This window comes from Nuphar pumila, chromosome 11, assembly GCF_984573655.1.
Source record: "Nuphar pumila chromosome 11, dmNupPumi1.hap1.1, whole genome shotgun sequence".
NCBI lineage: Eukaryota > Viridiplantae > Streptophyta > Magnoliopsida > Nymphaeales > Nymphaeaceae > Nuphar > Nuphar pumila.
In genome coordinates this window covers 28,389,224-28,461,312 of record NC_143259.1, presented here as the reverse complement: position 1 = coordinate 28,461,312, position 72,089 = coordinate 28,389,224, and positions in this window count along the sequence as shown.

Here is a 72,089-nt window from a genome sequence, read left to right as displayed (position 1 = left end):
TAAAACGCTAAATCCTGTAGCGATTTACGAAAATCGCGTAACGAAAAAAAAAACAAAAAATCGCGGGAAAGGGTGTTACGAAAACCACGAGCAAGAAACAACCGAAGGAAACAATAAACAAGAACGATCAAACAAAATACTTTATTGCTCTTTTTCGACAGTTACAAGAGGAAAAGAAAAGAAAGAATTTATACAAGGCCCCAAAAAAAATCTTCTAGGGCTGGGGGAGCCCCCAGACCCCCCCTTCCTGTGAGGGCAAAAACTTTGAATCATGCTCCACAACTCATTAAGTTGAATCATGCTACAACAAGTCAGTCGGTGATTGATGGAGCAGTGTAGGATCTTCTGCTGGATGTGCACAGAGGCAAAAAGAGAAGGGAGATAGGGTTGATGTTCATGACCTTCTTCAAGGTGATTCCTTTCTCGGATAATCCTGCAGTGCATGAACTTGGTCTTAAATAACCATCTCTGGGGTACTTAAGTCTTTGCAACCACTCATTTTCTAGAATCATCATTTTATGACACCAATGGCAGAAAGGGTACTTAAGTCTTTGCAACTGCACCAGACTCTGATGCTAACTAATGCTGACAAACATGAGGATACGAGCCCCACGAGCTTATATATGTGGCGCTCATTGGGACCCCTGAACATGCAGTGTGGCTAACGGCCGTCTTGGGAGGAGGGGGGGGAACAATCTACCACCATCTCAGATTTTCCTTTTTCTTTCTACACCTATTAGTAAGCGTGAAGCTTCTTTCAGGTATTGTGAATCCACCGAAGCATCTCTCCTCGGTTGCTTTCCCTGCCTCAGGTAAGGAAAGCCGCCTGTTTCATTCTTTCTTTCTTTTCTTAATATAGCAACGCTATTACTTGGACACATCATGCTGGGGACCTCATTTTTAATTCTCTTCTACTCGGGCTCCAACGATTTTGTTTTTTCCATTTATCAGTTCACGTCAGGTTGGCTTCATATAATGGCTGAAAATTTGGCCTTGTTCCACCTTCTTTTCATTTATTTTTTCTTTTCTTTTTCCCTATTTTCTCTTCTAAATGCCAGTTCCGCATGATCGTTAATTAAGGATGCGTCTTGAAACAGCTGCTTCTGTTCAACGTTTCAGCAATTTTCTTATGGTTACCAAAAGGAAGCTTGCGGTTGCCACGCAACTCTTCCTATCTAGCATCTTACCCCCCTTTTTTTTTCTGAGAAAAGAAATTTTATTAAAACAATAAAATGGTTTTCAGGGTTGACAAAGAGGATTCATCAAGACTGCATGAAGAATAGGAACATGAACAACATTACATTTTCAAGAAGAGAAGAATGGTCCCAATCGGCATCGACCAATTCAGGAAATATCAGAACCATGCCAGATCATACTTGCCGAGCAGAAGACGTTCTCTTGAATTCCAAGTTGAATATAAGAGGCTTCTTCCTGTTACTAAATATTTTGTCATCTCGCCCTTCCTACACTCGCCACCAGGCTGACAACAACCACCAATTACATACCTTGCGCCAATGTTTGGAACATCTTGTAAATGGCTGGCCAAATAATAGCTGCCTAAAGCAACCATTTTGACTGATGTACAATGGCAACTCTCACCGTGTTAAGTTGCAAACAGAACCATAGTAGATGCTCAACAGATTCCTCATGGAGTTCGCACACGGGGCACCCATTAGCAATTTGGATGCCCATCCTTTGAACATGGGCTACAGTATTAATTCTCCTTGATATCAAAATCCAAGCCAAAACGGCGGGCACGTGGGAAAGCACCTGCAACTCCATAAAACATCTTTTGGAAACAAGGTCACAACAGCAAGAATACATGTCCAGTTGCAAGAATACATGCCCAGTAACACAAGACACCGAAAATACCGTCCTTGGTGAGCATCAACTCCACACGAGATGACAATTCATATATTTGACAGATTGGATGACTTCATGCATAGGAGTGTCAATAAGGACCAGCTTGTATTTGTCCTCAGCTTACCTTAAATCCCAGACAAATTCAAACGAGCAAGCAAATTTTTGTCACGTTGGCAGGACCAAATATCAAATGTAATGAATTGCAACATTGAGAATGTTACTGCTCAAATTTCAAAAGATGGTGCGAGCTTAAATGTCTTTCATTCAGGCTTATGTGGGACCCATAAAGGTAATGTGACAACTGAAGTATCATCTTTACATGTAAAAAATTTAATGAACAAATGTTCATCCCAAAAGAAAAAAAGAGTATGACACTTGTCGATGTCAAAGGAAAGGAGAGCTAACAGCTAACGGGCCCATGTGGGAGGATGTTAATTAAGAAGTTCAAGGTGGTATGTCTTCACCTCTCTATAAGATTCCTTCACTTTTTAGAAAGGTGATTAAGAAGAGTCTAATCAGGTATTCTCAAGTTGGTTTTAATTAAGACTTTTAATTAGCGTAGGAGTTATGATATAGGTAGGAGTCTATAATATTCTCTTTAGTCTAGTTCTGATTTTACAATAAGACTCTTAATGGCTTATGTGATTAAGTAGAGACTCTAACTCAAGCCTCTCATGTATAAATAGAGGTATGGGTTCTCCTTTTATTCAATAAAATAATATTGAAGTTGTCTTATAACTACTCATTTTCTCTCTTTCTCTCTCTCTCTCTAGACGTCTTTCTCTCTAAATGCTTCTCTCTCCTCCCTTGTGTTTCTTCCTCTCCTCTTTATGATTTGTGTGAGACCAGGCCTCCCTAGGCTGGTCCTTCGTCCCTTCCAAGGGCCCAAGCCCTTATTATACAACCTTATCTTATAGCAGATCGCCTCCTTACCTACATAATCTAACATTAAAGCCATCCCAGTCATGGCTTTGCAAATCAACCATCCTTCCAGCTTTGTTCTAGCTATTTATACACTTCCTAGACCCCTATTATATCGTTGGACCAGTATCGAACCTTTTATAACTCTGCTTAAGCTGTCTAGACCAAGATTGTGTCTAAAGGAGCAGTGTAGTCATGTTCTACAACAGGTTATTTTATCTTTTTTAATCTCATGCATATACCATGACCACACCTAAACATGTAGACCCCTTTAAGACCTCTCTATACCTTCTACACAACCCATGGAACTGGTCACAAACTTAGCTAAGACCCTACCCACATCTGAGACCTGAAATATCAAAATGACACCTTGTTGATTCGATAAAATTTGTAGTTTCGCTTGTTGCCCTCATCAACCTCTCCAATGACCTAGCCTGGCCTCTCTAAATCCTAGAACCTATATCAGATCCCCAACACATGACCTTAGGTTCCTCTAGAAGCCTTGGATCATATCCTTCTAGATCTTGATCAAACTTGTACTCGAAATGCTTACCAATTTTAAAACGATTATGCCTAATTTAGCCATTTTGACCCTATTTTTCCTATACCTCAAAAACCACTAAAATGTATCATGGCATAGATCATGAGATTATGGGTAGCATCAACAACAAGTGGTATCAAAGCAGGGTGTCACCAAAGCACGTCGTAACCTTGAATACGGCAATTGACGTGCTATTAAAATTATGCACGAACCTAACCACAATTATAAATTGAATGTACATGACAAGCTGTGGGCCGAATTTAAAAATCAATTTAGAGTTGAAAGCACTTGTCACAAGATTCTTGTAATGTGTGGAAGACTATGATGCAATAGAAGCCAACAGTGTCAATGAATGGTGCGTATATGACATATGCCCATCCTTAGAACGCTTGTATTAAAAATTATGAGAAAAAAATCCCTTGGATGGATTTTGAATCACATCTGTGTTTGAATGATACCAATCTTAATGAAGACAAGTGATCATAGATCTCTGTACTCCTTCGTATGGTGCAATACCATTGCAAGACTCGAATGATGTAGTGACTGGGTGTTAGACTGTAATATCCTAACTTCTTCAAGCTTAGTAATATACTGAATTCCAGTTAAAATGTGCATTTCTGTTAAATCAATATCTTATTACCGATAAATATATGTTTTTCACGGGTTTGGATCTTAAACCGGTCAAAATTCAGGTTTGGATCGAACCCGTTTGGATTCAGAGGCATAGTCATCATTTTTTGAAAGGATGATCAGCTTTTTGAGCAAAGGGCATGCCCAATATTCTAGTTATAGGTTGGGGGCATTTTTTTCATGAGATATATAAGGATTTTTTTAAAAAAAGTTTTGTTTTTTAAGGAATATGGCATAATGGTTATTTTGTAGCAAAAAAGTGGCATCTTTGGTAGGCAAGGGACCTACCTGAGACATATTTACTTTTTGAGGACAATGTTGTCTTTTTAGAGGGACAGCTGGTGTAGAGGTGAGGCCATGTGCCCCCACCATTTCTCTTCCTTTTTGCCATGTTGATCTCCCTTTATAATGATTTTAAGCTAACCCTTTCCCATTTACGCATAATCCTTCTCTTCTGTCTACCACTTTCTCATTCATCGGCAATGCACACTACATATGCATCCTTACTCTCTTTCACTCACCTCCAACTTCCTCTTCTCTCATGTTGTGGTTGAGCCAGCTATAAGAGGAGAAGGTTGAATGTGTGGAACTATGTTTTTGGAGGAGTTTTGCTACCTTGAGGATTTCTGTGAATTTTGGGTTAATTGTTGGGTAGTCTTTGGTTGTATTTTGGGTATTATTGCACAATCCAAAAAGTATGGTACCCTACTCCCATGGCTCTTAGAAAGTATGCAACATGTAGACCAATTTTTAAGTATGTTTTTAGAAACCATGTTTAGGAAAAGAGGTCCCTGAAAAAGTTGAATGTATCATGCTTAATCCATGACCTGAAATTCAGTTTATCTTATAGGGTATTTTTGAGCATGTTTCTTGTGAATTTAAGTTGTTGATTTTTAAAAAAAGTATGTTTAAAGTTATGTAATTCAGTGATTTTATGAACAACATGTTCCATGTCCAAGAATGCATGTTCTTAGCATGTTTTCGATATTTACATGCTCTAATTTGTGTAATTTCGGTTCTTTGAGTAAAGAGTTATTTTGGGAATGCTAAGTTGATTTTTGAAAACAATATTCATGTTTTGAGAGTTTGAAATATATGAGTTTTGGTTTGCAAAAGAATGTGTATATTCTAGTTGTTAAAGTCAAAGTTTGTTTCATATCCATGGTTGTTAAGAATTGTTCTATGCTTTGAATTTGTATGATTTCGAGTATTTGGTTTGTTCTTTCTCACCCCTAGATGGCTAGGGTGGAGTTTGACAAGACTGAAACATTGTTGGACGGTGTTCCAATCTTTGTTTTAGTATTTTGACAAAGATTTTCACCTTTGTGAAACATAGGAGTCTACTCATGTACTCAAGAGTCGACCTCTGTTGCCTCATAGACCCTTGAGATGACCTGAGGGTCGACTTTTGCTTCTTGGGAGTCAACTCTTGTGAGGTTGTGTCTACCCCTGCTTCCCAAGGAGTCGACTCCATCTTTGAGTGAGAGGGGTCAACTCTTTTTATGTTAAGATTCGACTCCTTTTTAACATAATTGACTCTTGTCTTTTAAAGAGTCGACCCTTGAACATGAAGAATCGACTCCTACGATGAAGGGTTTACTCTATTAGTGGGAGAGTCGACTCTTGTGACTAGAAGAGTTGACTTTGGAGTAACAAAATGCATTTTTCTCATGTTCTAGGTTCAGGTTAGGGCTGTTAAGCCTCATATTCAAATGAATCACCTCAAGAACAGTCTAAGAGCCTTGTGCATGCAATATTTTTGGGTTTGTTGCATTATTTTTTCGTTGGGTGGTCCAAGAAAGGACCCAATTTGTATTTTAATGCATGGTTATACATGCATGCATGCATGGTAAACACCCCAAAATTTTCAAAATTTTCAAAATTTCATTTTGCCCCTAGCACCCACCTTCTGAGTTATTCATAAGGGCAATTGGGTTAATTTCTAATCATTTCTCGGATTCACTTGCTGAAGATCCAAAATCCAATTTCATTTTCTGTACTTGATTCAATCTCGGATCCAAACCAAATATCTAAATCAAATTCTGAACCTGGATCTTCTATTTTCAATTCAAAATCTAAAAAAATTCAAAATCAATTCTCTATATGGCTTAGGTATTTCGTCCAGATCCAATCTCCATTTGGATCCACTCTTCTCATGTTTCTTCAATTCGAGATCCAAACTCGATATTTGCTCAAAATCTTAGATCCAGATCCGTTTTGAAACTCAATTTTTAAAATTAACTTTGTTATTTCAAAATCTCTCTTTTGTAAAAACCCCAAATTTCAAAGCAAATATTTTACAAAACCTCTTAAAAACTTCATCTGGATCCCCTCCCTCGTATTGTTAGGTTTTTCTTTCAAAAATATAAAAGAATTTTTTTTTAGAAAGTAGCTTTACCCTTTTTTTTTAAATCCTTGTAATTAAAACCATCTTTTTGAATTTTTTTGAAACATTGAGGGACCATTTAAAAAAAAAATGTAACGGCCTCCTCCTATATAACAACCATCGAAGGAGGGAGGCATCCATCGAGTTCTTGGCAAGGAGTCCTTCCGGGTGAACTTGGCGAGTGGTTCTCCTCCCGTTTCCCCTCTTCCCTCTTCTTTATTCTTCTCTTTCCTCTTCTCCCTTTCTCTGGTTCTTCTTTTCTCAGTTGGTAAAGGAGCTCGATCAGTCCAGCAGTAGCACACAGAGGAATCACCTCTCACCCCTCAACCTCTGCCAAGCCACGGTAAGAACCATCTCCTCTTTCTCTTCATTTTTCCACGAATCTATTTCTTTCTTCTTCTTTCTTTTTTATTTTTCGTAGCATCGGTTTTTGTTTCTTCTCCATTGAAGCATAATATGCAACATCGATCTGCCTATAGCAGCATCGATTTGCATCTTGCAATAGGATGTTAATCTTTTCTTTGTTACATTTTTTATTGTTGGTTCATGTATTTGATTCTCTGCATCTGATGGCAAGCCCGTATCACCCATTCATTGCATTTCATCATCCTCATCATCACTTCAATTTGTTTGCTAATCATGGCATCGATCATTCCTGCATTACATTTAGATATGCATAAATGCATATTGCATATTCATCATCGGATTTCCTAACATTTGCGTTGTAGCATCATCATCTGCGCATTTGTGCATTTCAACAACATCAACATCGTTGTTCTAGTTTCAATACTCATTGCATTTGGCATTCTCTGTTGCATTTTTGCAATGTGTGTCCATTTCATCTACATACCATTTGACATTCAATCCATCAGATCCTTTGCTTCCAGATTGCATTTATTGTGCATCACGTCACTTAGCATCCTCATATGCATTTTGTTTATACTTCAACATCTTAGAATAATTGCAATCTCCATCGCATAAGAATCATGCATCTCATTCCCATTGGATTCGCTCCAAAATTAGGATCGTATCCCCTGTTACATTCATTTTCATCAGCTATATTTTCATATACATTGCATCCATTGGTGCATGCCTTGCATGTTCAATTCAGATATGTGTACATTTGTTGTGCGATAAAATATTCTGTTATATATTCACTTTTTCTTATTTCCTGCACATCATATAGCATAACGTGATTCCCTGTTTCATGGTTTTCTTTATTTTTATATATTGCAGTCTTGTGCATCGATATGTTTGTTAGCATCCATCTAGATAGTCGTTGCATCATCCATTCCTTAGATCTTGCATTTGCCATCTCCATCGCATTCCTTTGTAGCAACATTCATTATAGATCAACATTTCAATTCAGTATCTACGGCTGACTTTCACCTGGTATCATGGATTCATTGCGCACAGCAGCGCATACCATCTGCATGCATTTGCTCTGGCGTGTTAATCTAGTGCAACTCATTTCACTGCTGAGGTCTTTGAAACATAGTTTAATTGCATTTTGTCCATTGTGCTTCTGATCTATACCATGTGCATTGTTTTCCTGTGTTGCTTCTATTGGCTTGCATTTCCCTATTCATCGATTCCAGGATTCATCTTCTGCAACCATTTATACCTGCGCTGTGCTCAGTTAGAATATGCATCTCATCATCTAAGGCATATCTATTCATTCTTTATTTACACCTCTGTATCTAAGCATATTAATTTCTTGGTGCATGTTTGCATGTGTACACTTCATTTACACATAAGTTGGATGCACTTATGTGTGTACATTCATTTTGATATCATCATGCATTTAGTGTGGGAATCTATACCTTCATATGGTATTGGATTTTGAGGTTCATTATTCCTTCATAATTCATTAGCTTCTTGATGTGTCTTATGAAGCATTCATTCCCAAAAGGTCTTCTAGTTTAGATCCTTAATGATGATTGAATCGTGGTATAGATATGGTGTTTCAGCAATCATTAATAGCAGAAAATGAAGGAAATGAAAAGTTTGTTAGCAATCCATTAATGACATGGATTTGTCAAAAATTATGAAATACTGACGACTGGATCATGAATCATGATCATAACAAATTGCCATGCTAGCTCCTTGGAGTTGAATTTAGAGATCTAGGATAACAGTGTTCAAGATGGAACATATTTACATGGCGGTTTGAACACTTTCAGCTGACAGGGATGAGTACGTTGGAGTTAAAAGATACAAGCTCACATTTTTTTCTATTTTGCTTGCTGATCATAGCATTTTATTGCGGCATTTTATTACAGCAATTCACATTTGCTTGCTCAGAATATCACTTCATTATAGTTTTTTATTGTAACCTCTCATATCTTCCTGTGTCTGTTGATTCACATCTCATTACAGCATTTTGTAGCAGTATTGTATATCTTCAAGTATCCACTTATTCCATCGGTTTGTTCATCATTGTAACATCCATTTTCATCGCTTTTGATATAAAGTTCATACTCCATTTGTATCAAAGTTTGCATCATCATCTTGTTCCAACTGCATTTCACCCCCATCTAGCCGAATTCCATTACCCAGCTCCATGTCATATGCATTCACAGCATCCCATGAGTTGTTATAGCTTCATATACATTCACAACATCCCATGAGCTGCTATAGCTTCATATGCATTCACAGCATCCCATGAGCTACTGTAGCTTCATGTGCATTCACAACATTCCCTTGATCTGTTGTAGCTTCATATGCATTCACAGCATCCCATGAGTTGTTGTAGCTTCATATGCATTCACAACATTCTTTTGATCTGCTATAGCTTCATATGCACTCACAGCATGCCCATGTTCTGCTGTAAGCTCCATTTTATGCATTTCTTCATAAGCATAAGAATTGCACTTAGGCAAATGCATATGCATTTTTTTATTAGCATAAGCATTGCACTTAGGCAAATACATGTGCATTTCTTCGTTTAGCATGAGCATTGCACTTAGGCAAATGCATATGCATTTCTTCATTAGCATAAGCATTGCACTTAGGCAAATGCATATGAATTTCTTCATTATTAGCATGAGCATTTCACTTAGGCAAATGCATATGCATCTCATTCATGCATAGACATTGCATCTTCGCATATGTATATACATTTCTATTAAAGCATAGGCAAAATCATATATATGTTAGTTTTAACATAGCATTTTCAATTTCTTTCTATATTCTGCATTTCTGTTGCCTTGTGCTATTTTGTGTTTTGCAGGAAAGTATGAAAGACCTCGACTTCTTTTCCTAGATTAGGAAATTTCAACATTCAATTTGAATTCAAGATTGTAATACTTTCATTTAATGAGAAATTCTATTTTTCTACTTAGATTAAAATGTATGAGCATATAGTTGCATTTTAAATTCTCGTAATTGCTTGTGACGTTTCATTTTTATTTTATTCTTCGAAGAGCACTATGGTATAACACGAATGACACATGCACCATTCTAATAAGAGGTAAATAACTTTAAGTAAATGATTCACATTTATGGCCATAGTCAAAATGCGAACAATACTTAGGATTTTTATCTTTTATGGAATAAAATATTGACCTCCACTTTAGGTCATTTCTGCAAAGCATTATATTTTTTAAAATAAATTTCTTTTTCAAAATTTAAAATATAAATTAATTTGAGATATATTTATGGCCATAGTCATGAATATATTAAAAATTAATTTTGTTTTAAATCCTATAAAGACACAAAATCTATTTTATTCTTTATTAGAATTCAAATATAGATTAGATTAGAATACATTTGTGACCATAGTCATGAATGTATTAAAATGTAATCTTGTTTTAATTCTAATAAAAAAATAAAATTTACTTTTCATTTTAATTCTAAATAAATTCTTTTAATATATTCATAATTTAAGATAGAATTGCATCATTATTTTCCATATTTTCTAAATTATTCAAAACTTTTTCAATTTCAAAGTATTTTTCAAAATAATTTCCATTTCTAAATTCAAAGTTATCTCTCAAAATTCCAAATTTTCAATTCTTATTCTAACTTTCCATTTTTTAAATTCTAAATCTAACTTTGAATTCAATGACAAAATTACTTGGAAAAATCTAAATTTCTGAAATATTTTTAAAGGAGCATACACATTCTTCAAAATCATAGTACAATCCTGATTCAATGTGCATTTAGGTCTTATAATAATTACTTAGACAAATTTAGGCAAAACAAAAGGCATTGATTCGATCCTTGGTTCAATTACCCCTGGTAAAGGCGCCAGGAATGGTTGAACCTCATACTGACGAGCGAATCATGTCTCTCTATTTTCCTACAAAATTTTAAAATAGAGGCGAGTTATTTCAAAATCTTTCTTTCTTTCAAAAGGTCAAGTGGGACCTTGCAAAGAGTTTCTCTTTCTCTTCTTCTCCTCAAAAGGAAAAATGAAAGGAAAAGAAAATTTTTTGCAACGATCACAGAAGTGTCGATCGTGATGGGACTCATCTTCGTCCGATCGGATTTATGCCTTTGCCTTGTTGAAATTTGTCTAAGTCATTATTCATAAATGTCAACTTCATTTTCATGCAAACCTTAGGAGCCTAGACTCTGTCCCAACTGACATTAATGTATATAGGATTAAGTATGGTTTAGTAGGACCATATTAAGGAGATTTATGCATGCTCACTTAGACTTAGGTCTAAAATACAACCCTCCTCAATCTAGGGATTGAATGCAAACAATGTATGCAAGTCTGTGCTTCTTTATGATTTTCAAAATTCTATTTCTTTAAGACTTTGCATTAGAGACATTTGATTTCTTGCATGTTGAGCATACTTCTAAAAACATCCCCACCTATATTGTCCTGGTCTTCACATTACTAGGCTTTCTCACTGAACCATAGTTCGAGAAAAAGCCTCACAAGTGAGCCACTTATTTGGGCTAATACCCCCTGCCACGTACTAAGGGCCATAGTCTAAAGTATATCGACATGCGCTCAAAGATGTTGGGAAACCATTACCTTAGAACCGTAAAATTATTCTTATGCCACGTACTTCAAGTTTGGGTTTGAGTATATCGATGTATCTTGATTGAACTCAGATGATCTAAACCTTAAAGTTAGGATTAAGGTCCTACAAGCTTTTTCAAAAATTGCATTTAGAGTCAGCTTTTTAGGAAGTGTTGTTTGTGCATTCTTCTTTGTACAACTTTGATTCTGTGATGCTCGCTTATTTCTTATATTTTCTTATATTTTTCTAGAATATTTTTTCTCAAAACCTGGGTATTTCTTTCAAAATTTCCTCAATATTTTCAAAACCTAGGTGTATATTTTATTCTTTTTTCATTTCTTTAGATCAATTTTTCTAAAAACCCTGGAAATCCTTTTTTAATTCTCCTCTATTTTTTTTAAATTACAGATGATTTTCTTTCTTTTCTTTTGGATCTCAAATTTCCAACCTTACTCTGATCCTGCCTGCTATTTTTCTTAAAAATCATGTATTTCTTCTTGGATTTTTTTGATCTCTATATTTCAATTCTGCTATCTAATTTTCAAATCTCTTCACCTTATTTTTCTCATGTTTTTCAGTAAATCCTCTGATCATTTCAGCGGAAACTTGTCAGCCCGAATCTTCTATTTTCTTACTCATTCTTTCATCATGGTTGGCGATCCCGTCTGAGTAACAAGGCATACTTTAGTTGTTTACTTCCTTTATAAGAGTAATAATGCAATTGTCATGACTTTCGTGATGACCCAATCCCTGGTAATGAGATATCCTTTCCAAATTGTCAATCTGATTCTCAAATATCTCCTTCATTATCTCTCTTTCATCAAAAAATTTCCTGAGTCTAAACCACCCCCTTTTCTCTATAGAGGAAGCATTGGCATTGTGATATGGAAGGAGGACAATACAGAGGTATAGAAGAAATGGACTCTCCAAGATCGGCCAAAGGTCAGAATCAGACATGCGGCAATGACATCGATCCCACCATGTATGATTTATTTCAAAAGATGAGGATCAAGATGCAATCAGATCAAGCCAAGGAAGATTCAGGAAATAAGTCATCGAAGAAGAAATCTAAGGGAAATCTCATGAGAAAACTTGTCAAAGTAACCAAGAAAAGGGTTCAGCTTGATAGCAATTTAGAAGGGACAAATTCAGCAGAAGAAGACTCGGAGGAAGAGCAGCCTACGTTTTTCCAAAACCCCCTACATCAGTCCAAGAAAATAGTTGAGGAGCCTGAGTCAGTGAACAAGCCTAGGTTTCAGATCTCGATGGAAGATCCGATCCAGCTGCAATTGAAAGAGATGACCTGCATGGTCAAAGAACTACAAGCTCGGGACAAAGGCAAGAGGATTTACACTAGCAAGAATTTTTATGATGGCCTAGAAGGGGATGACAACCTAGAGGACCTTCCTCGTAAATTCATTAAGTTCAATGGAACTGGTAATCCAAAAGCCCATTTGGCCATGTTCTTCACAGAGTGTAGTCAGTTCAAGAGGGACAACAAGGCTTTATTTATATGCTTTTCGCGCAGTCTGGAGGGAATGACAGCAAAATGGTATGTGGAGCACATCAATCCTGTAGAGTTGCGGGAATTTGACAAAGTTGTTAATTTGTTCATCGAGCGATTTCTCTTTAACACTGAGGATCTCTCAACCCTCAACCATCTCTGCAATTTGAAACAAAATGACAGTGAAAAAGCCAGAGACTTCATTCACAAGTGGAGATCCATCTGCAACAAAATGAGGGATCCAATATCAGAAGGGCATGCATTGTCAGTCATCCTGAATAATTTCTCCCAACCTCTGAGGGGTATGATCTCTACCTCCCCATCACAATCCTTTGTCGAATTGATAAAACGAGCTAAATGGCTCGAAATAAGGATGAAAATGGTGTATATGAGAGCCTCACACTCTCAAAGCGGAGCTCAGACTCAAAGAAGAAGACAAATTTTACCTTCTCTACTCATTTCGGCAGTAATAACACCAATAACAACAAGGGTGGCAATCACAAACATGCAGGTCAGCAGGAGAAGCTCTTCAAGCAGAATGATAAGCCTGTTCAGTCCAACTTTCAACAAAAAGAAAAGATAAAGCATGATGGTTGGAGTTATAACCGCAAGTTCACTCCTCTAGATCAGCTCTTTGAAAATGTCCTTCAATACATGTTGAGTAGGGGGATGGTTAAACTTCCGAGAATTGTTGATCCTCCAGTCACCCTAAGGAAATGAAAAGATCACCTCTGCAAGTTCCACCGAGCTATGAGCCACAATACTGAGCGATGCTTCATCCTCAAAAACATTGTCCAAGACTGCATTGATAAGAATCTTCTGGTGGAAGACGAGGAAGCGGATCAGCCAGCCGTCCTGACCAAGCCTTTCCCGAACCACTCAAAAGAATGACAATGCCAAAGTTTTTCTGCTTTCTTCTTTTATGCCAGTCATCTTGTAGGGGCAAGTCAGTCTCAGTCTTTTGAGTCCTTTGGTCAAATACCTGTAAATATTTAGTCCTTGTTATCAATTTTACTCATCAATGAAATATCAATTTTCTTTATATCTTTGATGTTCAATACCTCTTTTTTTTGCTATACTGGGACATCTTTTATTTTGAAATTCTATTTTCACTTTCAACGCCTTGTATATAGATAGGACCAGACAAAATCTTTTCATCATCAATTTCTATTAATTTATTATTATTTTTTCCTTCAGAATAAGGGACAATCATGACATCATTCGTGTGAGCGATAGGATTACAATAGGAGTCTGTCCAAAATCATCAATTTTTTAATTTTTTTATAAAATCTCCATCATGATCACCGGAAGCTTTTCAAAGCAATAGTCTTTTTCAAAATCTTGGGTTAGGTCTTTTGTCAAAAATCAATTTTCTTCAAGATCAATCATCGGGTTGAGTCTTTTACAAAAACTGGTTTCAAACCGATCATTTCGAATCAACCCTCATGTTGATCTTCTTTCTCCAAAACTGGTTTTGAACCGATCATTTCGAATCAACCCTCGTGTTGATCTTCTTTCTCCAAAACTAGTTTTGAACCAATTATTTCAAATCAACCCTCGTATTGATCATTCTTCAAAATCAACCCTCATGTTGATCATTCTTCAAAATCAACCATCGTGTTGATCATTTTCCAAAATCAACCCTCGTGTTGATCATTTTTCAAAATCAGCTCTCGCATTGATCATTCTTCACAATCAACCATCGTGTTGATCATTTTTTTAATCAACTCTTGTGTTGATCATCCTCTCAAAATCAGCGCCTAGGTTGATCCTTTCTGTCAAAAGAATTATATCTTACCGGTCTCTTTCAAAATCAATCTTTGGGTTGATCTTCTTCTCAACAATGAATTTTTACTAGTTTTCTGAATATTTTCATTTCAAAGATTCCATATGCAGACAAGATCAAGCAAAATCTTTTCGTCAAAAATTCTTCATTAATTTCCAATAATTCTCATCAATCTTCTTTTGTTCCCTTTCAGGTTAAGGGATAAACCTGAGTCTTATTCTAACGAGGTATTTCTTTCTTTCCCATTTAGGATAAGAGATAATCCTGAGACCATTCATAGAAGCAACGCAACCCTCTATAATGGTCAATTCAAATTGTGAATCTTCTTGAGCCAAAAAATTTCACAAAAATATCATCACAATCATAAAAAATTCTTAAAGCACCAATATTTTGCCAAATTCAACTTACAAATCAAAACCCAACCCTCAAACTGACCATTTTCAATTTTTTTGATCATGGATAGACTCCTTTTCTAAAACCAGTCCCAACACTGGTCATTCTCAAAATCTTTCATCTTAAATTGAATTCTTCCTCTTATCCAATCCTCGTACAAACGATTGTTTCAAAAAATGAGTTCTCACTCAGACGATTGTTTCCAAAAAAATGAGTTCCGACTCAAACGATTGTTTCAAAAAAATGAGTTCTGACTCAGACGATTGTTTCAAAAATGAGTTTCGACTCAGATGATTGTTTTAAAAATGAGCTCTGACTCAGACGATTATTTTAAAAAATGAGTTTCGACTCGATGATTGCTTCAAAAATGAGTTCCGACTTGGACGATTATTTAAAAAATGAGTTTCGACTCGGATGATTGTTTCAAAAATGAGTTCCGACTCAGATGATTATTTTAAAAATGAGTTTCGACTCGGACGGTTGTTTAAAAAACGAGTTCTGACTTGGATGATTGTTTCAAAAAATGAGTTTTGACTCGAATGATTATTTAAAAAAAAACAAGTTTCAACTCAGACAATTGTTTCAAAAAAATGAGTTTCGACTCGAACGATTGTTTCAAAAATGAGTTTCAACTCGGACGATTGTTTAAAAAATGAGTTTCGACTCGGACGATTGTTTAAAAAATGAGTTTCGACTCGGACGATTGTTTCAAAAATGAGTTTCGACTCAGACGATTGTTTCAAAAAAAAATTTTTTTGAGTTCTGACTCGAACGATTGTTTCAAAAAACAAGTTCTAACTCAGATGATCTTTCAAAAATCCAAAACTCCCAAGTTACACTTTTCCTTCAAAATCCAACTTTCTAGTTGGACAAATATTTCGAACATCCAAATCCAATTTTTTAAATTGGTCCTTCTAAATCCAATTTTTGTACTGGTCCTTTCCCAAAATCCTATCTTCGAATTGGTCCTTCCAAATCCAATTTTTTCCTTCCAAATCTAGTTTTTGTACTGGTCATTTACCAAAATCCAATCTTTGAATTGGTCCTTCCAAATCCAATTTCTTCAAATTGGTCATTCCAAATCCAGTTTTCGTACCGGTCCTTTACCAAAACCCAATCTTCAAATTGGTCCTTCCAAATCCAATTTTTCAAATTGGTCGGTCAAAACCCAGTTTAGCACAGGTCCTTCCAAACTCAGTTTAGCACTGGTCCTTCAAAACCCAATTTAGCACTGGTCCTTCCAAACCCAGTTTTGCACTGGTCTTTCTAAACCCAGTTTAGCACTGGTCCCTCCAAAACCGGTTTTGCATCGGTCCTTCCATAAAATCCAGTTTTAAATTGGTTCTTCAATCAAGACCAGCTTCGCGTTGGTCTGTTGAACCAAAACCAGTTTCACATTGGTCTTTTAGACCAAATCCAGCTTCGCGTTGGTCCTTTAGCCAAATCCAATCTTGTACTGGTCCTGCCAGAATTCAACTTTTGAGTTGATCGTTTATCAAATACTGAGTCTCTCCTTTGGGGAAATGAGAGGAGAATCTTGCCACAGATGTGTCAATCGAATATCAAGCAATTTCTTTCACCAAGGATTTCAAGAATATTTTTGCCAATTTGCTATAAAAAATAGTTGTTGATCTCGAAGCTTTTATTGCACAAAGAATTACCTTAGACTACCTCCAGTATTATTTCTAAAAGGATAAGACTTTTGCGAAGAAAGAAGAAAATTCAAGCTTTTTCTGTTGGTCAACCAAAAGGATGAAGAAAAAACCTTGATATGACCAGTAAAGGAAAGTCCAATGATATTGAAAAGCCATAAGTGAACCGATATTGATTATAGCTATGACACATTCTTAAAGACCATTCTTCTGACAGTAAGGCAGTGAAAATATCCTGAGTGATAAAAAGAATCCACTCAATCTCTTATCTTTAATCATTCAAGCTGCAATTAATTATCCGCAAAAGGGATCTCTCAATCATCATCAAGTTAAAGACTGATGGATGAGTTAGACCCTCGGGGCCAAAGAAGATTTGGATCATCCCCAAGTTGAAGGAGCATGTGACGGATCCTTCAAGGGAAAGTTCAGATCACCATCAAGCTGAAGATGGATGCGATGAACCTCCCGACAAACCCTAAAAGATATTTGATTTCTACTATCATCAAGAGATTTTCAACCAAAGAGACAATATTATCAATATAATTCCTGGAACTAAAGAAGACTCGGATCATCTCCAAGTTAAAGGACCTTGTGATGTGTCCTTCCACGAAAAATCAAAACATCACCGAGTTGAAGACTGATGTGATAAAATTCTCGTCAAACCTCAGAACAACTCAATTTTGTTGAGAAACTCTGTTTTGATGTCACATAATATGATACACTGTCTTATTTAATTTCATATGATATGATAATATGTCTTCTTGAAAAATGTTATATAATGACTGGATATGTTTTTGCCATATATCTAACGAGTATTTGATGCAAGGATATCTCACTGAAAAAAGATGGAGACCTCCTGTTCAAGTACAACTATGATGCAATCATACTCCTTGAAGAAAAAGCTTGTTGAGCCATGCACTCCTAAAGTCCATCTAAAGAGATCGACTTCCTCAAGTTGAAGATTTTTTCTTCTTTAGAGTCATATGTAACAGAACCTTCAGAAGCATGCATATTGCATATTACACTCACTCATAAAAGCTATTTCATAAAAGTATACGATAGTTTCAAAAAGCTCCTTTTTGAAAACAAATAATTGTACCTTCTTACAACCCTTTATGAAAAAGGTATTTTGACATGATTTCAAAATGTAATAATTGTACCTTATATCATATACAAGACAACTTGAAAAGTAATGATTTTAAATATAGGAAAAAGACAAAACATGAAATCGGCTACACAAAGAAAACAAATATAATATGTTTAAGGTGAAAAGACTCTAGTTGCCTTCTTTAAAGAAATGATTTCAAATATAGGAAAAAGACAAAACATGAAATCGGCTACACAAAGAAAACAAATATAATATGTTTTGAAAAGACTCTAGTTACCTTCTTTAAAGAAATGATTTCAAATATAGGAAAAAGACAAAACATGAAATCGGCTACACAAAGAAAACAAATATAATATTGGTTTTGAAAAGACTCTAGTTACCTTTTTACAAACTCATAGAATGTCGACTTACTTGAAGTCATCATTCTCTTTGTATAGCATTAAATACCTCCTGTAAGAAATCCTTGTTAAATATCCTTCTCAAGAATGTCGACTTACTTGTAGTTTTCATTCTCTCTGTAGACTTTGAAAAACACAACATAAAGAAAACACTTGACATGACTATGTACAAATAAATATCTCAAAGCACTCATTGTACTTACACTCATTTAAAGTAAAGAAGTACTTATGTACCTCAAATCATTAATTAGAATAAAGACAAAACTACATAATAGCCTACAATCCAACGTTCAATGTACTATTGTAAGAAATAGACTTTTTACATAAAATATGTATTACCTAAAATATTACAACGACTAGTGTACCTTATATTTTACTTTTATGGAAAGAAGACTTTCTCGAATTTCTCTAAAGATGTTTTTTTGAAATGACATGACATTTCACATCTCAAAAAGGCTACGATTTTAAAAAGCCAATGACTATTTTTTAAGCTATAAAAACACACTCAAATAAACTATTCAAAAAGGAAGGGAATGGAATAGACAAGTGAGCTTACAACGAGAAAAATACCTACTCGATATTTGAAAGAGAGCCTAGAAAAAGAAAGAGAAAAGAAAGAGAAAAAGTCAAAAATAACTCTTTGACAAAGAGTATCTTCTGAGTGACAAACAGAACATTCTGAGAATCCTTCATTCGTGCATTCATATCATCCTGAAGGTTCTATAGGAAGTATTGTAACTTTCTGTTATTCACTGTATTCCTTCTTTATTGAAAGAAGTAGACCTCTGAGAAAGAGGGTGTTGCCCTTCTCTGTTGAGAGAAAAAGACCTCTGTGTAAGAGGGTGTTGTCCTTCTCTGTTGAGAGAAGAAGACCTCTGTGGAAGAGGGTGTGCCCCTTCTCTGTTGAGAGAAGAAGACCTCTGAGGAAGAGGGTGTTGTACTATTTATTCGGTGACTTGGATGTTATAGTGGAAAGCTCAAGTGGTTTGCTTGGGGACTGGATGTAGGTCAGGGTTTTGATCGAACCAGTATAAATCCTGTGTTTATTGTGTTGTGCCTTATTGCTTTATTTTTTATTATATCAACTTGCATCGTATTTCACTATTCACCCCCCCTCTAGTGGAATTTCATTTGGTATCAAAGCAGGTTTGCTGGTTTCGACATAACAAGTCTTCCAGCACATATGGCATCTACCTCTTATGCTCGTGATATTGAAGGTCAACACGCATCTCATCCTCCGTTCTTCAACGGCTCCAACTATGGATACTGGAAGTGCAGAATGACTATATTTCTCAAATCCATAGATTTTGCTGTATGGAAAATTGTTGAGCATCCATACACATCTTCTTTCGCAGACTATAACTTATGGTCTGATGAAGAAAAGAAAATGGCAAACCTAAATGCAAAGGCTATGAATGCCTTATATTGTGCCATCGATCAGAATGAATTCAATAGAATATCTATATGTGAATCTGCATATGATATTTGGCATTCTTTGGAGGTCATTCATGAAGGAACCAACAAAGTGAAAGAAGCCAAAATCTCATCTCTTGTCAGAAAATATGAGTTGTTCAAAATGAACAAAGATGAACCCATCACAGAGATGTTCACCAAATTCACCAACATCACCAACGATCTGAAATCTCTGGGTGTAACCCACTCTCAGACAGAAAAGGTGAAGAAAATCTTGAGATCTCTCACAACTGATTGAGAGAAAAAGACAACTGCTATTGAAGAAGCTCAAGATTTGTCCAAACTTACTCTGGACGATTTAATAGGCAATCTTATGGCCTATGAAGTCCATATGAAGGAAAGAAGGGAAGAAGAACAACCTTTGAAGAAAACTCTAGCCTTTCCAGCCCTTTCTAAGGATGAGGACTCAGAAAAAGAAACAGAGATTGTGCTACTCACCAGAAAATTCCAGCGCTTTATGAGAAGGAACCAACTTCCAAATAAGCACAAAGAAAGAAAAGACCCAAAAGAAGATTCTATGTGCTACCAGTGTAATAAGCCAGGTCACCTGAGACGTGTCTGTCCTCTTCTCAAAAGAAAATCCAAGACTGAGGAACCAAAGAAAAGGTTCTTCAAGAAAAAGGCTCTGCATGCTCAATGGGATGATTCAGAACCATCCACCAGTGAAGAGTCAAATGATGATGAAGCAGAAATCGCCAACATGTGCTTCATGGCAGAAAGCTCTGTAAGTGAATCTCTTGATTTATCCTTTGAAGAACTTCAAAATGCCTTTCAGAAACTTTTTGAAGAATCAAAGAAAACGATTCTAAAAAATAAACATTTGAAATCTGAGAATCTAGAGCTCATTTTGAAAAATGAAAAACTTAGTATTGAAAACTCTGAGTTACAAAAGAAAAATCTTCTTATTACTTCTGAAATCTCTTCTACCAGCTCCAAGACTAAAAATCTGCAAGTAGAAATTTTAGAATTAAAAAGTAAAACTGAGAACCTTATGAAAACGGTTTTCAAGTTTACAAAAGGAAAAAAGAACTTGGATAAACTCCTATCCTCTCAAAAAGTGTCTTTTTACAAGAATGGTATTGGCTACTCTCATTTCAACAAGCCTTCTTGTATGAATCAAAAGACCACATTTGTAAAAAGTTCTTCTGAACCTAAAAATGAGCATTATAATTTTAACTTCTTGAACTCCTCCAAGGCTGTAGACAAACCCAAATCTAAATGAATATGGGTTCCAAAGTCTAACAAAAAGGGACCCGACTGGGTACCAAAAAGAAAATTTACTTAATGTTTTGCAGGCTCCAAACAAGAAGAACAGATGGATACTAGACAGTGGATGTTCAAAACACATGACTGGACATTCAGACCTCTTTGTTGTTCTTCATAAAAAAGAAGAAGGAACCGTCACCTTTGGAGATAACAACAAAGGTTTGATAATAGGTATTGGTAATATTGGAAATATAGATAAACCTCTTATCAAAGACGTTCTTCTGGTTAAAGGCTTAAAACATAACCTTCTAAGTATTAGTAATGTGTGATACATGTTATAATGTTAGCTTTAATCATAATGCTTGTCTTATAGCAGACACCAACGAAAATATTATCTTAAAAGGTATAAGAAAAAATAATATATATGAACTATACCTAGAAAACATCACAGAACATTGCCTCATAGCTAATAATGACTCTCAACATTTATGGCACATGAGAATGGGTCATGTCAATTCTAAGTACATGTCTAAATTAGCTAAAGATAAGTTAGTATGTGGGTTACCCAAAATATCTTTTAAAAAGGATTATTTTTGTGATGCATGTCAATTAGGAAAACTGTCTAAATCATCTTTTAAATAAAAAATTATCATTTCAAGCAAAAGACCTCTAGAGCTTCTCCACCTAGATCTCTTTGGTCCTTCTAGAGTAGCTAGTCATAATCACAATAAATACGTTTTTGTCATTGTAGATGACTACTCAAGATTTACTTGGGTAATATTTTTGAAAAACAAAAGTGATACGTTTTGTCAATTTGAAATTTTATGTAAAAAATTACAAAATGAAAAATCTTGTTCTATTGTTAAAATCCGTAGAGACCATAGAGGAGAATTTGAAAATGAACTTTTTGAAAATTTTTGTAACTTGCATGGTATTTCTCATAACTTTGCCTTTCCTAGAGCTGCACCTCAAAATGGTGTAGTAGAAAGAAAGAATAGAACCCTTCAGGAATCTGCTAGAACTATGCTCCAACACAATAATCTTGCTAAATCTTTTTGGGCAGAAGCTGTTAATACTGCATGCTACATAACAAATAGAGTTCTCATTAGACCTTTATTAAATAAAACTCCCTATGAACTATTCTATGACAGAACTCCAAGAATAGACTATTTCAAAGTCTTTGGTTGTAAATGCTTTATCCTAAACACAAAAGATAGCCTAGATAAATTTGATGCTAAATCTATTGAAGGCATATTTTTTGGATATTCAAGTCATAGTAAAGCATACAGGGTTTTCAATAAGAGTTCTAAGTCTATTGAAGAATCTATGCATGTTAGTTTCTGTGAATCTATTGATCAATCTGTTCATAAGCAAACTAACGATGATGATGTTGAAAGTACAAACTTATTTTTAGATAACACAGCTAAGTCTAATAAAGATGATCATCAAAGAACATTTGTCGATATCAAAGATCATCCTTAAAAGCAGATTTTGGGAGAACTGACAAAGGGGGTTCAGACTAGAGCTCAGCTAGAACGGATTGCAAATATGGCATTCATTTCTCAACTTGAACCAAAGAAGATTGATGAAGCCATCATCGATGAGTTTTGGATGCTAGCCATGACTGAAGAACTGAATCAATTCCAAAGGAATGAAGTTTGGGATCTTGTACCAAGACCAAAGGATCATCCAATCATTGGGACAAGATGGATCTTCAGAAACAAGCTAGATGAAACAGGTAATGTTATAAGAAACAAGGCCAGACTAGTAGCTCAAGGTTACAACCAGGAGGAAGGTATTGATTTTGATGAAACATTTGCTTATGTTGCTAGACTTGAATCTATTAGAATGTTTTTAGCATATGCAAGCTATATGGATTTCAAATTATATCAAATGGATGTTAAAAGTGCCTTTTTAAATGGTTTTATAAATGAAGAAGTTTATGTAAAACAACCTCCAAGATTTGAAAATGAACAATATCGAGATCATGTTTTCAAACTAAAACGTGCTTTATATGGCCTAAAACAAGCACCTCGTGCTTGGTATGACAGACTCAAAACCTTTCTATTAAAAATTGGTTTTTCTGTAGGCAAAGCAGACTCGACATTATTTGTGAAAATAGTGAATAATCATACCCTAATTGTTCAAATATATGTAGACGATATCATCTTTGGATCTACTAACAACACTCTCTGTGAAGAATTTTCTAAGTCCATGCAGAAGGAATTCAAAATGAGTATGATGGGAGAACTCAACTACTTTCTTGGACTGCATATTAAGCAAACCAAGGATGGAGTTTTCATCAATCAATCTAAGTATGCTCGTGAACTTCTGAAGAGGTTCAACATGAACTCAACTGCTTCAAAAACCACTCCTATGAGCACTACTACTATTTTGGACAAAGATGAAGATGGTAAGTCTGTGGATACAAAGGTATACCGAGGTATGATATGATCACTACTATATTTAACTGCTAGCCGTCCAGATATTATGTTAAGTGTTTGCTTGTGTGCTAGATTTCAGTCAAATCCAAAAGAATCACATCTTAAAGCTATAAAAAGAATAATGAGATATTTAAAAGACACAGTTGATTTTGGATTATTCTATTCAAAATCCTCTACATTTGATTTAATCTCATACAGCGATGCTGACTTTGCTGGAAGTAAATCTCACAGAAAAAGCACAAGTGGAACATGTCATATGCTAGGGCACTCACTAGTATCATGGTTCAGTAAGAAACAAAACTGTGTATCCTTATCAACTACTGAAGCTGAATACATTGCTGCTAGCCTAGCTTGTACACAAGTTATCTAGATGAAACAAACCTTAAAAGATTTTGGTTTAAATTTTGAAAATACAACTATTTTCTGTGATAATACTAGTGCTATAAACTTATCTAAGAATCCTATTTTACACTCACGAACTAAGCACATTCAAATAAGACACCACTTCTTAAGAGAACAAGTCTTAAACAACATAATTAAACTCGAATTCATACCCACTAATCAACAATTAGCAGACATATTCACTAAACCATTGAAACATGAAGACTTTACACGAATTAGAAGAGAACTAGGAATATGCAAACTAAGTGACTTATAAATTAATCACACTTATTATAATACTTCTTATAAGTTTTGTTAAAATCTTATTTTAAAAGTTTTTTATCGGTTTTTGGTTAGTCAAACTAGGCTTCCATATTCACGTATACTCTAAAACTCTTATAAAACACATTCTTTATGTCTTTCAACTTGTCATCTTTCAAGTACACATCCATAATGACTCCTTGTCCTATCTCCTTTCACTCATATCCATAAGAACTAATTATATTAAAGTAAAAGCTATCATGACAATGTTCACATCACTCATCTCATAACTCCTTTATTATTTCTATTCTTTTGTGAAAACTTCACTTACGATAAGTTGGTTCACCTTCAACATGATAACATATTATTTTATGAGAAATGTGGCTTTTCAAATTTTAGTCAAAATTGAATGATTATTTTTTTTAGTTCGGTTTACCTTCTTCTAAAGATCTAGTTGTTATGTTTTACGTATAATTTTTACTATATCATTTGTTATATCATATATTACGTACACTCTATTTCTATCATGTCTTCCTTTTTCTCCTATCGAGACACTTCACTAAAATATTAATGCCTTTCATGAAAAATTCAATTGATTATCCTCTCGTACCACCTTTTAAGTTGTTATATTTCACGTAAAATTTTTACTATATCATATATTATATCATAGCCTAAGAACAATCTATTATCATCTCTTCATGCTTTACATCTTTTACGAAAAAGTGTTGTAAAATTCTCTTTTCGAAAACTTATACGATTTGTATCACCTTGTTATCTCTCTCTCTCTCTCTACATTATACGAAGTTCCTTTCCATCCGTGACCATGACTCTCTTATATATTTTATATCTCTCTCCAATCGAGATTCATTAAAACCTTGTCCTTAACTCCACTTTATGTCATACATCTCCTATCCAACTTCAAGTGATTGGTGTCCTTTATGACCACTCTCATTTCTTTACATATTCGTATCACTCTCCTTTATATCTATTCACACTCCTTTCACGTATATCAAAATATACACTTCTTAAATAAGAAATTATTGCATTTTCTCATACTCTCATGTTTGTCCTATTCCAAACTCTCTCTTCATGATTTTGGAATGCTTTCACATAAAGTAAATTCTTGAAAAAGTTGTTTGTTCTTATTAGGCCATTATTCACTCTCTATCTATTCTTCATGATCTTCACGAAAAACTTTAAAAACTCTTGAATCATTCTTTCTCTTACGTTTAATATGACACTCCATACTCAATTCATGACTCTTCTCACTATCCAACAAGATTGCCCATAGTAAATTTGTTACATATATAGAAAAATTATTTCGAAACTATGTCCTTCTTAATATCTATACTAATATAATACACTTTCTTCCAAAATTGATTTGATTTGTCATTCACAAGTCTCTTATTTTACAACTCACGCATTTCCTCTTTCCACTAAAATCTAAAAATCCTTCACTTCTGTTATCATCGCAAAATTTTTACTAACTTTTGCGAGTCAAACTGACATTTGAAAAAGATTTTGAAAATAACTCGCCTCCGTTTTTAAAATGCGGGAAAATTCCGTAGAATGGGACTCGCCTGTCGGTACGAGGTTCAACCGTTCATGCCACCTTTAACAGGGGTAATTGAACCAATGATCAATCTTATGCTCTACTCTATTCAACTTGTCTAAATCATATTCTAATTTCTAAATGCACATAGAATCAGGCATGTGCTATGAATTTTTAGAAAATGCACATTTTGAAAACATGATGTTTGCTTTGAATGATTGAAATATTTCGAAAATGTAAATCTTGGAAATGATATCACATGAGAAATCGTGAAATGGGATTTGAAATATACTTCTGAGAGAAATAAAAAATGATTTCTGGGGAAATCTTGAGATTTTATGAAAATCAATTCTGAGAGAACTTGGTTTCTCTGAATTCCAACTTTGAACTTGAAAATATAACTTGAAATTTTGAATTTTGAACTTGAGAAACACTTGAAACATACTTTGAGATTTTCATATTCTGAGAAAATCGATTTCTCCATATGACTTAGAAAATTTTGAGAAAATGAAATTCTTTGAATTGAGATTTGAATGGGAATTGGCAAATGCATGAAATGAATGGATATGGATTTAAGGAATTGAGAAATACTTTTTGTATTTTGAGAAATGCAGTGCATTTTTGAAGTTAGCCTAAGAGTGTAGGCTGAATGTGGCTAATGTGAAGATCATAAATCTAAGTATCATTCATATTCTGACTATGGCCATAAATACAAATTCCACCAAGTTTATAAACTTCATAGAAGCTAGTGCATGTGCCATTCGTGTAGACCATAGTGAATTCATAAAAATATGCATGAATCATCATCCATCACACATTAACATTATAAAAATAAACTATATGCAATGCAACCTAAGCTAAGCAGGAAATGTAAATTCTTATTCCAAAGTTTAATTACAAATTACATCACTATTGAAATTTAAATACATGAAAAGAATAAAGTCTTCAATGTACCTGCAAAACTAGAAAACTTGGTTAATGAAAATATGTTGGCTTTTCTAGAGTTATCCAACAATATCAGGAAATTGTTGGATTTTGCTAGATATAAGCCTTTTCCATGATTCCCTTAAATCAAAACTAATAAAATATGAAATAAAATGAAAAAAATATGAAAATGGAATTTGAAATTTTGAAATTCGGGTCAAAATGACCAAAATACCCCTAATAACAAGACTATGGCCATGAAATTAGGGCTTTTAGAAAGATATTTTGATAAAATGCAAGTTTTGAAATTTGAATGGAATAAACTCAAACCAAATATGCTATGACATGATTAAAAATATGAAATTAGGGTTAAGGATTTCGAAATTTAGGTCAAATGACCAAATTGCCCCCGATAGCAAGACTATGGCCTTGAAATCAGGGTTTTTAGAAATAGATTTTTGTAAAAGCTTAGGTTTTATGCACTAAATGAAATCAAATGAGCACAAAATTAAACCTAAAGCATCCTAATATGATTATGAACATGATTAAACCCTAAAAATATATGCTTATGTAAGAAAATCCAATAATATCACAAAAACTATGATTTTAGCAGTGTTTTTGGATCTTTCAGGAACCCGGTTTTGCAATTTGCTTAATTCAGCCATCAAATGGATTCCAAAATCCATAAAAATTGGTACCTAAACTTTTTATAACCCTAATGTCGAATTGAAATTATAAAAATAATTTTTTGACATTAAATTAATCCGAAAATTGTATTAAACTCTAAAATATGCTATTTTTGACCTAATTCACCAACCAGTCTCAATCCAAGACCTGAACCAGGGGTCAAATCTCCATGGAAATTTATGAAATTTTACAGAGACTAACTAAGAAGAAAAACAGAGATTTCCCAATTTACAGATCGGAAAAATCATCTCTGGTTAGGGAGAAACCCTTCCGGCAATCTGAGCTAAAACATATCACTTTTAACAGGGATTAAAACGGATACTTCAGATTGAAAATGCAGAAATAAATAGCAATCCTAAACAAAAATCTCTGAAATTTTAGTAGTGAATAGTAGACAGAAAAATAACAATACTCACTTTTTACAGATCTAAAATCGGATCTGTGGTTTGGGATTTATGAATAACACAAGTCTGATTAGGGTTTTGGTAAAACCTAACGAGCTTTAACTTTAAAAACAGATTCTCTGAAAGAGGAAAAATACTAAACTGTAATAAAAAATTCTGAAAATTTCACAGTAGACATATCTATTCAATGTGAATCCATAGCACTTTACAGATCTAAAATCGGATATAAGATGAGAGAAATATCATCACAGCAAGTTACCTTCTTGATTTTAACCACGATTTTAAAGCTTTAAAAACCCGATTTGATGTCTGATTTTTTTGACAGGGTTCCCGAGATCCAAAACCTCTGATTTTTCTACAGTAACTCAATAACTCATGCATGCATCACATATAAAAAAATCAGAAATAAAAAATTAGAACTTTCATCCGAAATAACATCATCTTTGCTGTTCTAAACCTAAAACACACAGAAATTTAAAAAAACTTGGAAAACCATGCATTAACTAATGTAAATCAATAAAATAAACCATAAAACAGTAAATAAAAATTATTTTTATGCTGTAGAACGTAAAACAAACATGAATAAACCATGAAAATAAAATAAAAATAGGGAATCAATGGCTGGAATTTGATATCACCTTTAAAACATAGATTTAACCCATTAAAAAGGGTAAATCATATATTTTATTGGTTAATAATGTAAGGAATCATATTAAAATCAATTCTAATGGATTAAAATCCCTGTAAAGCATCCAAAACAGGGTTAGATCACCTTTTTGGATTGTTCTTGCTGATTCTTGATGGTTCTTGAGGTGAAACCATGGTTGATCTTCCATAAGGAGGGGTGTCCAAGCCTAAATCTAGGTTTAAAGCATTAAAAAGCATTAAATAAAATAAGAAAAGTGAAGAAGTTCATACCTTGGAGTTGCAGCAATGGAGGAAGGGCTGGAGAGGAGAGAGAAGCTCCAAGATTTGCTCCCAAGGTGGCTGGAAAAATCGTCCCCCCTATGGGGGCCTTTTATAACAATTTTTTAGGTTTTAAAAATTAGCAATTTTGAAATTTTTGGACTTCTAAAGGGGGGGGGGTGATTTTGGGGTGGAGTTACCTAACTACCCCTAGTCTAAATTATCCTAAATAATGCCTAATTAACCCCTAGCTAATCCTAAAAAATCCCCAAATGTGATGCCACTTGGCATTTTCCACATTTGGGTTTTTAAAGTTCTTTAAAAACCTTTTAAAACACTAGTTTTAAAATCCAAAGTTCAAAATGAGTTTTTAAAATAACTTTTGACTCTTCTAAATCTCTAACACTAACCAAGACACTGACTAACCCTAGTCTAGCCCTGACTTACTCGAATATGGCACCACCCCGGGTGGGCCCTACTTGAGTTTTTCAAAAAAAGATGATTTTAAAACTTGAAATTGAAGGATTTTTCAAAAGATTTTCAAAAGTAAACTTTAAAATTAAATTTTTTGAAATGGAATAGGGTTCTAACTGGGTCAGAATTCCTCTGGATATGGTTCCAACTGAGTGGGCCCATATCGATTTTTGAAAGTTTTGAAATAACTACTGAAAACAACTTTGAAAAAGGGGTTAAAATCAATATTTGAAATTCAAGATCTCTGAAAATAGGGTCTCAAGCGATCTGGAACTCCGAGTCAGAGTCCTGAACTCGTAGGACTATGAGATTTTAAATTTTAGAAAGCTAAATGAAAGATTTTTGAAAGATTTTATCAAGAAACGATGAAATAAGTCAGAAAACACAGTCAGGGTTAGACTCCTAACTTGACCGAACTCTAAAATAGAGTCCTGAACTAGATGAACTCTGTAAAATGACCTAAATTTTGAAAATAATCGAAAAAGACTAAAAATGGAAGTAAAACAGACTTAAAAACAGACTCCTAACTGGATTAGGACTCTGAGATAGAGTCCTGATCGGACTGAAACTTTCAAAAATTTGAGAAATTTGATGAATAGAGGAATTCAGAAGCGACACCACCTCAATGGGTCTCATCTGTGAATTGAAATCGATTAAAATGTGAATTTGGAATGAATCCAGATTATTTTCTGAGAAAATACTTCGAAATATAAAGTCCTGGGGTTGGAAAATGACAGAGTATTGAATAGAAACCCAGGTTTTGAAATTGATTTTGAAATAAAGCTTTAAAATTCAAATCTGGATTGAATGTTTTGAAATAGGAGTGCTGGATCTCGAAAATGAGATGCAATGTCATACAATGCTATGCAGAATACGTGCAATGACATGCAATGATCTGTAATGACTTATGAAATGGACAAACACTGGATGAAGGTAAAAATTTGGGGTGTTTACAGATGCCCCTCTTTGCTGCTAAGCCGGTTGAAAGCCGAGCTTAGTGGCAAAGAAAACACACCAAATTTGGACTATAAAAATGCCCCAGTTAGATGAATCTGACTGGGTATGAAAGAGTTAGTTCAAAGGATAATGATAGATATGAAATGAAGAATAAGGAGAAAATTTTATTTCGAAAAAAAAGGTGAGATTCAGGTTTTGCCCTTAACCTGGATGGGACAGAAAATACCTCGTATGGAACGAAGCTCAGGCTTAACCCTTAACCTGAAAGGGGACGATACCTCGTGGAAAAATGAGGCTTAGGCTTAACCCTTAACCTGAAAGGGGACGATACCTCGTGGAAAAACGAGGCTCAGGCTTAACCCTTAACCTGAAAGGGGACGATACCTCGTGGAAAAACGAGGCTCAGGCTTAACCCTTAACCTAAAAGGGGACGATACCTCGTAAAAAAATGAGGCTCAGGCTTAACCCTTAACCTGAAAGGGGATGATACCTCGTGGAAAAACGAGGCTCAGGCTTAACCCTTAACCTGAAAGGGGACGATATACGGAGTCCTCGAATGAAGAAACCATGATGGGACCTTCGAATTTTGCACAATAAATCCGAGAGGGGTTTGCAAAAGGAGGAAAGGGGGTTCCCTAAAGCTTGAAAAGGGATTGATCTTGGACGTCTCATTGCTAAGACTGAATGGCTTTTAAGACAGATGACCTTTTGCAGAAAATTCAGGTTTAACCCTTAACCTGAACGGGAACTGTCTATGGTGGGACAGTGGGGAGCACAGGGAAGTGTGCGAATCTGAGAGCCCAGGCACTCAGATCAAAACAAGAAGGGAAGGATCTTGGACAACTCCCATCATCTGATCCTAAAAGGGATAACAACAACGCCTGGATACATCAAAATAAACATCAAGTTCTCACTTCATGTCAGGATAACTTAAAAAGATTGCCAATAAGATAAAAAAATTGTAGTTGATTCGAGAATGATAAGCACATATATATATGAATAATATTCCCTCTTGTCTATCTGAAGTATTACCTCTGACTGGACTTAACTCCGTAGAATCAAGATTCGAATTCGACTATCATTGCCATTGACTTTCTCTCAAGGAAGCTATCAATTTCCTTGATATGGGCGGAAAAGAATATATTCTTGATATTACGAGAGCTATTGGTGAAAGAATATTGATAAAAGAATTTCGCAAAATTAAAGAAGATTCTTGATAGATTCGGCAGTCTGATATCCTGGGATTCTTTTCTCATGATGATCTTTCTGCACTCTCTTTTTTTTAGCAGATTGGAGCTCTCTTGGATTTTTCGGGAATTATATCATCCTTCATTTTGGAGATGTCCTGACTTGTCTCTCTCTTTTTTTTTTTTTGGAAGGGTACGTCACAAACTCCTTCATCTCAAAGATGTTCCGATCCTTCTTTTCTCTCAGGGATTATCTCGATAGTTATTGGCTCATTGGTTGGGAATCTCTTGATGATAGCAGAAATTAAATATCTTTTAGGGTTTGTCGGTAGGCTCATCACACTCGCCTTCATCTTGACGGTGATCTGAACTTTTCCTGGAAGGATCCGTCACAAACTCCGTCATCTTGGAGATGATCCAAATCTTCTTTGGCCCCGGGGGTCGACTCGGTTAATTCGCCTTCATCTTGACGACAATTGAGAGATCCCTTTTGCAGATATTTAATTGCAGCTTAGGTGATTGAGGAGATATGAAAATTGAGTGGATTTTTTTTGTATCACCCAGGATATTTCGACTGCTTTATTTTTCAAGAAAGGTCTTTAAAAATGTGCCATTAACTGCGATCAATATCAATCACTCATTGCTTTGCAACAACATTGAATTCTCTTTGCTGGCCATATCGCGGATTTATTCTTCATCCTTTTGGTTGGCCAATAAAAAGATTTTGAACTTTGAATCCTTTTTCGTGAAAGCTTTGTCCTTTCGGAAGTAATACTGAAGGTATTCTGAGGTACAATTTTATGCGATAAAGATTTTGAAATCAACAACTATTTTTTATGGCAAATTGGCAAAATATTCTTGGAATCCTTGGTGAAGGAAATCATTTGAGATCTATATGACACATCCGTGGCTAGATTCTCCTCTCCTTTCCCTAAAGGAGAGACTCAGGCTTGACCCTTACCTGAACGGGTAACAAAAGATACTCCTCTCTTCCCTGAAGAGGAGGTGTTTGCAAAACGAACTTTCGAAGAGAAATAGAGTTTTCGTCAAAACTCCCTATTTCTAGGCTTCTCTTATGGAAAGGGGGCCGCTAACAGAGATTGAAAGGATATCATAGAGGAACGAGTCCATCACACTCTCCCTGGAAAAAGGGTCCTCGACGACGGGGGTGGCCTAACAAAAGACATTTAGGGTTACAAGGAGGACGAGCTTCCGTCGAAACTCTCCCTAGAAAAAGGATTCCTTGTGTGACAATAAAGATTATTTTGCAAACTGTTCGTGAATCACGAGTCCCTTCAAACTCTCCCTAGAAAAAGGGGTTCAACGAACGAACAATAAAGACATGCAAAAATAAACGAGCTCCCTCAAACTCTCCCTGGAAAAAGGGTCCCTCGCAAGAGAAAAACTTGGCGATTGATTTTGATAGCTTTTGATAACTCAAAGAACTGCTTGATAACACGAATGACTAGAGGTCTTGACAAAATCAGCAACCCGAATGTCAGATTAACAGAATGGCACGACCCAAGGGTCTGATACAGATTGTTTGGTTCGCAGGTCTAAGGATTGAGCCTGAATCTCAATGTGAGAGTTATGTTGCGACCAGTATGAAGACCGAACTTTGACAAATTACCAATACGAGCACTGTATTTTAAAAGATTACCAGTACGAGCACTAGATTTTTAAAGGATACCAGTACGAGCACTGGACTTTAAAAGGCTACCAGTACAAGCACTGGATTTTAAAAAGTTATCAGTACGAGCACTGAATTTTAAAAGACTACCAGTACGAGCACTGGATTTTTAAAGGATACCAGTACGAGCACTGGACTTTAAAAGGTTACCAGTACGAGCACTGGATTTTAAAAGGTTATCAGTACGAGCACTGAATTTTAAAAGATTACCGGTACGAGCACTGGGTTTTTAAAAGATTACCAGTACGAGCACTGGGTTTTTAAAAGATTACCAGTACGAGCACTAGGTTTTAAAGATTACCAGTACGAGCACTGGGTTTTTAAAAGATTACCAGTACGAGCACTGGGTTTTGAAGGGTCATCAATTGGCGATGACTTGGATGACTTGCCGGGGTCTCAGGATTTATCTCTTATCCTGAATGGGAATTTCAATGCAAATTGATGCAGATGAATGCGTGCAAATGGATGCAACTGAGTGCACATGCGTGCAAAATGAGAGATTTATTAGATCCTGCCTGCACACAAATTGTTTTGGATAAAAGGCAACTTTAACAAAAATGCCCCAGTATATTCTGGGGAAGAGAGATATTTTGACCAAAGAATAATTGATCATTATTTGAGGGGAATTTTTGAAGAATACAAAAGATAGAATGGAGATTTTCTAGGTATAGAATTTCTTCAGATGTCGAGCATTAATGGGGTTGGATAGTTCTACCCCGTCTGCATTAATCAGACGATATGAATTACGGGGCAATGCTTCTTTCACCACGTAGGGGCCTTCCCAGTTTGGTGACCATTTGCCACGTGGGCGATGCTTGAGATAAGCTGTTGATCTAAGGACCAAGTCATTAACTTGGAATCTCCTTTCGACGACTGACTTGGCATATTGCCTTGCTATCCTCTGACGATAAGACTGAGCGTGTTCTGCTGCTTTGAGTCTTTTTTCATCGAGTAAATCTAACTGTACCAATCTCTGTTGCTGATACTGATCGAGTGGTAGCTCTAAAAGAGATGCGAACTTAAGGGCGGGTTTCTGAACATGAAGAGGTAACACCACCTCAGTCCCATAAACAAGTTCTGAAGGAGTCGCATTGGTTGGGGTTCGAATGGTAGTTCGATATGCCCAAAGTGCATCATGAATTTTCTCGTGCTAATCACGACCCGTCTCAACGGTTCTTTCCAAGATGCGAATCAAACTTTTGTTGGTTGCTTCTGCCTGACCATTTCCTTGTGGATAATAAGGAGCTGAAAAATGATGATGAATTCTGAATTTTGAACAAAAGATCTTCATTCTCTCATTCTTGAAATGAGTACCATTATCTGACACGATGTCGTGCGGTATACCGAAATGACAAAGAATGTTCTTATGAATAAATGAGACTACATGTCGACCTTCCACTGTACGCAGAGTGACGGTTTCAACCCATTTGGTGAAATATTCTGTTGCGGCAAGGAAATATTTATGACCATTAGAAGCTGAAGGAGAGATGGATCCTATGACGTCGAAGGCCCACATAGAAAATGGCCATGGAGACACGACTGATTGCAAGTACGTGGCTGGCGCATGAATGGAAGGTGCGTGTATCTGACACTGAACGCACTTCTTCACAAAACGATAGCAGTCTTGCTGCATGGTTCTCCAATAGTATCCTGCCCGAATGATTTGTTTAACAAGAGTTTGGTAGCCGACATGACCACCGCAAATACCTTCATGCGCTTCTCGTATGATTTCTTTGGCTTCTTCTTCGTCTAAGCACCTGGAATACTCAGAACTGAACCCACGACGATAAAGAACATTGGCAAGGATAAAATAGCGGGCGGACATATGCTGAATTGCTTTTTGCTCCTTCTTTGATAGTTCTGGTGGAAGCTCACCAGTTTCAATAAAGTTTTTAATATCTTGGTACCAAGGCTTCTTTTTCTGTTCCGCCTGATTGACTTGCATTACCGGAACGAAGGCAGGTTGGTCAAGTCTATCGATTTCAAAGGAGCGACAGGATTCTCCATTTCTGAAAGACATAATGGAGCCCAGGCTGGCCAAACCATCAGCTATTTGATTAAACTCTCTTTTGATGTGGAAAAGCTGAAATTCATCGAAATTGTTGATAAGGGATAAAACGATCTTTTGGTAAGGGAACAACTTTTGATCTTTTACCTGCCATTCAGCTTTGACTTGGCTGACGACGAGCAATGAATCGCCGAAAGCGTGTACCCTCTGAACATTGAAGTCTTGCAAAATTCTCATACCTTGTATTAAAGCTTCATATTCAGCCATATTATGGGTACATTGAAAATCCAGTTTCAGAGAAAAGGGGATCATCTCTTTCTCTGATGTGATCAGCAAGATTCCGACTCCTATGCCGGCCATGTTTTTGGATCCGTCGAAAAACAGATTCCAAACTGGGGATTGTTGAACATTACAGATCCGCTCATCGGGAAAGCTATCCTCGATTCTAACATCTTCTGCTAAAGGAAAATCTGCCAATTGGTCTGCAATTGCTTGACCTTTGATAGATTGCTGAGAAACATACCCCAGATCATACTGCATTAACAGGACTTGCCACTTAGCAATCCGTCCACTAAGAAATGGTTGTTCGAGAATATACTTGAGAGGATTAAGTTTTGAGAGAATCTTGACTTCTGATGCTAACAAGTAATGTCTCAGCTTCTGACACATCCATACCAGTGCTAGGCATGTCTTCTCTATTTGAGAATATTTCTTCTCGTAGTCAATAAAAGTCTTGCTTACATAGTAAATGGCATGTTCAACCAAACTGCCTTCTTCATATTGTGCCAAGAATCCGCCACAAGCGGCTTGGTTAACTGAAACGTATAGCAAGAGAGGCTTTCCCAATTCTGGTGGCTTTAGAACGGGCGGATTAAGAAGATATTTCTTGATACGCTCAAACGATTGCTGACACTCTGGTCCCCATTCAAATTTCACTCCTTTTCTGAGTAGATGATTGAAAGGTTCACATCTCATGGCAAGGTTGGATATGAATCTCCGAATTGATTGCATACGTCCCTGAAGACTACGCAATTCCTTAAGAGTAGTTGGAGGTGGCATGTCAATGATGGCCTTTGCTTTAGCGGGATCCATTTCTATCCCTTTTTTGCTGACCAAGAAGCCTAGCAATTTGCCTGATTCAACTCCGAAGACACACTTCTGAGGGTTGAGTCTTAGCTTATAAAGAATAAGCCGCTTGAAGACTTGACTTAAGGCATCGATATGATCTTCTTCTTCTTTGGATTTGACCAGGATGTCATCAACATATGCATCCATAGTCTTATGCATTTGATCATGGAAAATGGCAGCCATTGCACGCTGATAGGTTGCCCCAGCATTCTTGAGCCCAAACGGCATGACTGTATAACAGAAAGTGCCCATGGCATGGTGAAGGATGTTTTGGATTGGTCACGAGCGGCTAACTTGATCTGATTATATCCGGAGTATCCGTCCATGAAGGAAAACATGGCATGCCCGGCCGTGCTATCAACTAGGAGGTCAATATTTGGGAGGGGATAGTCATCCTTCGGAGTAGCTTTATTGAGATCGCGAAAGTCAATACAAATTCGCACTTTGCCATTTTTCTTGGGAACTGCAACGATATTCGCCAACCAGTCCGGATAATCTATTGCTCGAATGAATCCTGCTTTAAGCAAGTGCTCAAGTCCTTCCTTGACCTGTTGCTCGATTCGAGGATCCATTTTCCTTAACTTCTGTTTAACAGGTTTCGCATCAGGCTTCAGAACGAGTCGATGTTCCACCAATTTAGGATCTAAACCGGGCATATCTTCATAAGTCCATGCGAATACTTCTTGGTGCTGCTTGAGAAAGTCAATGAGCCTTTCCTTCTCATCTGTACTTGGGCTGGTGCCGATCTTGAGAATTTTCGGACTATCTTCTGAACCAATATTGATGTCCTCAGTCGGATCCTGGATTAGGGTCGATGGTTCATCTTGTTTCTGAATCGCTGCAAATTCTGGCAACTCTGGAAGCAACAAATCGAATTCTGCCATTTCTTCTGACTGCTTTGTGACCTTACTGTCCCCTGCTCTTGCTCGGACCCGATATATCTTTGCCGATTTCGATAGGATTGAAGGATTAATGACTAACCTTTTTATCGGTTGAGAAGACATTCTAAAATTTTGAAAAGGAATAGCTTTTAGAGAAAGCTCCTTTACTATGACATAAATTGCATGAGAATAAAAAAGATAAGAACAAATGAATTTTGAAGACAAATTGCAGAGGAATAAGAGAAAGATGACATCCAGATAGATGAGAAAATTGATAACTTTATTGAAGACTTGAAATGAAATAAGGACATTTAAAAATGAACTGAAATGAGACATTGTCCCTACAAACTGCAAAAATCAAATGAATGGAATAGAAAAGACAGATGGTAGAAGATTTTTAATGGATCCCTTTAATGAAGACAGTATTTTTGTGAGATCTTTTGCCCATGAATCCTAGTTCTGCCCTGCGCGGATGATGATCAGGGATCACTGGCTCTAGCCGGCCATCTCCGTTCTTGCCCAATCCTTTGAAAGGCTGATAACCATGCTTCAGTAACAGGTCAAATCCTTTCTTGGTCCTAACAAACTGCGGGAAAAGAAGATGGTCCTTGAAAGTACTGTAATCGAGACGACCTCCAATCTTAAAGAAATGTGGTCCTTTCCATTGGACCATTGCTGCGGTGTGATTTGTCTCTGATGTTGCTCCTAACTTTAACATTTCAAGGCTTTCACTGAGAACAATTTCTTCACTTTCTCTAATGCTAGGGATATCAGCAGTATAAGTTGGCCTAGGGATCATAGGCTGAGGTAGCCTCTCTTCAGGATCTTCCCCCAAAACAGTAGTTATCATGCCACCTTTAGACCACTTGATGCACTGATGCAGAGTGGATGGCACGACGTCGGCATTATGAATCCATGTTCTTCCCAGTAGAAGATTATACGTTGGCGGCACGTTAACGACATGGAAAAGCACTGTATGAACAGAGTAGTTGATAAATATTTCCAAGAAGATCTTTCCCTTTGCTGTCTGTCCATGATTATCAAACCCATAAATGGTGATCGGATCCGGTGTATACTCTTCTTCTTTTATACCCAGAGCCTTGGCAGTCATCTCAGGACAAATGTTGAGGCTACTGCCTCCATCTACAAGCACGTGGGGTACAATCATTCCCCGGGTTCGCACCATAATGTACAAGGCATTGTTATGAAATGCGTGAGGTTTTGGCAAATCCTCATCTGAGAAGGTTATGGGAGCATTGGTCATGGCTTGATTAACGATCTGAGCCATGTCTTCAGGTGTGGTGTCTGGCTTGACCTTGATCTTTCGCAGTAAATCGTCCAGGACTTGCTGATGCTTAGGAGAGGCACGTGCCAACTCAAGGATAGGGATATTAGAGAGGGCAGTGATTGGTCTTTGTACCGTGTCGACCTTTTCTTCTGGTTTTCTTCCTTTTTCCGAAGTAGATTTGACAAGGCTCTTGGGTAACCAGGGCATTCTTTTGGCTACCTCTGGAGATACTCCAGCGGGTTCTCTCGAAACTTTTAGCTTACTGAATGCTGAAATGAGGTCCATCTTTTGAGAACCGAACTGGGCCTTATACAACACTAATACCTGATGCTGCACCTTGATATCACTGCTAGGGCATGGTCGGATATGATCTTGTGGCTGAAAGGGATGATCAGATATCATTGCTGTTGAGTGCTGCAAGAAAGGCTGTTTTAGAATCTCCATTTTCTCATCTTCAGCCCCTTCTACTAACAAATTTTTGTCAATATAATCTTGTATGATGTTTTTGAGAACGAAACAGTTCTCGGTATCATGTCCCACAGTTCGGTGGAACTTGCAGAATCTGTCCTTCATTTTTCCCATAACCACTGGCGGGTCAGCTACCCTTGGAAGCTTAATCATATCACTGCCGAGCATATATTCTAATACTGTCTCGAGGGACTGGTCTAGAGGAGTAAACTTGCGGTTATAACTCCATCCTTCCCGCTTCGGCTTTTCTTGTGGTCTTGATCTTTGTTCGAGGGTCTGCTGTGGCTGCTTATCATATTGAATAATCGACTTGCCTTTCTGATCACTTTTGTTGGGATTTGACCCTTCTGAAGCATAACTATGATTTTTTTCATTTCCTTTGTTCTGATTCTTGATGTTACTGGCAGAGTAGGTAAAATGGGCTTTCTTCTTTGATTTTTGTTGACTGTTATTCTTTGTAAACATAAAACCTTCATAAGACCCGTTCTCCATACTCAACTCGAGCCATTCGACTCGTTCTGTTAGTTCTATGAAGCTCTTCGATGGAGATGTAGAAATTAGTCCCCTCAGGGGTTGCGAGAAGTTGCTCAGGATCAAAGATAGTGCGTGTCTTTCTGCTATTGGCTCGCACATCTTATTGCAAGCGGATCTCCATCTATGAATGAAATCCCTGGCCTTCTCGTTTTCCTTCTGCCTCAGACTGCAGAGATGACTGAGAGTCGGGAGTGCTTCAGCATTGAATAGAAAGCGCCCAATAAATAAATTGACCACTTTGTCGAATTCTTTCAGTTCTATCGGATTAATGTGCTCTGAGTACCACTTTGCTGCGACACCTTCCAAACTGCGAGGGAAGCAGAGAAATAAGGCACGATTGTTCCTCTTGAACCTGGAACATTCTGCGAAGAATAGGGCGAGATGCGCTTTTGGATCGCCCGAACCATCAAACTTGATAAATTTCTTGGGGAGATTATCAAGATCATCATCCCCATCCAGTCCATCATAGAAGTCTTCGCTGGTGAAGACTTTCTTGCCCTTGTCGCGGGCTTGCAGATCCTTAACCATCTTCATCACATATTTCAGTTGTGACTGCGTAGGGTCATCAACAGACTGATTCTTGGATTTGTAGGCCGACCCCTGCCCCTGAGTCGACCTTCTGAATTCATACTTATTTTCACATTCCTTGTCAGCATCGTCAGCTGATTCTGACTCATCAGATATTTCCTCGTGACAACTCTGCTTTTTGCTGATCTTCACATTCTTGACGGCGTGACCCTTATCTTTCTGTCTGGTCTGAATTTGCTCAGTACTGGCCTCAGCTTGCTCTGCCAGCATCTTGGTCATCATTTTTTTGAATATGACGTACATTTGGGGATCGATGCCATCATTCGCCTGCTGACCCTGACTCTGGATTGATCGAGGTGAGTCCATCTCTTCTTCTGAAGCTACTGAGTACGCGACGCCTTCAATTGATGTGGTTTTCTTTCTGGATCTTGTATGAACCATCGGGTATCACAAATTTTCTCTTGGATGTGGCTGATGCTCTCTGCAGGGCAGAACTGATGGTTAGGCTTCTGAAGGAAATTTGGTTTGGAGGAAAATATTTGTTGAGAATTTTGGTAGACAATTGAAATAATATCCCATTACTAGGGATTGAGTCGTCGCTGGGATTACGACAATTGTGCTGCTATTCTTTGCAGGATAAACAACTGAAAATATGCCTTGTTACCTAGGCGAGGTCGTCAAACCAATGTAAAATAAAGGAATTTTTATTGAGAGGAAAAACATGATTTTATCAATAATACACTTGACAGAGGGGAGGGGGACAGACAATTTTCCACCACTCCAGATAATCAGAAGATACACGAGGACCAGGAAAAATAGTAAGACTGACAAAGGAATCCCAGTCATGTCTGGCAGAATGGTATGCTCCGGACCACTGATCTGATGCGAGATCGAATTCTGGCAGAACCCCGGCTAGTGGACGAATCTCTACGTGCTTCTGCCTCTGAGAGAACTGCCTGACACACCGCTCTGGATGATAGTATGCGCAGAAGAAAGGGCCAAGTAGCCTGAATCGCTTGCCATAAGCATAAGTGTATCTGGGAGGTGATTCCTGACGATCAAAGTAATCCCATACAACCTCTTTCTCCTGAAGGTTGTCGATCAAGAACCGGTATCGCGCAACTGGAAGAAGCTTTTCACCATTGTATCTGAAGGAACTGGCTCGGACTGGCACATGTCGGAGGAACCAAGACTGCAAGGCATAGGTGCACCCTTCGACTAGGATCGACTCTCCGAGTGCGAAACGAGTCAACCCTCGGTATAGAAAAGCGAGTGCGGCCATGGCTATTGAGAGGCAGCTGGTCTGTCGACTTCCCCATCTCCTTAGAAGCTGAACTATTCTGATATCCATGTAATTCGTCCATCGGGAAAGAAAGCTAATCCCACCGTGCACAAAACCATCGCGTGCTGAATTCTCTCTCGAGCTGTTCTGGACAACGAGCTGACTTGCACTAATGTTCCATACTGTCTGTAGATTTCAAGCAGATCCACATATTCGTTTCCATCTTCTTCAATCAGAGGCCAAGACTTGCGTCCTGTCATGCGAGCTAAAGCGTCTAGGGGATCCAGACCCTTGACATTGATCAAAAACTGTTTCTCTAATGGATCTCTAGGCTGATCGGCTGGCTCGGGCAATCCCATAATCTCTGAAAATTCATCTATCAGTACTGTCATCTCGCCCCACGGGAACCAGAAGGTAGAAGTGCTCGGATTCCACCGCTCTGCTAGTGCATGGATCAAGTTGCCGTTGATTATCTGTTTTCCCACTGCGGATGCCAGTTCCAATCCACACTCGTCCAGATGGTCCGGAAACATACGAGAGAAGTTCTTGAACCATGAATAGTACCACCGGGGAAAGAAGGATCCGGTGCTGAGGACTCGATGTTCGGGAAGACTTTGTCGCACCTCGTAGGAGATGTGACCCTCAGGGAAGACTGAATCAAGCTGACTGGATGCCATCGGATTGGAAGACATGGAAATTGGAATAAGACTTAGGAAGATACAGGAAATTTGAGAAAAATGCAGGCAGGGTAAAAATAAAGCAGGAAATTCGAGATCCAGAAGAAAGGAAAGATGGGAAATCACCTGGAGTTTTGAAGGAAATTAAGGGAAATTTGGAAAATCGTCCAGGGTTTGATGAAATATGAAGAAATAAATGGAAAATGAAGTATTTGGAAAATCGTCCAAGGTTTAAAACATGGACAGTACATGGACATAGATTGGGGAATTTTGAGAAAATCGTCCAGTATTTTAGAAAATTGGGGAAAATATGGAAAATAAAAAGGAAATAACATATTCAATCACATTCTGCATAAACAAGTATGCACATACAACATTCCCTAAAAGCAGACTCTAGATGCACAAATTTTGAAATGGCTGTAGGACCTTAATCCTAACTCTAAGGCTCAGATCATCTGTATCCAATCCAGTTATGCCTATATACTCAAGCCAAGGCTCGATGTACGTGGCATAAAATCAATTCCTCCGGTTCTAGGTTCAAGTTTTCCAACATCCTTGAGCACCTGCCGATATACGTTGGACTATGGCCCTTGGTACGTGGCAGGGGGGTTTTCACCCAAATAAGTGGCCCAGTTGTGAGGCTCTGTCCCGAACTATGGTTCTGGAAGAGAGCCCAGCAACGTGAAGACCGGGACAATATAGGTGGGTTGATTTTTGAAAAACATGAGCACATGCAATCAAACAGATGACTCTAAGTCCTAAAGAGATAGAATTTTGAAATATTTGAAGAAGCAAACATTGTTTTCATACAATTCCTAAATTGAGGAGTGTTGTATTAGACCTAAGTCTATGTGAGCATGAATAATTCTCCTCAATATGGTCCTACCAAACCATACCTAGTCTATATGCATTCCATGTCAGCTGGGTTCAGGTCTAGGCTCCTAGGTTCACATGATATCATAAAACAAAGCTGACATTCCATGGAAATCGATTTTGACAATTTGAACTAAGTAGAGCAATAGATTGATCAGGCGAAGACACGTCCCATCTCGGTCGCCAAACCTGTTATCATCGCAAAATTTTTACTAACTTTTGCGAGTCAAACTGACCTTTGAAAAAGATTTTGAAAATAACTCGCCTCCGTTTTTAAAATGCGGGAAAATTCCGTAGAATGGGACTCGCCTGTCGGTACGAGGTTCAACCGTTCCTGCCACCTTTAACAGGGGTAATTGAACCAAGGATCAATCTTATGCTCTACTCTATTCAACTTGTCTAAATCATATTCTAATTTCTAAAAGCACATAGAATCAGGCATGTGCTATGAATTTTCAGAAAATGCACATTTTGAAAACATGATGTTTGCTTTGAATGATTAAAATATTTAGAAAATGTAAATCTTGGAAATGATATCACATGAGAAATCGTGAAATGGGATTTGAAATATACTTCTGAGAGAAATAAAAATCGATTTCTGGGGAAATCTTGAGATTTTATGAAAATCAATTCTGAGAGAACTTGGTTTCTCTGAATTCCAACTTTGAACTTGAAAATATAACTTGAAATTTTGAATTTTGAACTTGAGAAACACTTGAAACATACTTTGAGATTTTCATATTCTGAGAAAAATCGATTTCTCCATATGACTTAGAAAATTTTGAGAAAATGAAATTCTTTGAATTGAGATTTGAATGGGAATTGGCAAATGCATGAAATGAATGGATATGGATTTGAGGAATTGAGAAATACTTTTTGTATTTTGAGAAATGCAGTGCATTTTTTAAGTTAGCCTAAGAGTGTAGGCTGAATGTGGCTAATGTGAAGATCATAAATCTAAGTATCATTCATATTCTGACTATGGCCATAAATACAAATTCCACCAAGTTTATAAACTTCATAGAAGCTAGTGCATGTGCCATTCGTGTAGATCATAGTGAATTCATAAAAATATGCATGAATCATCATCCATCACACATTAACATTATAAAAATAAACTATATGCAATGCAACCTAAGCTAAGCAGGAAGTGTGAATTCTTATTCCAAAGTTTAATTACAAATTACATCACTATTGAAATTTAAATACATGAAAAGAATAAAGTCTTCAATGTACCTGCAAAACTAGAAAACTTGGTTAATGAAAATATGTTGGCTTTTCTAGATTTATCCAACAATATCAGGAAATTGTTGGATTTTGCTAGATATAAGCCTTTTCCATGATTCCCTTAAATCAAAACTAATAAAATATGAAATAAAATGAAAAAAATATGAAAATGAAATTTGAAATTTCGAAATTGGGTTCAAAATGACCAAAATACCCCTAATAACAAGACTATGGCCTTGAAATTAGGGCTTTTAGAAAGATATTTTGATAAAATGCAAGTTTTGAAATTTGAATGGAATAAACTCAAACCAAATATGCTATGACATGATTAAAAATATGAAATTAGGGTTAAGGATTTCGAAATTTAGGTCAAATGACCAAATTGCCCCCGATAGCAAGACTATGGCCTTGAAATGAGGGTTTTTAGAAATAGATTTTGGTAAAAGCTTAGGTTTTATGCACTAAATGAAATCAAATGAGCACAAAATTAAACCTAAAGCATCCTAATATGATTATGAACATGATTAAACCCTAAAAATATATGCTTATGCAAGAAAATCCAATAATATCACAAAAACTGTGATTTTAGCAGTGTTTTTGGATCTTTCAGGAACCCGGTTTTGCAATTTGCTTAATTCAGCCATCAAATGGATTCCAAAATCCATAAAAATTGATACCTGCACTTTTTATAACCCTAATGTCGAATTGGAATTATAAAAATAATTTTTTGACATTAAATTAATCCGAAAATTGTATTAAACCCTAAAATATGCTATTTTTGACCTAATTCACCAACCAGTCTCAATCCAAGACCTGAACCAGGGGTCAAATCTCCATGGAAATTTATGAAATTTTACAGAAACTAACTAAGAAAAAAAACAGAGATTTCCTAATTTACAAATCGGAAAAATCATCTCCGGTTAGGGAGAAACGCTTCCGGCAATCTGAGCTAAAACATATCACTTTTAACAGGGATTAAAACGGCTACTTCAGATTGAAAATACAGAAATAAATAGCAATCCTAAACAAAAATCTCTGAAATTTTAGTGGTGAACATTAGACAAAAAAATAACAATACTCACTTTTTACATATCTAAAATCGGATCTGTGGTTTGGGATTTATGAATAACACAAGTCTGATTATGGTTTTGGTAAAACCTAACGAGTTTTAACTTTAAAAACAGATTCTCTGAAAGAGGAAAAATACTAAACAGTAATAAAAAATTCTGAAAATTTTACAGTAGACATATCTATTCAATGTGAATCCATATCACTTTACAGATCTAAAATCGGATATAAGATGAGAGAAATATCATCACAGCAAGTTACCTTCTTGATTTTAACCACGATTTTAAAGCTTTAAAACCCCGATTTGATGTCTGATTTTTTTGACAGAGTTCCCGAGATCCAAAACCTCTGATTTTTCTACAGTAACTCAATAACTCATGCATGCATCACATATAAAAAAATCAGAAATAAAAAATTAGAACTTTCATCCGAAATAACATCATCTTTGCTGTTCTAAACCTAAAACACACAGAAATTTAAAAAAACTTGGAAAACCATGCATTAACTAATGTAAATCAATAAAATAAACCATAAAACAGTAAATAAAAATTATTTTTATGCTGTAGAACGTAAAACAAACATGAATAAACCATGAAAATAAAATAAAAATAGGGAATCAATGGCTGGAATTTGATATCACCTTTAAAACATAGATTTAACCCATTAAAAAGGGTAAATCATATATTTTATTGGTTAATAATGTAAGGAATCATATTAAAATCAATTCTAATGGATTAAAATCCCTGTAAAGCATCCAAAACAGGGTTAGATCACCTTTTTGGATTGTTCTTGCTGATTCTTGATGGTTCTTGAGGTGAAACCATGGTTGATCTTCCATAAGGAGGGGTGTCCAAGCCTAAATCTAGGTTTAAAGCATTAAAAAGCATTAAATAAAATAAGAAAAGTGAAGAAGTTCATACCTTGGAGTTGCAGCAATGGAGGAAGGGCTGGAGAGGAGAGAGAAGCTCCAAGATTTGCTCCCAAGGTGGCTGGAAAAATCGTCCCCCCTATGGGGGCCTTTTATAACAATTTTTTAGGTTTTAAAAATTAGCAATTTTGAAATTTTTGGACTTCTAAAGGGGGGGGGGGTGATTTTGGGGTGGAGTTACCTAACTACCCCTAGTCTAAATTATCCTAAATAATGCCTAATTAACCCCTAGCTAATCCTAAAAAATCCCCAAATGTGATGCCACTTGGCATTTTCCACATTTGGGTTTTTAAAGTTCTTTAAAAACCTTTTAAAACACTAGTTTTAAAATCCAAAGTTCAAAATGAGTTTTTAAAATAACTTTTGACTCTTCTAAATCTCTAACACTAACCAAGACACTGACTAACCCTAGTCTAGCCCTGACTTACTCGAATATGGCACCACCCCGGGTGGGCCCTACTTGAGTTTTTCAAAAAAAGATGATTTTAAAACTTGAAATTGAAGGATTTTTCAAAAGATTTTCAAAAGTAAACTTTAAAATTAAATTTTTTGAAATGGAATAGGGTTCTAACTGGGTCAGAATTCCTCTGGATATGGTTCCAACTGAGTGGGCCCATATCGATTTTTGAAAGTTTTGAAATAACTACTGAAAACAACTTTGAAAAAGGGGTTAAAATCAATATTTGAAATTCAAGATCTCTGAAAATAGGGTCTCAAGCGATCTGGAACTCCGAGTCAGAGTCCTGAACTCGTAGGACTATGAGATTTTAAATTTTAGAAAGCTAAATGAAAGATTTTTGAAAGATTTTATCAAGAAACGATGAAATAAGTCAGAAAACACAGTCAGGGTTAGACTCCTAACTTGACCGAACTCTAAAATAGAGTCCTGAACTAGATGAACTCTGTAAAATGACCTAAATTTTGAAAATAATCGAAAAAGACTAAAAATGGAAGTAAAACAGACTTAAAAACAGACTCCTAACTGGATTAGGACTCTGAGATAGAGTCCTGATCGGACTGAAACTTTCAAAAATTTGAGAAATTTGATGAATAGAGGAATTCAGAAGCGACACCACCTCAATGGGTCTCATCTGTGAATTGAAATCGATTAAAATGTGAATTTGGAATGAATCCAGATTATTTTCTGAGAAAATACTTCGAAATTTAAAGTCCTGGGGTTGGAAAATGACAGAGTATTGAATAAAAACCCAGGTTTTGAAATTGATTTTGAAATAAAGCTTTAAAATTCAAATCTGGATTGAATGTTTTGAAATAGGAGTGCTGGATCTCGAAAATGAGATGCAATGTCATACAATGCTATGCAGAATACGTGCAATGACATGCAATGATCTGTAATGACTTATGAAATGGACAAACACTGGATGAAGGTAAAAATTTCGGGTGTTTACAACTTCCAATGTCATTCATTTCTTATCACCATTATTTTTCTTCTTTTATTTATTAGATTGATTCATATCTCATTCCCACAATTTTCTCTATTCTCTTACAAACTCTTACTCCTTCCAAGTCTTTTTCTCTTGCTCGTTCTTTCTAAGCTCTTGCCATGGCTTCCTCCTCCAACACTGCAATCACTGCCGCCGACCTAAGGTATCCCGATCTATTTCACTTCTACAACTCCCTTTGCTCTCGACCAATTCATGAAGGTAAATTGGTTAACTACGACGACTTCGTATTATTTGACCTAGAAAGATCTCTTCCCGAACTTAAACACTTACTAGGATCTTCATCCCAAGCTGCTTACTATCCCGAACTCGTCCGACTCTTCTATACAAATTTTTCCTCTGATCATGAGCAAACTACCATCACCACCAAAGTACGCGGACGCCTGATGTTCTTTCATGCTTCCTCATTAGGCAAAATTCTTAACCTTCCTTCCACCGGCATAAACCTAGACAACATAGTACCACTCGAACGGTCGGTACTTCGAAAAATTCTTCTCTACACCAACTGCTCACAACTTCCTTGGCACATGAGGAATCTCCAACCTCATGCTCAACTGCTTGCCCAGATTCTTCTCCACAATATCTATCCCAAGCCTCCACGCAAGGGATTAGTACCAAGAAAAATCTCTCTCCTTCTCTACGCAATTTTTTCTTCTACTCCGATAAACTGGTCCAACATTCTTTTTGACCTTTTTATTCGTTATCAAAAATTCCAGCCTCTTCTTTTCGGGTGTTTTATAACTCCCATTTTAAAATACTTCAAAGTACCCCTTCAAAATGAAGTTATCCTCTATCCCTCTTAGGTCCTCGATGCTACTTCCTTCAATCTCAGGTCCCTGCACCTTCCCGGCTTTCATGAAGAAGATCCACAATCCAACTTTGATTACTTCTTAGCACTCATGGATATCCAGCGTTCTCAGGATCACAAACTTCGAAATCAAACCTTGTTGCAACAGACTCGTCAAACTCAACAACAGGATCTAGACGCCACTACACATCTATCCTCTCCACCTTCGGAGTAATCTTATTTTATTGGATTGTACTCACAGTACTTTATTCGGTCTGTAATAACTTTACATTATTTTTGTCTGTAATAAACTCTACTTACTCTGATCCCTTCCTTTTTGTCTATGGCAAAGGGGGAGAAATCCTGTCTCCATTATTGGAGAAAAATACTCGTATTTAACATTTTTTCAATATCATTATGATAAGTATTATTTCTATGCATAAAGTCTTTTTGACATGGGGAGCATATTTTGTCATCATCAAAAAGGGGGAGAATGTTGAGAAACTCTGTTTTGATGTCACATAATATGATACACTGTCTTATTTGATTTCATATGATATGATAATATGTCTTCTTGAAAAATGTTATATAATGACTGGATATGTTTTTGCCATATATCTAATGAGTATTTGATGCAAGGATATCTCACTCAAAAAGGATGGAGACCTCCTGTTCAAGTACAACTATGATGCAATTATACTCCTTGAAGAAAAAGCTTGTTGAGCCATGCACTCCTAAAGTCCATCTAAAGAGATCGACTTCCTCAAGTTGAAGATTTTTTCTTCTTTAGAGTTATATGTAACAAAACCTTCAGAAGCATGCATATTGCATATTACATACTCACTCATAAAAGCTATTTCATAAAAGTATACGATAGTTTCAAAAAGCTCCTTTTTGAAAACAAATAATTGTACCTTCTTACAACCCTTTATGAAAAAGGTATTTTGACATGATTTCAAAATGTAATAATTGTACCTTATATCATATACAAGACAACTTGAAAAGTAATGATTTTAAATATAGGAAAAAGACAAAACATGAAATCGGCTACACAAAAAAAACAAATATAATATGTTTAAGGTGAAAAGACTCTAGTTGCCTTCTTTAAAGAAATGATTTCAAATATAGGAAAAAGACAAAACATGAAATTGGCTACACAAAGAAAACAAATATAATATGTTTTGAAAAGACTCTAGTTACCTTCTTTAAAGAAATGATTTCAAATATAGAAAAAAGACAAAACATGAAATCGGCTACACAAAGAAAACAAATATAATATTGGTTTTGAAAAGACTCTAGTTACCTTTTTACAAACTCATAGAATGTCGACTTACTTGAAGTCATCATTCTCTTTGTATAGCATTAAATACCTCCTGTAAGAAATCCTTGTTAAATATCCTTCTCAAGAATGTCGACTTACTTGTAGTCTTCATTCTCTCTGTAGACTTTGAAAAACACAACATAAAGAAAACACTTGACATGACTATGTACAAATAAATATCTCAAAGCACTCATTGTACTTACACTCATTTAAAGTAAAGAAGTACTTATGTACCTCAAATCATTAATTAGAATAAAGACAAAACTACATAATAGCCTACAATCCAACGTTCAATGTACTATTGTAAGAAATAGACTTTTTACATAAAATATGTATTACCTAAAATATTACAACGACTAGTGTACCTTATATTTTACTTTTATGGAAAGAAGACTTTCTCGAATTTCTCTAAAGATGTTTTTTTGAAATGACATGACATTTCACATCTCAAAAAGGCTACGATTTCAAAAAGCCAACGACTATTTTTTACACTCAAATGAACTATTCAAAAAGGAAGGGAATGGAATAGACAAGTGAGCTTACAACGAGAAAAATACCTATTCGATATTTGAAAGAGAGCCTAGAAAAAGAAAGAGAAAAGAAAGAGAAAAAGTAAAAAATAACTCTTTGACAAAGAGTATCTTCTGAGTGACAAACAGAACATTCTGAGAATCCTTCATTCGTGCATTCATATCATCCTGAAGGTTCTATAGGAAGTATTGTAACTTTCTGTTATTCACTGTATTCCTTCTTTATTGAAAGAAGTAGACCTTTGAGAAAGAGGGTGTTTCCCTTCTCTGTTGAGAGAAGAAGACCTCTGTGTAAGAGGGTGTTGTCCTTCTCTGTTTAGAGAAGAAGACCTCTGTGGAAGAGGGTGTGCCCCTTCTCTGTTGAGAGAAGAAGACCTCTGAGGAAGAGGGTGTTGTACTATTTATCCGGTGACTTGGATGTTATAGTGGAAAGCTCAAGTGGTTTGCTTGGAGACTGGATGTAGGTCAGGGTTTTGACCGAACGAGTATAAATCCTGTGTTTATTGTGTTGTGCCTTATTGTTTTATTTTTTATTATAGCAACTTGCATCGTATTTCACTATTCACCCCCCCTCTAGTGGAATTTCAAATTTCTGTGTCTCAAAGAGTGCAAAAAGATCATCATGGGAAAATCCTAGATATCAAACTGCCAAGAGTCTTCTTTATTTAGGTAAAATTCATTTATCAATATCTTTTCATAAATTGTTTTTACGATACTGAGAGTATCTTTTCTTTCTTTTTATATCAAGAAAATTGATAGCTTTCTTGAAGAAACTCAACAACAACAAATTTGAATTTAATTCTTGATTCTATGAAGTTAGCCCAATTTGAGGTAATACTCTAGGTAGAAAAAGGAAATATCTTTCACACATATGCACACATTTCAATCATTTTGAATCAACTACAATTTTAATCTCATTGGCAATATTTTTTGGCTATCCTGATATGAAATAAAAACTTGATGTCCATTTTGATATATCCTAGCGTTGTTTTATCCCTCCTTAGGACTTGATAACAAGATTTTTCAAGGTCCTTCTCTTCTGTTTGATCTAAGCGCCTGGGCTCTCAGATCTGCACATTTCCCAATTTGTCCCCACTGTCCCACTATAGACTACTCATTTTTTTAGGTTCAAGATCGAACCTAGTTTCGCAAAAGGTCATTTCAAAAGCTCATTTTGAGTCTCAGTCATGAGACGCCCCATTCTGCATCCCTTTTTCAAAGTTTTAGGGACCCCCATTTTTTTCTACCTTTTGCAACCCCTTTCGGATCCTTTGTGCACAATCTGGAAGTCCCATCATGGTTTCCCCATTATGACGAAGAATCTATATTTTTCATATCCATTCAGGTAAGGATTGTACCTGAGCCTCGTCTCATGAGATATTTTTCAGAATCATCTTAATATGGTTTTTCCATTCTGATAAAGAATTCGTATTTCTTTTATTTCCCATTCAGGTAAGGGTTAAATCTGAGCCTCATTCTGATGAGGTATTTCTTTCATTCTCAATAGGGTTTTCCCATTCTGACGAGAAATCCATATTTCTTTCATTCCCGTTCAGGTAAGAGTTAAACCTGCATCTCATTTTGATGAGATATTTCTTTCATTCTCAATATGGTTTCCCCATTCTGACGAGGAATCCATATTTCTTTCATTCCCATTCAGGTAAGGGTTAAACCTGAACCTCATTCTGACGAGGTATATACTTCTTTCTTCCTATTCAGGTAAGGGTTAAACCTGAGCCTCATTCTGACGAGGTATTTCTTTCATTCTCAATATGGTTTTCTCATTCTGACGAGGAATCCATATTTCTTTCATTCCCATTCAGGTAAGGGTTAAACCTGAACCTTATTCTAACGCGGTATTTCTTTCATTCTCAATATGGTTTCCCCATTCTGATGAGGAATCTATATTTCTTTCATTCTCCTTCAGGTAAGGGTTAAACCTGAACCTCATTCTGATGAGGTATATATTTCTTTCTTTCCATTCAGGTAAGGGTTAAACCTGAGTCTCATTCTGATGAGGTATTTCTTTTAGTCCCATCATGGTTTTCCCATTATAACGAGGAATTCATATTTTTCATATCCATTTAGGTAAAAATTATACCTGAGCCTCGTCTCACGAGGTATTTTTCAGAAATGTCCCTTAATGGTTTCCTCATTCTGAAGAGAAATCCATATTTCTTTCATTTCTCGTTCAGGTAAGGGTTAAACTTGAACCTCATTCTGCTGAGGTATTTCTTTCATTTTCAATATGGTTTCCCCATTCTGACGAGGAATCCATACTTCTTTCATCCCCGTTCAGGTAAGGGTTAAACCTGAACCTCATTCTAATGAGGTATTTCTTTCATGGTTTCCCCATTCTGATGAGGAATCCATATTTCTTTCATTCCCGTTCAGGTAAGGGTTAAAACCTGAGCCCCATTCCATGAGGTATTTGTTGTCCCATCCAAGTTAAGGGCTAAATCTGAGTCTTTTCAAAAAAAACTTATTTCGTCTCAGCCATAAAACCTCTTCAAAATCTACTTTTCATAATTTTGGGATCTTTATCCAAAAGTCTCATCACGATTTCCTCATTTCCTTTTATCCAATTATTTCATTCTTGAGGATTTCATCTTTTTCCAAGCCATTCAGGATAAGGTGCTAAACCTGAGAATCATTTTCACAAAACAATTCTTTCACACCCAGTTCAGATTTTCTGACTGGGGCATTTTAAAATTTGGCATGTTTTTCTTTACTACTAAGCTCGACTTTCAACCGGCTTAGAAGCAAAGAGGGGTATATGTAAACACCCCAAATCTTTCAAAATTTCAAAATTTCTATTTTGCCCCTAGCACCCAACTTCTGAGTTATTCAGAAGAGCAATTGGGTCAATTTCTAATCATTTCTCAGATTCACTTGCTGAAGATCCAAAATCCAATTTCATTTTCTGTACTTGATTCAACCTCGGATCCAGGTCAGGTATCCAAATCAAATTCTAAGCCTAGATCTTCTATTTTCAATTCAAAATCTAAAAAAAACCAAAATCAATTCTCTGTATGGCTCAGGTATTTCATCCAGATCCAATCTCCATTTGGATCCACTCTTCTCATGTTTCCGCAATTCGAGATCCAAACTCGATATTTGCTCAAAATTTTAGATATAGGTCTGTTTTGAAACTGTGAACACCCTAAATTTTTTAAAAAAATGCAAAATTTCCCTCTTTGCCCCTGGCCACACCTTCTGAATAATTTAGGTCAATTTCTCATCAAATTCCTATTATTTCTCAAATGCACTGGTTGAAGATCTAAAATCCAAATCAAATTTCATATCTGACCCAATTTCGGATCTGGATCTGATAACCAAATCCAATTCTGAGCCTTGTTATCCAATTTTCAATTCAAAAATTATAAAAATACAAAAATAGTTTCTGAATGGCTCAGACAGTTCATCCGATATCCATTTGGATCCACTGCTCTGTATTCCTCGATTGAATATCTTCTCAAAACTCTGGATCCAGACCTGTTTTCTGAAGAAATTTCTAAAATTAACCCTACTTTTCTCAAAAACTTCATTTTAGAAAATCTTGAATATTCCAAAATAATAATTTTACAAAAAACTTTTAAAACCTCGTTTGGGTCCATTTTGTTAAAAAGTCTTTATGTTTCCCTTATATTTTCTTTCGGGTTTTTCTTTCAAAATTTCAGAAAAGTAGTTTATCCTCTCTTTCTGAAAACTTTTTCCTTAAATAAAGACTCATTTTCGAAAAACCTCTTTTCTAAAACCACCATTTTGAAAATGATTAAATTTTAGAGGACCTTTTTTGAAAACGGCCTAACGGCCTTCTGTTATAAAACAAAAGCCGAAGGCCCCTTATTTCTCATCCGTCTCCACCCCTCCATCTTCGATCAAGGCATCTATCTTCTACCTTTCCTCCTCTTCTTCCCATTGCCTCCTCCTTTCCCCTTTTCTCACCTTCGATCGACTGAAGAGGACCTTGCAACAGAGAGCTTATTCACATTGCCTCTTCTGATCGATTGCAGAAATCGGGTAGGTTCCCTCCTTCAGAATCTCTGCAAATAGGGTAAGAATCCCTCCCTCATCTCTCTGTTGTCTTTATATTTTCTGTGGGTTTTTCTTCATTTTGCCCCATTAGAGCATCCATGTAGCATCAATTTTGCATATAGCAAATATCAATCAACATAAATGTGCAATATAAAAAGGAACAATTGTGTTCCAACATTTCTTTTTGTTTTTGTTTTATTTGTTATTCTGCGATTTATTCTTGCTTTGCTCATACGATCAGATTCAATAATCCTCTATGGTTCATCTGAATCCCAATCCGATTTTTCTGCTGATTTTCAACTTTGCTTCCGTTTTGATCTTCCTGTGAATTTTTTATTCCTTGTTTACATTATGATCCTTGTTTGTAGCTTAATTTCTTTCCTAGTTTTGATCTTTTGTTTATGTTTTTGGCTTCTCTTGTAATGTTTGATTTCTTACTTTAATATTATTATCTTTTACCTTTGATTAGTTGTTCATGTTTTAATTCCTCTGCATTATCTTTATTCAATATTTTCTCTCTTTCTCTGTATTTTAATTTCTAATCTATATTTGATCTCCTGTTTTCCATTGCATCATTCATCGATCTTCCACCCTTTATTTTTGATTTCCTGATTTTTCCTGCTTTTATTCCATTAAAGCACATTCGGTAGCATCGGATTGCCTATGGCAATATCGATCTACCTCCGTGCAATATCAATGGAGTCCTCGAATTCCAACATTTTCTGTTGATTTTTTTTTTTTTTTGCAATTTTACATGATTTCCATGCTCTGATTTTCCATTTTTGCATTCTTAATCCAGTTTGAGACCTGTGTTTTATCCATTCTTCTTTTTATAGCATCATCATTTGATTTACACACTCATCGCAACATTCCTATCTTTTATATTTGTTTTGATTGTTTAGATTGTCTATTGCATTTCAGTTCCTTGTTTACATTTCGATTTTCTGCTTGGGATCGTGTTTGATTGACCGCTCAATTACATTTTGTTCATCTCACTCACCGTATTGTGTTTTCTTTATGTATATATTTAATGGGTCATCGCACCTGAGTTTTTTTTTTTCAGTTCAATTCCCCCCGATCTACCCATTTATGTTATATCTTCTTCTTTCCACCATTCAGCATTTGCGATTTTATGATTCACATTTTATTCAACATATGATTCATTAGTCTTCTGATTTGCTATAAGATGCTTTTTTGTTTCATCGTGAATACATCTCTGGAGTTATAGGGAAAATTTTAAATCAGCACCCGTTGATGATTTAAAATCCCTTCCTTCATTTGATTTCATCACTCAGCAGTCATGCGTTTCATCATATTCAGTTCAACAATTTATGGGTATTTTGCCTGTTGAATTCATTGATTTGTGCATATCATGTTATTTCATCTCTTTCAGCATTTGTACTTGTAACGTCACCATCTTCCGCAAATAGTTAGAATGCAGTTGCAGTGGATTTTTATGCAGCGTCAATTCATTTGCAATGCCCTGTTGCATCTTTTGCATCAACATTTTTTTAACACGCTCTCCTTTTATTCTTTGTTAATCACCTACACATATCACAATACACGACTGCCCCTGTGTATTCATTATATAGTCCCACCCACTGCATGTATTTCTCTGCAACATTGTGCATCATCAGTACACCCCTCTGGTAGCTGTTCCCCATCTATGCATGTGTAAGAATCTAAAGAGAGTCCCCTTTAAAGAATAAAGAGTATTTTTCTTCAGAAAGGAAAATAATGCTTCTGGTGACAAAAGTGTTATAGAAATGGGTAATTCTTCTAGTAGGAATTCAGAGAACCAACCAATTTCTCATTTCTCTGGTTTTGCAAAATTGACTTCAAGCTCCCTTGATTTTAGTAGATATGATTTGATGAAAAAGGGGTCTGAAATAACTGAGGATAGCTCCAGTCCCGCATCAGGGTTCCTAAAATTGATTTTCGATGGTGAGAGGTTCTGGAGGTTTAATGAAAAGAAGTGTACCCATTCTTCTGAAGCCACTGCTGAAACCAAAAGAAGAAGAAGAAGAAAACAGGATGCAGAAGCATATGAAGAGATCATCAACATGCAATGGGGAAAACATTCATCTGCAAAATCATGATTTCTTTTTTTTTTTACAGCCTCAGTTTTTTGGATGGTATGAAATCTTTTCTATGCAGTCCAGGAGATGCCCCTCTTGTTCCTAAAGCAAAGCGCAGAGAAAACATGGTTAGAAAATTACAAAAGGAAGGTCCTTTGATTCTTTTTGCTCTTAAAGGAAGATAATCTGCATTTCTTTCACTTAGCATCATTTAGGCATGCCATTTTTTATCTTTTACAGCACAAGGCATCTTACCATTTCACCTTGCATACCTATTACAGTTAATAGCTTCAGCATAGTAACTGCTTGATGCATATTCACTACCCTATATCCCCATCTATAACATCCCGTCACTTCATTTTTTCCCTGCATTTTATTCTGTACAACAACATATATTTATATCCACTGTGCCACCTGCTGTCCAACACATATCATTGTACTATCACCTTCAGCATCCTACTTCAGTAGCATAACAATACTTCACCTTGCTGCCTACTTACACCCCATGGCAACAACACTATTCAGATCCCACTTTGCCCTTACTCCAACACTCATTCACTTCACTACAATCCATCAATCACCCACTACTTCCCCTCTGCACCCTGTTATATACATTTTCCCTGGCATACACTTCTAGTTACACCTATCACGTTTTCAACACTTACACCCCCTGCACACCTTCACCTCATCACCCTGCACACAACATGCCACTTTCTCCACTGTAGATGAGCACCATCTTACCCTACACTGTGCCACCTATTACAGTATCCACACGCCTATAGCAGTGCCTGGCACTGCTGTAACCTCTTGCATGCCTACAGCAGTGCCAATGCACTGTTGTGTCTTGCCCCTCTTAACGTTATAGTAGTGCTTAGGCACTGTTGTGATTTCATTACAGGTACCTGCTGAGGTGTTGATCACCTAACTCCCATTATACTTATCATTTCCTATGTTGTCACACACAACCTTTCACCTGCACACCCTGTTAGTGGTATTTTGCATTCACCTCTACCTGCTGTACCACTAACAACCATCCTTTCCTTTATTTAGCCTACTTCATTCCAGCAACATCTCTATTTCACAGTAGTATAGCAGCACTCCTTTGCTTCCAGCACACTACCCACTGTCTTTACACTGCACTTACCACCTTCCATCTCAATTTATCTACAACATTACATGGCATCACACCAACCCCAAGCTACCACACTACTTTACTTTCATATTCACCTACATTTTTATCCCTCATTAGGCATAAACCCCTCTATTAGCTCATGCACAACATTTAAGCATTACACTCCCACTTAAATGGTATATATATGTATTCTAATGGACTTAGGATATCATTCATTTCAACATCTATTTTTCACCATTATTTTAGGGTATTGCATATATATTTTAATATTCACTCAATACATTATTCAAATGTATATTTTGTCATTTGCATGGCATCTCTATTAGCATAAAGTACATACCTAAGCATCTCATTAGTTGCATTTTAGGTTCAATGTGATGTTTTGTAAACTACCTTCTCTATATATCTTTCATCTTATGCTAACTTGAATTTTGCAGGAATTAGGTAGAAAAGGCGATTTTCCTTCTTAGTTTAGGAATTTGAATTTCAATTGAAAGTTGCAATAGTTAGATGATAATGAGAATTCTTTACATTTCCAGTATTAGAGTAGAATGCATGAGCATGCAAATATCATGAATTACCTGTTTCATATCATTTTACTTTTATTTTCAAAAATCCACGATGGTGAAACACGAATGACACATGCACCTTTTTAATAAGATATAATTAATCTTAAGTAAATGATTCACATTTATAGCCATAGTTAAAATGTGAACAATACTTAGGATTTTTATCTTTTATGAAATAACATTGGATCCACATTTGGATCTCTTTAAAAAATCATCATATTTTCTAAAAAATTTCTTCCTTTATCAGAGTTTGACTTGTAAATTAACTTAAAATATATATTCATGGCCATAGTCAGAATATATTGAAGGTTAATTTCATTTCAAACCCTATAAAGGCACCAAAATGTATTTTATTCTTTATCTGAATTTAAATATAGATTATTTTATAATACATCTCTGACCATAGTCATGAATGTATTATAACTTTAATTTTATTTTAATTCTCCTAAAGAATGAAATATGCTTTTCAAATCCAATTTTTAAAATTCTTTTAACTCATTTATCATTTAGGGTAGAATTACTTCATTTTTCAAATTATTTCAAGTTATCTTAAAAAATCCAAGTGATTTTGAGATAAATTCCTGAATATTTTCTTCATTTCTCAAATCAATATTCAATTCTTATTTATAAATTCAAATTCGTCTTTTTATTCTCAATTCTATAGTATTTCAAAATTCAAACTTCAATATTCCAATTTCCAAGTTCAATTCAACTTTGGAATTTCAAATTCATTTCCAAATTCAAGATTCAATTTCCAAAACCAAATCAAATTTCAAAGTTCAATTTAACTTTAGAATTCCAAATTCATTTCCAAATTCAAGATTCAAATCCAAAATCAATTCAATATTCTAGATCCAATTTCAAAGTTCAATTCAACTTTGAAATTTAAAATTCATTTCCAAATTCAAGATTCAATTTTCAAAACCAAATCAAATTTCAAAGTTCAATTCAACTTTGAAATTCCAAATTCAAGATTCAAATCCAAAATCAATTCAATATTCTAGATCCAATTTCAAAGTTCAATTCAACTTTAAAATTTAACATTCATTTCCAAATTCAAGATTCAATTTCCAAAACCAAATCAAATTTTAAAGTTCAATTCAACTTTAGAATTCCAAATTCAAGATTCAATTCCAAAATTGATTCAATATTCCAGATCCAATTTCAAAATTCAAAATCAACTTTGAAATTTCAAATTCATATCCAAATTCTATTTCCAATGAAAATTTTAATTTCTAAATCCTTTTTCTATTTCTATTTCAATTTCAATTTCAATTTCAGATCATAAATTCAATATCAAATTCAAAATTCATTTCAAATTCAATTCCAAATTCCAGATTTGGAATTCGATCTCAAAAACCAAAATCCATTTCCAAATCCAATTCCATCTTGATTTTTTCAAATCCAATTCCATTTTCAAAATCCATCATGATTCTTCAAATCCAATTCCAAATTCAAATTCTATTTCCAGTTCCAGAATTCAATTTTATTTCTAATTTCAACTCCAAATCCAATTCCCAAATTTATTTCCCATTTCTGAATCAAGATTCAATTTCGAAATCAATTCAAAGTTTTAAATTGAATTTCCAATTGAATTTCCAAAATCCAAAGTCTGAGTTCAAATATGAAATTCAAAGATCGAAGCTCTATTTCAAAATCAAAAATCGATTTTTTGAGTTCCAGAATTAAATTCCCTTCAGACTCCAAGTCTGAAATTTCAAAATCAATATTTTCTCTCAATTTATCAGACTCTAAAACCAATCTTTCTACTTCAATTCAAATCCTAACCCATTTTCCAATCTCTGATTATTCCAAGACTTAAAAGTTCAAAGTCTCTTCCCTCAAAATTATTTCAAGTCTTAAGCTTAGATTCAAAGCTTAACTCTTCCAAATCGATTTCAACTCTGTAAAAACCATTGCTTCAAAATATTTTCAAACTCATTTCAAAATCACTTGAAAAATCTCAAAATTTCCGAATTATTCTTCTCAAAAGCATGCATCTTTGCATTTGCATTACACAAGCATGATTCTTTGTGCATTTTAGACTTAAAATAATTTTTTAGACATTATTTAGGCAAAGCAAAAGGCATAAGTTTGATTCTTGGTTTAATTACCCCTGGTAAAGGCGCCAGGAATGGTTGAACCTCGTATCGATGAGCGAATCCTGTCTCTCCATTTTTTTTCATGAATTTTAAAAAACGGAGGCGAGTAATTTCAAAATATTTTTAAAGGTCAAGTGAGACCTTGCAAAAGAGTTCCTCTCTTCTTTCTTTCTTTCTCTTCTCTCTATCTTTTACCCCCTTCAAAAAGGGAAAGAGGCTAGAAAAGAAAGAGAAGAAAGAGAAAAATGAAAAGAGGAAAAATTTTACAATGATCACAGAAGTTGGCAACCGTGATGGGACCCATCTTTGTCCGGTCAAATTCAATGCCTTTGCTTTGCTTTGAAATTGTCTAAATTATTATTCTATAAATGTCAGCTTCATTTTCATGCAAATTTTAGGAGTCTAGACTCTGCCCTAGCTGACATAATGCATATAGGATTTAAGTATGGTTTGGTAGGACCATATTGAAGAGATCTATCCATGCTCACATAGACTTAGGTCTGAAATACAACTCTCCTCAATTCTAGGGATTGAATGCAAACAATATATGCAAGTGTATGCTTCTTTATTATTAAATTCTATCTCTTTTTAGGATCTTGCATTAGAAACATATGATTTCTTGCATGTTGAACATGTTTTCAAAAATATCTCTACCTATATTGTCCCGATCTTCACGTTGCTGGGCTGTCTTACTGAACCATAGTTTGGGAGAGAGCCTCACAACTGGACCACTTATTTGGGTTAACACCCCCTACCATGTACTTAAGGGCCATAGTGTTATCATTGCAAAATTTTACTTTTGCTAGTCAAACTGACCTTTTGAAAAAGATTTTGAAAATAACTCACCTCCATTTTAAAATGCGAATTTTTTTTGTAGAATGGGACTCGCCTGTCAGTACGAGGTTCAACCGTTCTAGGTGTCTTTACCAGAGGTAATTGAACCAAGGATCAAAAGTGTGCTTAGCTTTGATCAACTTGTCTAAATTGTGTTCTATTTCCTAAATGCATAAAGAATTAGGCATGTGCTATGATTTTTCTCAAAATGCAGGTTTGAAAACATGATGTTTGCTTTATATATTAGAAATACATGGAACATTCTTGGAAAAGATGATGCTTTAAAAACCGTGAGCCTTGTTGAGAAAATATTTCTGAAGAAAATGAAAATTGATTTCTGAAGAAATCCAAGTGTTTTGTGAAAATCAATTTCTGAGGAATTTCAAACAACTTTGGAAAAACTTGATTTCTCTGAATTCAGACTTTGAACTTGAAGACATTATGACTTGGAAAATCGTGATTTGAACTTGAAGAATACTTGAAATTCCACTTGAAAGCTCAGAGTTTTGAGAAAATCATTTTCTGAGTAAGACTTAGAAAATTTAAAGAAAATCGATTTCTCTAAATTAGAATTAGAATTTGCAAATTGAATGAAATGAATGAATATGGATTTGAAAGACATTGTTTTAAAGAATTGAGAAAATCCTTTTATATTTTTGAGAAATATAGTGCATTTTGAAGTTAGCCTAAGAGTGTAGGCTGAATGTGGCTAATACGAAGATCACAAATCTGAGTCTTATTCGTATTCTGACTATAGCCAAAAATACAAATTTCACAAAGTTTGTCAACTCCCTAAGAGCTTGTGCCCATTCGTGTAGACCAAAGTGGATTTGTAATATGTGCATGAATGATACATTTATTAGATATTGAAATTGTAAAAGCAAACTATATGCAATGCATCATATTCTAAGCAAGAAATATAACTCTTATTCCATATCTGATATTACATTGAATTGAATAAAAGAAAAAGAACTAAAATAACGAAGTCTTCCACTTGAATAATCCTACAAAACTAGAAAATATGTTAGCACAAAAATGTAGGTTTATCTGGATTTATCCGAACATATTGAAAAATTATCGGATATTATCTAAATGTAAACCCAATTCATACTTCCCTGATATAAACATAAATGATGAAATTGGATTGGAAATATAAAAATGAGTTTTGAAAATTCGAAATTGGGGTCAAAATAACCAAAATGCCCCCGATAGCAAGACTATGGCCTTGAAATTAGGGTTTTTCAAAAAGATATTTTGTAAAATATAAATTTTGAAATTTAAATGAAAGTAAATCAAACACAAGATGGTATGATATGATTGAAAATAAGAAAATCTAAGTTAGGAATTTGAAAAATGAGGTCAAATGACAAAATTACCCCTAATAGCAAGACTATGACCTTGAAATCAGGGTTTTGAGAAAATATTTTGGTAAAAACTTGGGATTTAGGGTTTAAAAAGATCAAATAGCAGCTAAATCAAACATGAGGTATTCTAGAATGATTCTAAACATTAACAAACCCTAAAAACATGAACTTATACCCAAAAAATCAGAAATATCATGAAAATCATGATTTTGTTAGTGTTTCAGGATCCCTTGTTTTGCAATTTAAATCATCCAAGCATCAAATGAGTTTTAAAATTAATAAAAATTGATATCTGCACTTTTTGTAACCCTAAAATTAGATTAGAATCAGAAAAAGATATTTTTGACATTATTCTAATTCAAAAATTGCATTAAAACCCTAAAATATGCTATTTTTACTCGCAGGCACGTACCTATTTCGGTGTCAAACCCGAATCAGGGGCCAATTCACCATAGAAATTCATACAATTTTACAAAGCTATAATAGATAGAAAAATAGAGATTCTCTTTTTTACAAATCAGAAAAATCATCTCCGGTTGAGGAGATATTGTTCTGGCAATCTGTACTTGAATATAATGAATATAAAATTGATCAAAACATGTACTTTCGGTTTCAAATACAAGGAAAAATAGAAAAACACATCAACATTTTTTGAGATTTCAGCAATGAATAACATACATGTAAATAATGAACTTCACTTTTTACAGATCATTGATTGGATCTACGGTTAAGGATCTATAGTCGCCACGATTTGAACTAGGGTTTTAATAAATCATAACGAGTTTTAAAGCATGGGTCTGATTATCTGTCAAAAGAAAAATATCAAGTAGTGATAAAAATTACAGAAAAATTATAGTAAATACTAGGCATTAACACAAGACTATTTCATATTACGGATCACAAATCGATCTTTGGATGAGAGAAATAACGTAATTACAAGTTACCTATGAATTTCAATAGCGATTTTAACAACTAGAAATCATGATTCGATCTTTTATTTTTCTGACAGGGTTCCCGAATCCCAAAACCTCTAATTTTTTTATAGAGACTCAATGACATATTCGTGAACCACATAAAGTTTCTAGAATTTTTTAACAAAGACTTAAACATGGAATAACATGATTTCTATAGTTCTAGAATCAAAACACATGGAAATCTAAGAAACACTAAAAACATATAATTTAATAATGGAAAACAATAAAAAATACCTAAACTGCAAAACAAAATTTATTTTACTGCTGAAACATATGCAATAAACATTAATATGATCAAAAAATAAAAAAACACAGGGAATCTATGATAGAAATCGATTTTATCTTTAAAAGGATTGATTTAGCTTATTTAACGGGTAAATTGTATATTTCGTTGGTTATGAACGTAGAACACATACCTCTCATCGATTCTAATGGATTAGAATCCTTGAAATCACCCTCAAACTGAGTTAGATCATCTTCTTGGGTCAATTGGGAAGTTCTCTGATGGATTTCATGGTTAAATCCATGAAACAAAAGACTCCCATGGTGAAATCATGGTGAAACAAGAAGAAAAACTAATGAAAAAGCATAAAAAAATTATAAAATCTCACCTTGGGTGGGTGCAGCTGCAAGGAGGAAGGAGGGCTGTAGAGAGGAGAGAGAAGCTCCAAGAAACTGCTGGGAGAGAGAGTGGGGCTTGACCCCCTCTTACTTCTTTAAATAGGAAATAGTTAGGTTTAATTAAGATTTTTCTAAATTCCAAACTTGCCCTTTTTAAAATCTATCCAAAACCATTAGTGGGGGTCAATTTTTTTTAAAGAGGGTTTAGCCTAATTAAACCCTAATTACTAACCTATCTAAGCCCTAGCCAAAACCCTAAAATACCCCAAATGTGGCCCCACCTAGAGTGGGCCCACATTGGTTTAAAAAAATCCTGATTTTAAAACCTTAAAAATCACTAGTTAAAACCAAAGTAAAGATGGATTTTTAAAATCAATTTGAAACCTACTAAGCTCCTAATCTAACTAGAATACTGACTAACCCTAGTCTAACCCTGACTTTTTCAAATGTGGCACCACCTCGAGTGGGCCCCATTTGGTTTTTCAAAAAGCAATTTTAAAACTTAAAAATAAGAGGTTTTCTCAAAAAACATTCAAAGTAAACTTGAAATTGAAAGTTTTGAAATGGCACAGAGTTCTAACTGGGTCAAAACTCCACCAGATATGGTGCCAACTGGGTAGGCCTCACATCAAAGTTTTGAAAAATTTGAAATAAAGACTAAAAATGGCTTTGAAAAGGGGTTAAAATCAATAGGTGAAATTCAAAGGTTTTGAAAATAGAGTTCTGAGCGAACTGAAATTCTGAACCATAGTCCTAAACCAATTATGACTCTAAATTTTTTAAATTTTGAAAGTCAAACGAAGAAGTTTTTGAAAGATTTCATCAGAACTGATAAAATAAGTCAGAAAATACAGCCAGGGTTAGAGTCCTAACTCAATCAGAACTCTGAAATAGAGTCCTGAATCAACCAAGACTCTGCAAAATGACCTAATTTTTGAAAAACAAATAGAAATGAATGAAAATGAAATTGAAAACAAACTTCAGAATAGACTCCTAACTGGATTAGGACTTTGGGACAGAGTCCTGATCGGACTAAAACTCTAGATTTTTTTGGTATTTTCTAAAAACAAATGAAAGAACAGTGAAAACATTAAAAATAACAAGTATTAAAATTAAACAAAGTTCTGATCTAACTGGGACTCTGAAGACAAAGTCCTAATCAGACTAGGATTCTCAAATTTTTGGATTTTCTGAGAAAACAAATGAGAGAATCTTGAAAAACAGGTGAAAATAAGATAAAATTGAAGTTTGTTTTATAGTCCTGATCTGACTAGGACTTTGAGGAAGAGTCCTAATTCAACTAGAACTCTGAAATTTTTTGGTTTTTTAGAAAGTAAATGATGAGATTTTGAAAAAGAACTTCTTGAAAATCAGTGAAAATGAAGTGAGAAAATGAACTCAGGATAGAGTCCCGATTCAACCAGGACTCTGGGAAATCAGAACTCTGAGACAGAGTCCTGATTCGATCAAGACTTTGGGATAAAATCCCAAAATTTTGAAATTCTATGATAAAGGTGTAATAATTTTGAAATTTGAAAAGATAAATAAAGAGATTTTGGAAAGATTCTCGCAAAATTGAAATCAGGGTCAGAGTCCTGATCCAACTGGGACTCTTTGAATAGAGTCCTGGTTCAACTAAAACTCTGAGTTTTTGACTCATTTTGACAGATTTTGAAAGATTTGATTAAAGATAGGCAGAATACCAACGAAAGATAGACAACTGATTCGATTAGGACTCCGACAAAGAGTCCTAATTCGGTTAGAACTCTAAAACTTTGACTAAAATGAAAGATTTTGAAAATCAGATGAGAAGGTTTTAAAAACAAGTGAAGAACAGGAGTAACAGATGAAATCATGATAGAGTCCTGATTCAATTAGGACTCAGAGAAAGAGTCCTGATTCAATTAGGACTCTAAGAAAGAGTTCTAATTCGATTGGGACTCTAGAATTTTGGCCAAAATGAAGGATTTTGAAAGGTTTTCTCAAAAATAGGTAAAATGGTAGTAAAAGGTAGAGTTCTGATCTGACTAGGACTCTGGAAAAAGAGTCCTGATCCAACTAGGACTCTAAAATTTTAACCAAAATGACAGAAATATGTAAGGATATGACCACAGCTGGTTCAAAATCAGAATGGAATTTTAAAAAAGGTTTAAAAAGATGAAAATACAAAGTCTTGATCTAACTAGGACTCTACAATTTTTGAAAATTTTGATAAATAAAAGAATCCAGAAGCGACACCACCTAAATGGGTCTCATCTGAGAATTGAAACTAAGTTTCAAACGAATCCAGATTATTTTCTAAGGGAAACATTTTGAAATATAAGATCCTGGGGGTTGGCAAATGGCAAAAATGTCGATTTAAAACCCAGGTTTTGAAATTGAATTCGAAAGAAAAGTTTTAAAAACTCGAATTTGGATCCAATATTTTGAAAACAGGAGTGCTGAATCTCGATGATGAGATGCAATGCAATGAAATGATATGTCGAATGCATGCAGTGATATGCAATGACATATAAAATGTAAACCCTGGATGAGGGACTTGAAGTCCCGGATCCTTGGCAAAGACCAAGAATTTGGAGATTTTCATCTGAGGATGAGCGTTGATAATTGAAATTGAGCCAAAATGAGGGTTGAATCTTGATTGTAGGATGAAATATTGAAATTTTTGTAAAAATTTGGGTTGTGAACAACCCTGGCTCAAATTTCGACCAGCTCGTTTCTTGAGGACTGCAGAGAGTGGGTCCTAGTGGAAAGAGGCAGGTGTTTGTGAATGATGGTGAAAATTTGAGGTGTTTACAGATGCCCCTCTTTGCTACTAAGCCGGTATAGGGCTGAGCTTAGTGGCAAAGAAAAACACACCAAATTTGGGCTATATAAAAAAAATGCCCGAGTTAGAAGGATCTTACTGGTTTTGAAGAAATTAGCCCTGACGGAAAATGGTAGATATGAAATGGAGAATGATGAAAAGAGTCTCATCTTGTAGAAGTGAAGTTCTGGTTTTGCCCTTAACCTGGATGGGATGAGAAATACCTCGTATAGAAATGAGGCTCATGCTTGACCCTTAATCTGATCAGAAGAATAAAATACCTCATCAGAATGAGGCTCAGGTTTAAACCCTTAACTTGATTGGGAAATGAAAATGATGGAATCCTCGACTGAAGAAACAATGATGGGACCTTCGGACTTCCGCACAATGAATCTGATAGAAGTTTTGCAAAAGGATGGAAATTAGGATCCCTAAAGCTTGAAAAGGGGTTGATTTTGGGCACCTCATTGCTGAGACTAAATAACTTTTGAATTTGATGACCTTTTGCGAGAAAATAATTGGTGGCTTAACCTCAAGCTAAAATTGGACTGTCTATGGTAGGACAGTGGAGACACAAAGAAGTGTGTGAATCTGAGAGCCCAAGCGCTCAGATTATACCAAAAGAAGGGAATGAATCTTGAAAACTCCCGTTATCAAGTCCTAAAGGGATGACAAAAGATGCCAGAATGTATCAAAAGCGAACAACAAGCTCTCACTTCACGTCAGGATAGCTAGAAAAATATTGTCAAAATGTTAAAAATTATTGTTGACTCAAAAATGATTTGAAAATGGTGCATATTGGTGGAAAAATATTCCCTCTTTTCTACCTGAAGTATTACCTTCAACTGGGCTTAACTTTGTAGAATTAAGATTCGAATTCAAATTACTTGCAATTGACTTTCTTTTAAGGAGGCTATCAATTTCCTTGATATGAACAGAAAAGAGTGAAAGTGCACTAGGATCGAGGCAACGAGCACTAGAGGGGGGGTGAATAGTGCTTTTAAAAAATTGAATGATTTGGCAAATCTCAAAGCAAACACACAAAGAACACAAGATTTTATCCTGGTTCGGTCAAACCCGACCTACATCCAGTCCCCAAGCAAAACCCGCTTGAGATTTTCCACTATCAACCTTGTAAACTACAAGATCACACAGATCATAACCGATCCCACTTTCAGTAACAATCCTACTGAAAGAAAACAACTCCTTTACACCAAAGAGTCCTTCTTTTTACACAAAAGAAATAACAACTTACAATACAACCTATGAGCCTTCCTTTTGAATGCAAATGAGATGCAATTGACTTTTGAGGTTGTTGAAACACTCTACTCATGAATTCACTATCTCTCAAAGTGATTTGAGTGAAAAACTGAAGTGAAAATATCACGTGAGTGAGAAAACAAATACTTGAATGAATAGGAGTGAAAAGTAAGAAGTAATTCAATATGATTCTATTGAATTTCATTGTTTTTGAGTGTAGAATGCACTCATATTTATAGTTAAAAGATTCCATACGTTGAGAGTATGAAAGGGTGTCAAAACTGTCCATTTTTGAATGATCAAAACGTTTGAAAAATGAAAAGACATGCCTTTTTTGAAGTTTCAGGAAAACGGCAAAATTAGTCGACTGAAACATCAGTTAGTCGACTAATAGTTAGTTATTAGTAGACTGACCGTTATCGTCGGTCGACTGATCTGTTAATCGAGCCGTTTGAAAATCTGAACTTTTTGAAATTTAGTCGACTTAAGAAAAGTTAGTCGACTGATAATATCATCAGTAGACTGAAAAACCTTTTAGTCGACTGCTGCTAAAATCTTCTGAAAAACAAACATTCTGTTCGGTCGACTGATAAAAAGCATTAGTCGACTGCTGCTAAATTTTTTTTTCAGAAAACACATGTTCTGTTCAGTCGACTGATAAAACCATTAGTCGACTGCTGCTAATTTTCCAGAAAACAGACATTCTATCCAGTCGACTGATAAAACCTTCGGTCGACTAATTTGACAAAAATGACTTTTTAGAAAATATGGCGCGAAAGGATTAGTCGACTGATAAGTCGATTGGTCGACTAATAAACATGAAAATTTAAGAAAAGAGTTTTCTAAAAAGTTTTTCAAAAGAGTTTCTTTTAGAAAAGTTTTTCTAAAGACTTTTAAGGTGAAATGCAACCTAAATATGCACTCTAAGTAAGGCTCTTACAAGAATCTAAGACTTTTAATGAATTAAACATTTACACACTAGTCTTTAAGGATTCTTCACCGAATTCTTCAATTTCTTCATAGCCTTAGCTGAAATGCAGTTGATTCTACTTGCTCATCATCAAAACCTTGTACTTGAAGTATCATGTATGGCTTCATTGTTGTAACAATCTCCCCCTTTTTGATGATGACAAACTTAATCAAAGATGAAGCATTTAGATGCATAGATGAAGATTTTACTCCCCCTATCAATATGCTGCAAAACATTAAAAGTTAGCACATTTAAAGCACATATATCACATATTGATTGGTTTGCATTTCCATTCATCATTTCTTCATGCATTTAGAAATACATTCATTCAAAGCTTTCTTTTTCTCTTAATTTTGCATTTCTCATGCAAGATCTCCTGTAATGTAATTGCTATCATCTTTTTCTCAAGATCTCCCTGCAATTTCAAAGTAATGCTATCTTTATCTTTTTCTCCCCCTTTTGTCAGAATAAAAAAGAGTAAGGGCAAAAATAGCATAAGCAAAATAGACTTTTAACTCGTATCTCTATTTTAAAACACGGCAAGAGAGTTCTGGCGTGTTTTGAAGATGTGCCAGTCACTGCAAGAGGATTCCGGCGTTTCAAGATCACGGCCAGAAGATTCCGGCGTCTCCCTGTTACGATAAGAAAATCCCGGCGATGATGTAGTCGAACGACACTCCGAGGGTTTTTCGGAAGAGAGAGAGGCAAGAGAGAAAGAGGGATTTAAGGGTTTCGTTTTTAAGAAAAAAACGAAAAGGTACGAAGTGAAACGATGCCTCTTTTTTTTTTTTTTAAAAAAATGGGTTTTAAAACAAATCCAAGGGGTGTCGGGTCCCTTCACTTAAAATTTTTTTTTTAAAAAAAATTTAGTCGACTAAAACTTTATCGGTCGACTAAAAAGTGCGACTTATTCTAAAAATATCATCAGTCGACTAAAAATATATCGATCGACTAATATGGTGCGATACATTCCAAAATATAAAACACCAGTCGACTAAAATTTTATCGGTCGACTAATATAGTGCGATTTTGAGATTTTGTTCAAAAATCAGCATTTTTATAAATCCAAAAATGACAAATACCTAGTTCTCTCCTAATTCTCATAAAATCTTCATTTTTAAGAGGTTTAGTGAAGATATCGGCATGTTGTTCTTTAGTGGAATTAAAATTTAACGAAATATCTCCTTTTTACACATGATCTCTTAAAAATGATGTCTAACTTCAATATGCTTAGTTCTTGAGTGCTGAATAGGATTTTTCGAAAGATTTATAGCACTAGTGTTATCACAATAAATAGTTGTTGTGGAGTAATTCAAACCAAAATCTTTTAAGGTCTGTTTCATCCAAAGTACTTGTGAACATGCTAAACTAGCCGCTATATATTCAGCTTCAGTTGTTGAGAGTGATACTGAATTTTGCTTTTTACTAAACCAAGAGACTAAGGAATTTCTCAAGAAATGACAAGTTCCACTAGTACTCTTGCAATCAGATTTACTTCCTGCAAAATCTGCATCACTATATGAAACTAAATCAAAGGAAGATGATTTTGGGTAAAACAAACCGAAATCTGAAGTATCTTTCAAATAACGAAGAATTTGTTTTACTGCAGTTAAATGAGATTCCTTTGGATTAGCTTGAAATCTTGCACACATACAAACACTAAACATAATATCAGGTCGACTAGCAGTTAAGTATAATAGAGATCCGATCATACCTCTGTAGAGCTTAGTATCTACACTTTTACCATTTTCATCTTTATCAAGAGAAGTAGTTGTACTCATAGGATTCCTTCTTGATTTCGATGAGTCCATCCCAAATCTCTTGAGAAGTTCTTTTGTATACTTAGCCTGATTGATGAAGATTCCTTCTTCAGTTTGCTTTATTTGAAGTCCAAGGAAGTAGTTTAATTCGCCCATCAAGCTCATTTCAAACTCTTCCTGCATAGCCTTAGCAAATTCTTTACAAAGAGAATCATTAGTAGAACCAAATATTATGTCATCAACATAAATTTGCACAATAAGAATATCTGAATTAAAATGTTTAATAAATAAAGTGGAGTCTACCCGACCAATGGAAAAACCAGATTGTTCTAAAAAATTTCGTAGTCTTTCATACCATGCTCTTGGTGCTTGTTTGAGTCCATACAGAGCTCTTTTCAATTTGTAGACCTTTTCTGGATATTTCTCATTTTCAAAGCCTGGAGGTTGCTCTACATAAACTTCTTCATTGATGTGTCCATTTAAGAATGCACTCTTAACATCAATTTGATATAACTTGAAGTTCATGTAACTAGCAAAAGCAAGCATCATACGAATTGACTCTAATCGAGCCACTGGTGCATAGGTTTCATCAAAATCTATGCCTTCTTCTTGATTATAGCCTTGTGCCACTAGCCTTGCTTTGTTACGAATGACTTCACCATTTTCATCCAGCTTATTTCGGAAGACCCATCTTGTTCCAATTACTGGATGATCCTTTGGTCTATCAACTAGATCCCAAACATCATTCCTAGTAAATTGGTTAAGTTCTTCAGACATGGCTAAAAGCCAAAATTCATCATCACATGCCTCATTGATATTCTTTGGTTCTAATTTAGATATGAAAGCAACATTTGCAATATATTTTTCTAACTGCCTTCTAGTTTGGACACCACTCTTTATTTCACCAATAACTTGTTCATGTGGATGATTAGGAATTTCTTTCCAAACCGGTTGAAGAGGAATATTTTCTTGAGAAGTACTCTCTATCAAGGGTTCTTCTTGAAGTATTGCTTCTTCTTCTTCGCTTAGAGGAATAACCTGCTCACAATTCTCATCAAATGCAACATGTAGAGATTCTTCAATACAAGATGTTCTTTTATTGAAAATACGATATGCTTTACTTCTAGAAGAATATCCAAGAAATATTGATTCATCTGATTTTAAATCAAACTTATCAAGATTATCTTTGGTATTTAACAAGAAACATTTACTACCAAAAATTTTGAAATATGAGATCTTTGGTATACGATCATAATACAATTCAAAACATGTTTTATGTAAAATTGGTCGAATAAGAACATGATTTAAGACATAACATGCTGTATTAATTGCTTCATCCCAAAAATATTTTGGTAAATTTTTATCTTGAAGCATGGTTCTAGCACATTCTTGCAAAGTTCTATTCTTTCTTTCAACAACTCCATTTTGTGGAGCCGCTCTAAGAAAAGCAAAGTTGTGAGAGATACCATGTAAATCACAAAACTTTAGAAAAGATTCATTTTCAAATTCACCACCATGATCACTACGAATTTTAATAATAGATGTAGATTTTTCATTTGTAATTCTTCTACAAAGTTTAGAAAATTCTGAAAAAGCATCATTTTTGCTTTTTAGAAAAATCACCCATGTAAACCGAGAATAATCATCTACTATAACAAAAGCATACTTGCTACCATTCAAACTTTGAATTCTAGATGGTCCAAATAGATCTAAATGTAAAAGTTCAAGAGGACGTTTTGTTGAAACTATATCTTTTGCTTACCCCTTTGACAAGCATCACATAAGTGATCCTTTTTATATGGTATTCTAGGTAGGCCTCTTACAAGATCATTCTTGGATAATTTTGAAATAATTTTAAAGTTAACATGTCCAAGTCTCTTATG